This window comes from Corvus kubaryi, unplaced genomic scaffold (genome assembly GCF_017639235.1).
Source record: "Corvus kubaryi isolate FWS band 111438036 unplaced genomic scaffold, C.kubaryi_AGA036_p1.0 133, whole genome shotgun sequence".
Lineage (NCBI taxonomy): Eukaryota > Metazoa > Chordata > Aves > Passeriformes > Corvidae > Corvus > Corvus kubaryi.
Genome location: NW_024580667.1, coordinates 31256223 through 31328311, shown reverse-complemented (window position 1 = coordinate 31328311; position 72089 = coordinate 31256223). Strand labels below are relative to the sequence as shown.

At 39.5% G+C, this 72089-nt stretch overlaps 2 long non-coding RNA genes across 2 annotated transcripts; one reads left to right on the top strand and one right to left on the bottom strand.

Annotated features, from left to right (window-relative positions):
- Positions 1–22838: 22838 nt before the first annotated feature.
- On the top strand, positions 22839–33256 carry LOC121671011. The gene is made up of 4 exons (XR_006018359.1): positions 22839–22923; positions 29644–29726; positions 29817–30347; positions 33175–33256. It is a non-coding gene; the product is annotated as an uncharacterized LOC121671011 (long non-coding RNA).
- LOC121671007 lies at positions 29590–40656 on the bottom strand. The gene is made up of 2 exons (XR_006018357.1): positions 40193–40656; positions 29590–31683 (listed from the first exon to the last, which is right to left on the bottom strand). It is a non-coding gene; the product is annotated as an uncharacterized LOC121671007 (long non-coding RNA).
- Between the last annotated feature and the right edge of the window lie 31433 nt (positions 40657–72089).

Genomic DNA, 72089 nt, shown 5'->3' with positions numbered 1-72089 from the left:
AACAGCCCAGCACCTGTTTCTCTGTAGAGAAACTCTAGCTCTCATCTGTAAACACCATGGGGGAAAGGAATATTTAAGCTAAAAGACAGGGGTGGTGGCACAAAGAGCAGTAATTAAGTGATGGATAAATTAGGCTGAACAGTAATAGAAATTTTCATATGATCTGGGGTTTTGTCTCAGGAATAATCGTAACAGGATTAGGGGAATTAAAGAAATTTAAGTATTTTTGAAACTGGAGTCTGATTAGAGCAGGGGTGGCTAAATACACAGCTTTGGACCTGAGCTTGATGACATGAGTCGCTTCTTGAAATCCTAAATTCCTCGACATATTTAAAATCACACTTTTTGGAGTGCAGTTTGCATTCTGGGGAATGCTGGTTACTTGTGAAAACCATTGAAGGATTTTTAGGAATGACAGCCCTGGGCAAGCCTTCTACTAGCAAAGATTGCTTGCACTGACTAGAATTACAACAGAAAAGAGAAATTAATGAGGCTCCTATTAGAAGTGTAATTCAGAAAGCAATAAAGACTCTGGCTTTAAACCATGTTAGAGCCTTGTGCTGTAGCTCAGCATCCAAGTATAATGAGGGAACAGAGGAATCCCCTACTTCTACTTTGGAGATTCCTCTCTTTCCAAGGGAACTTAGTCTCTAGCATGTTACAAGTCTACTCTTGACCAGAGTGTCTAGTCTTCCTCTGTGGTGATTTTTCAGTCCTCATACCTGTGAACAACCCATAAACAGTTAAGTTGTTAAGTGTCTGAATTAGCCTTCTCAGGGCAGGAAAAGAGGGAGGGAATGGGGGTGGGGAGTAGAGTCTGGTAAGAACTGAGATTAGCAGCTCCTGAATTCACATCCTGGTTTTGAGTGCTTTAAATCCATGTCTATGTAATACAGGTTTTGACACATTCTGACCACATCATAGGTGATTCTTTTGGGACTAGCAGGTCCCCAGAAGCCCTATGTGATGTTGTGAAAGCCTGGTGCTCTCTTTTCCTAGAAATGGGAAAACCTCCTGTGGTTAAACTCCTTCAACTTTCCTACTGACTTCAGTCATGCAGTTCTGAGAATTTTTTGTTGGCTAATTTTATATAAAAATGCCTCTTCCCCTCCCACATTTCCTGAGCAGATTATTTTCTTGATATTGTGTTCTCAGATATGACTGTTGAGGTGCAGATAGCATTGAGCACACTGTGTTGCCAGCAGGGACTCTGGAAAGCTGGGGCTGGCAGACCGCTCCTGGTGTCCCTGCTCAGCTTCTGCAGGTTTGTGGGCAAGGATGAGGGTAGTGAGTGATGGCTGTTTGTCAGCGTAAGTCATATGAGTTCAGATGAGATTATAATTTTTGGTACAGCTCTTGCCTCTTTAACTTTTGCTATGAGTGGAAGGAAAAAATACATGTCTGTAGGCATAAATGGCAGAGACTAGCAGCTCAAAAACAGAATAACACATGGGAGTTTGGGTCATCCATAACACTAGGCAAAATAGATTGCATTTGAGAGAGGGAAAAATAGAGCAACATTTTTACTTTAAGGCTTCACTTATGTATCTGAGTTACACTTGAGTGCAGAAAGACCAGGAGATGCTCTTACTGCCTCTAAGTTACTTTCCCAAAGTGGGAAGTATAGCAGAGTTCAGAGACTTTGCTCTCCTGTGGTGTCCCAATATTGCTGCAGGGCCAGAGATGAAGCTCTGAAACAGAAATGCTTCAAAGAAAGAAGGTATTATGTTCAGACCTGAGGTGTTTAAACCAATCCAGGTTTGAGAGGGGCTTTGCTGTCTGTGCAGGCACAGTCAAAAGGGATGTAGGAACTGTTAGAGAAAAAAATCTAGAGAAAGCCAGGGGATACAACTGAAAAAGAGTAGAATGAAGGGATTAAACTTCAAAAAGTCTGTATGACAAGCAATATTAGTTCCCCTCACTCAGCTTGCTTCTAAATTCCAGGGTCTTAGTGAAACCAGCCTCTGAACTCCAGTAACTCCATTGCTCACCACAGAGTCAGTGGAAAATGGGAGGAGTCTTTGCAGATTCCCAGAGGAAGATCGTCTGGCTGTGTTAGGTAACAGGAGCTCACCAAGGGTAGATTGCAATAGGAAAGGGGTGAAAACAGAGCAGAAAACAAAAGCAGAAAATAAGTATGTTGGTTAAGGATCAAACCAGAGGCTGGACAGCAATTTCTAGGAAAGGGTGGGATAAAGAAATATGAATGATGCAAGCTGTGAAGGAAAAAGGAAATTGTCAGGGGTAAGACAAACTGTGAAGAAGGCAGCTGAAGAAGAAAAGAGAATATAATCCCAGCTAAGCACTTTGAAGAGTAAACCTTCTGTTTGTCTTGAAAGGCTGCTTCAGACATTGCTGCATGGAGAGCAACACCTTGTGATTATCACTATTTTATTGCAAAAGATGAGAAGTTCTAGTTATTCCTGATGTCATGTTTGTTTTGGAAGTAAATTCCTCACATGTTCTGTTTGCTTGATGCACTTTTAAATTACTGCCCTGATCTTAGCATAAAATCTGAAAAAGGGAAGCAAAGCAAACCTCTTTGGATCTGTGCTTCTGAAACTGAAAGAAAAAGTGAAGCTTCAGTTACTAACAGACATTTAAATAAAAATGGTAAAATGAACTACAGCTCAGTGCTGGGTTAGTTGGGTCTTTTTCTCAAGTTTCAATTCTAGTTCAAAATGGTAATCCTGAGATCCTCTCCTCCAATTTGCTGCCACATTACTCCACCAAAATAGCTTAAATGCTCCTCAGCTAGCTTTAATTACGTCTCTGCCTGCATTCTGCTCTCAAGGAAGCTGAAGTACTTGGTGTTTTCTTCTCATTTGGCTCAGGTTGGAACCCCTCAACCTAGGAAAGGAGCTTTTCTCTGAGGAGTTAAATAGGCTGCAACCTCTATAATAAGAGGAGAAAAGTGGCACACAATTCACTTTTAAAAGCACCTATTTCTTTGTCACAGACTGAAGCCTTCTGAGGTCCAGGTCAGACATCCAGCTTTTAGGCTGGCTGAATTTCCCTCTGGGTGTTCCTGCCAAGGAACCTGCCAAGTCTCAGAGCAGAACTAGTGTATCTCAATAGGGCCAAGAAGTATGTGGCTTTCTGAGAGGTACCAGACTGCTCAGAGAGGCTTGGAGATACCGTAGCCTGGGTTGGACAAAGCCAAGCAAGCTTTTCTTGAGCCAGAATTCAGTCTTCTTTGAGCAGAGAGTTGGATCAGGTGGCTCGTAGAGATCCGTCCCACTTGGGAGGGCTCACTGAGATTATGAAGTCCACATGTCTCTGCAGAGTACCCTGATGGAAAACTTTGTTCTTTTTGAAGAAAAAGAAGGGGGGGGGGGGGGGGGGGGGGGGTGAGGGGAGGGAAGGGGAGGGAAGGGAAGGGAACTTCTGTGGGTCAGGAAAAACATAAACATGGTTTGAGGTCCAGTCATCTTCAATTGGCCATTAAGTCTGGAGCAAGGAGAGGAAAAGTATGCTAAAACCAGTCAAAATGCAGCCCATGGTTCTTAAACTTTGTGTTAATTGTATGACAGGAGATCCATCCTGCCTAACCTGGAGTCTAGGTGAGACATTAGTGTCCAGGATCTAAGGACTCCAGGATTTAAGAAAAATTAGCCTTCATCCACCATTAAATTTCATCCACCACAGAAATCTAGCAGTGTGCCTTTTTCATCCTTTTCAAGTGAAGAGTAACAGCATTAAACATTTATGACAGTCTTCTGGGCTGCATATCTGTAATAGAGACATCTCAATGTGGAGCTGAATAAAGCACCTGGAAAATGAGGCTCAAAGTTTCATTAATGCAAACTTTTAGAAAGTTCCTGACTCAAACTAACTTTCCCTTTTAGTTCCCTTTGTAAGGGACCCAGTTTTGACCATAACAGAGACTTATTCAGAGACTTGGGTTCAGCTTTGGAGGACCAGGGGCCTCAAAATTGGTCATGAGGAACCATGATCTTTGATCAGACCCAGGCCTGGGAGTCTGACTTCCATGTTTTCATCCAAAACCAGAGATCTACCTAAGAGATTTCTGTTAATTTTTTCCTCATGGAAGATGTTTCAGTCCCAATCACTCCCATCCTGCTCCTTTCTCCCATATGTGACCTTTCCACACTATTGCAATGCAATCCATAGCATGTATGTGTCTGACCATAAGCAAGTTCACATTTGAATCTTATGCTGCTGGATGGAAAAATTGTAAGAAAAAGGAAAATAAATTAATGACATAGAGTCTTATAAATTTTATGAGCAGAATCAGATCCTTCCTCTTCTGCAACAAGGGCAAAAACCAATTTCTTCGGAAAGAATCTCTGATGATTAAAAGGTTGTTTGCAATAGAGCCACAGAGGTTAACTATGAGTTCTCTCTTGCAGTTTTCACTGCTGTCTCGGATACTTGGCGGGCATCAAGGAAAAACTGTTTCATTCTAGATGAGGGAGCAAGGAAAAAAAGTTTTAAGGCTAGAGTCAGACCTGTCTTATCAATTTATAACAGTAAATCCTATCATGGAAGTAGATGGAAGTGGATGAAGCTATACCAGTACATAATCTGTTACTGTGATACTATTTTCTGTTTTTATGGTATGTAAAAGATGCGGAATGTACATACAAAAGAACAGAAATCACATAATGGTTCTTTAATAGTAAACGTCTGTGATTGCCACAGGGGGGCTTCTAGATATCTGCAGGATTATCCTTTTTTTTCCCTTCTCAAAGCCATGGAAAGTGTTTGTATATGTAAATGACATAAAAATATACAGTTATCTTCCCTACAGACATACTGATTTTGCAGGAAGATAAGTATGGCATGTTCCAGTCTATGTATTAACTATTCTTTGCCTAGAAGACAACGGTTCCTTCTTTCTGCACAGCGAGCTCAATGCTCAAAAAGGCTTTTTGATCTATTACAGCCATGGGTGGCAGTAAGACATTCTATTCTAAAGGTCTTTAAAAAAGTGTACTGCTATATTGCCTCTCAATTATGAACTCATAGCACAGACACGAGGGATGAGGAGACTGGATAAAATACATGTCCACAATAAGAGCATTCTGGCTTAGCAACAATAGGTTTGTGAAAGAGCTGAGCTGTCTTAAAGGTCTGATCTCATGAGAATAGCAACCTTCAGCCTTTGAGAAACAGTGGTCTATTCAGGGTTTCTTTTCTAAACTTTTCCCCCCTCTTTATGCATGTTCCCAAACACACTGATTTTGCCTCTGAAATAAAATGCATGGAGGGCACAGGGGGTTCTTTCATTGTTGGATAAAAAGGCTGAACACCTATCTCTGTGTGGATGACAAACAAGGACAGCTATGTCTGTATTCCTTATTGTCATGTTTCCTTATTGTTTGTGCTGTCCCGCCCATTTTCAGAGAACGGGAAACTGCTTAGGGGGATGTAATTCTGTTTAAAAGTCTGTCACTATGAATTACCATGGGGAAAAGGCAAATCACAGGGTAGCATAGCAGTACTTTGGTGCCAAAAAATCCGAGACCTTTGCAGTGTCAGGAAATAATACGCAGTGAATACCCAAGTTCCCCTTTATGATTTTCTTGAGGCTAGAAACATGCTAATATCTTCTATTTAGAGAATGCTGCATATTAAAGGCAGACTTGAAAAGAGAAGATGGCACTTCCAATTTCTACCACTGCCAAATTTTAGTCCTTATAACATGCATGTAAATAAGTGCCTTGCATTTGACATGATCAGGTCTACTTGTTCTGTGTAAGGTTTCCTCCAGTGACACAAGAGCTGTATTTGCTCTTTGTTTGCCTCAAACTTTTTTTCATCCTTGTTCAAAAGTTGCATAACTACATTGTCTTCAAGAAACAGGATGTTTATCATATAAAAGCAGTCGAGCCTGGGGTACTTTGGGATACTGTAGGTCACATTTAAAATAACTTTCATATAAAATTATCCAGCAGAAAGTGGTAGCCTGGAGTGAGTCAGTGGTTCAGATACTCCCTAGTGCAGTTAAGCAACCTAGAAGAATTGGTTATTGATCTTTTTAGAATTGTCATTAATCCCTGAAATTAAACCAATTCTGCTCGTATTTTCAAAATTTTTATTCAGGAAGGTTTTCCCTATGGAAAAGATCAGCAGAAAGCCAACGCATCAATGAAATTTTATGTTAATCTTCAGAAGAGGGTAGGAGAGCCATGGAGGTAAAGAATACAAAGTAAGGAATATACCTTAAGCAGACTTCGTTTCTACAGAAGCCTTAGAAGGGGAAAAAGACCTCCCTCTTTCATTAACTGAATAATGATTGGAACTAAAATTCAATTCAATTCAAGCCAGTAGACAGAATGTCCAGAAAATTCCAATGCCAACAGTCTATTCAGAGAGACAGACTTGGCTAAGAGCCACACATTCCTTATGGCCATTAGAGTCCTTAAACTTTTGTAAAATAAGATGCAAACTGATTAGAGACAAGTTTTGTTTTGGTTTTTTTTTTTGTAAATTAGGTCAGTAATGGTGACAGAGCCACCACCCATTTGCAAGTGTCACAATATCACCTAAAACCAGAATCTCCGATTTCAAGTAAACTGATACGACATCACGTGAATGAAATTTTAGAAACAGACAGGATGGACAATAATTTACTTCTCATTTTTAAGTGTAAATGTTTAATATGGAGGAAGCTCTTTGTCTCCACATGATGTGACTGCTTGCTCCTAATATTCAACAGAACCTAATTGGATTGATGTTAAATGATTAGATTTGCCAGTGAAAGGCTTGCCCTTGAATTGCCTACCAGGAGTCTGTCAAAAGACTCATGTTTTGTCCTTCTTATGTCCTTTCTGTCCAACCTGAAAAAACCCAAATTATTTTACTGTCAGATTTACAAATTAAACAACTTTGTCCCAATGAATCCAGTGCCTGACTGAATAGGGCTCTGATTAGCTGGCTGTGCCAGGGCTTACCATTACAGCACAAAGTAATGAAAATAGTTTAAAAAAATCTGCTTCTTACGCTATTTGAATAGGAAAAGAGAAAATAAAATTTAAAAATTGTTTTCCAAAAATTTAAAAAAAAAATTAAAAAAATCCCTGAAATGAACATTTTTAGCTCCCTTATTTTTTTTTAAACCATTTCATTTTTTTTCCATCCAAAAAGAGATTTTTTTTCTCCATTCTTAATTCAGTGAAAGAAGGTAGGGATTTGGTGTGTGACTGTCTTTTTTAAATAGTTTTCTAAAATTACCCCTCTTGTGATTTTTCCTGCTTTTACATGTTTCAGACTTTGATTTTTGCATTCTTGAAGAATCATAGTATATCCTGAGCTGGAAGGAATCCACAAGGATCATCAAAGTCCAATTCCTATTCTCTTCAAAGAGAGTAAAGAATGAATGAAGAAAGAAGGAAAAACTTGAAGACAAATATGTTTTAAAGCTTAAGTATTTAAAAACAGAAACAAAAAGAAATTACATATTATAAAAAACCCCAACAAACCAGGGATCTTTTTAAAGTAAGCTGTTTTTCAAATGCACTTACAGGAGTGAAATATCCTTTGGCAATCCCTCTGAATTAACATTTGGTATACCTGACATGATCTGGGAATGTTCTTTTGCTCTTCAGGTGTTTACAGCAATCACTTGATTCCATAACTGTGACTTTTCTATGGAATTTCAGCTTTCCATTTTAGTTGCTCTACTAATTTTATATAAATCAGTAACTTCACAGTTTTCAGTGAAATCAATACTATGCACAACAGCTAAACATCTCTATCAGCTTTTTGATGAGTACTTCCAATAGTGTTTTATGTTTTAATATGCTCTGACCAGTATCCAAAATGCTTTTGCAGGTCTGGTTCAAACTAAGAAGCTTTTTAAATTACTTTATAAGGACACTGCATAAAATTGAAAAACATTAGACAGAAGAAAGGCTGAAAGAGAAAATTATTTTGATTTGTGCCTTGAAAAATAATTTCAGGTCTCTGAAAGCAGAAATTATTCAGCATCTCAGAAACAGGCTGCAGCACTTGGAGAAAAGCACAAGATTGCAGTCTAATTATAAAGTACTGTTGTACTGTTTTCTGCATTTGTTGCCATCAAAAATCATTAAAATAAATTAATTTAGCATTAGTCAAGAGAATAAGCTAGAAAATGAAGTCAATTGCTCCCACACCTTATAGAGATGCTGCTATGGCATTTCATATGATTCAGAGGTCTCTGTCTGACCAGTGAGAGACTGAAGCGTTCTGGGTGGTTGCAAACTGCAGAGAGCCCTTTGACTTCTAGGATCTGTTCTGTGGGGCAAGGATGTGTTTCTGGTCTATATTGCATCACATGGTCAGGAAAAGAAAGTGCCTCTGTCCAGGTGAGCAAGGAAGATCATCCTTGTGGATCTGCTGCTGGACATCCCTCTGGGGGCTGGTTTGATGCTCTCATCAAAGTGGGGAGGGCACAGCACAGCGGCTGCATTCCCATGGGGAAGGTGCCACGTACGCTCCCCATGAAAGATGAAAGCAAGCTGAAATGTCTAACAGGAACATTGGGGGGGAAAGTGTGTAACAGGGGATGATGGAAACTGAAGGCAATGGAATATTTCACTTCTGCACCTTTCTCCCATCTCTTAAGTCTGTACAGTCCCATGGCTGCCCAAAAATATAGAAAAGAAGCTGCCTTGGCCCTCAGGGATACCCTCCAATTCAGGGGTGTGGGAAGCTGGAGAACAGTGTGTCCTGGTCAGACGCTGCCACTGCTAGACTCCTGAGTGAGAGGCAACCATTGTCATTGTCCTTATCCAGCCTTTCACGGAGTCAGCTGGATGTCAACTAGTGCCTTTTCTTCTCTTGACATCTCTCTCCAAAACCCCCAGTATTGAAAGAGACTGATGAGCAGAAGAGGTCATAAACAAACAGTTCCTCAAAGGTGCCCACCTCAGCCTGGCAGGAAAGCACAAATGTCCAGGAGAGAAGCCTGTCCCTTCCCTCTGCCCCTGGTGAGCAATTACAAATCTGCTTCTTCAGACCCTGTTGGAAGCTGTGACATTATCATAGGCAGGCAAGGGCTTCTAGGCCTCCTTCTTGGCCCAACACAAGGGCATTTGTTGCTTGTTTCCCTGCTGGGCACAAAGGCTAAATCACCTTTTCTATTTACACCATTCCCCTGGTCTGACATTCAGTTGCCTGTGCAATCCTGGGTTGCCTGTGCAATCCCACGCTGCCCGTTCAAACCTCCCTCACTTGTCTGCACAACCAGCTACAACTACAGTTAAGGAAGCAGCCTGGTTGCTCTGGAAGTTTTACAAGACTAAATATGTCCACCGAGACAGACTCTTAAACTACAGCCATTTTACATTTAATCATCATGTTTAAATATCTTCAAGCCACCCATGCACACAGATTTTCATTACATTTTCAATGGGCTAATAACCACTCTGAGCCTGTGCCCTACTTGTGCACATTTTGCCAACCTAAAATGCCAACTGGCACTATTTGGTCATTTTCAAATGCAAAGGCAGATGTCTGCTCTTGTAGGCAACATGGCCCAGAAGGTTTTTTTGTTGTTCTTGCCTTTTTATTTTTTTTTCCCCAGGGTTTGTGTGCATAATCATCCTTTTCACTGGTATAAGAGTATTTTTCTGAAATGAAGTTTGGCTTCCTGTCTGTCATGAGCTCTCTTTCATAAGAGAGCAAAGGGAGTCCTCATTAAAGAAACAAGCCTGTGCAGCTATAGAAGAAAGATACTGGTATTTAATTTTCACTTTTTCATTAGTTTTGCCAGAAGGAATATTTTTTGTTCATTTTTCAGTCACCAAGGAAGATTGTACTGAGTGCTCCGTGTGTGACTTGACCATTATTATATTATTTTATTGATAGAGGTAAAACATATTTATTCTTTCTGTCTGAAAGAACCTGTAACAATTGCTCCAAGAGATCCTTTTCTGTAAAGCACCTTGGCACATCTGAGCTCAGCATCACCAGTTTGTTGTTCTGTCAACATTAAATAGCTTTGAGCTCTTGGGAAGCATGAGGAATATGAGACAACTGCCCACAACAGCAGGAAGGGGACCATCACTGGGGAAGTTACATGTCTGCTGGTGCTGCTCGTAGATCTTGCTCCAGCTAAATTGCATGGCAGGGATGAGGTTTCCCTGTCCTGTGATAGCAGCTCCTGGGATGCATTCCTGTTCCCACCTACTCCCTCCTCCCCGTCAACTCTGTGCTTTTTTTCCACTCGCTTTTCACTGCCACTCTTTCGTGGCTTCTCCCCTCTGACTGTGCATCCTTTGCCCACAAACAGAGGGTGCATCTTCTCACAGCTTTAGTCGGACCATAACTAGGATTTCATGCTGTGTATACTTCATACAACATACACACAGATGTATCTTTGCTTGTCATATTACCTTGACATGCAAAATAAACCAAAGGGCCCCCAGGGACCTTTTTCTATAGCCATTATTCTTCTATTTTATTTATCCCTCTCCCATCCATTATATGCAAACAGGAATTATAAACTCTTTGGGACAGAGCGCTTCATTTTATTTGACTATTGGCAACAACAATCTTCCGCATGAGGAATGAATAAATAATAATTACATTTTTTTTATATAGGAGTGAGCAATGGAGGGTTTTTATTTTTATTTTTCTTCAGAATACAAATAATCAGGTAAAAAAACCTGTCCTTTGCCTCTTGTAATGGCTCTGGAGAACTCCTTCAGGGCTAATTTCAATTTGTGGGAACCTCTATTAGAGGGTGTTTTTCCTTACCACTTCAAGGTAAAAGATTATTGTCATAAAAGGATCACTCCTCTGCAATTAGAAAAACATATTTTAAAGAATAAACATATGTTTTAAAAAATCCCGTTGTTAGTGAAATTGAAGATAAGTTAATTATCTTGTATTTTCTGTCTTTCCTGCCCTGTTCTAAGAACTTCATCTCCCTCTAGATTAATAACAAGACAAGAGTTAGACATGAGATAATTTACCACATCATTTATTTACACATTTTAATGAAGGAAAGATCATAGAAGCATAGCAGGGCTGAAGTTTGTTGTCAGTTGTGTTGGGAAATGTATATAAATTCCAGGAACGACTTAGTCAGTACTGACATGATTTTAATTTTAAATGGAAATTATGCATCTAACAAGTCATATCCTGTGTTCTCACTGCTGTTGATTTGCAAAGCAAGAATCCTAGAGGGCATACTGGAGATCTCACAAAAAGTTCTTCTCAGACCTCAAATCTGATTTGTTATTCTCCTTTAGTTTTAACTGCACTGCTGCATTAGTGCAAAAAAATATTAAAAACAGGTATTTTAACACGATATTTGATATTTGATTTTATTATTTTGCAATCAAATAGCATGGACCATTATCTTGATTCATATCAAATCATTGGAAGCATCATCAATGTCATGATTTAACCCCAGTGGCAACTAAACACTATGCAACTCCTCGCTCAGACTCATGTTCTGCCATGCCCCCACGGTGGGATGGAAAGAAGAATTGGAGAAAAAGGTAAACACATGGGTTGACATAAGAACAGTTTAATCACTGAAATAAAATGAAAATTTTACTTCTGCTACTAGTAGCAATATAATTGTAACAAAAGCAGGCAACAAAAAGAGAGAGGAATGAAACCTGAGAAAGACAAGTGCTCACTACCTGCTGAGCAATGACCAGACTGTCCTTGAGCAGTGATGGGCAACTCCCAGCCAACTCCCCCCAGTTTATATTCTGAGCATGACATTCTATGGTGTGGAATATCCCTTTGGCCAGTTTGGGTCAGCTGTCCTGGCCATGCTCCCTCCCAGCTTTTTGTGTACCTGCTCACTGGCTGACCATGGGAGACTGAGAAGTCCTTGACTTATGATAAACACCTCTTAGAAATAACCAAAACATCAGTGTGTTATCAACATTACTTTTGTGCTAAATCAAAGCCACAGGACTGTACCAGTTACTTGGGAGAAAATTAACTCTATCCTAACCACAACCAGGACAAATCATTCAAGTATTTTCGTCAGTTTAGAGTAAAGTCACACTGACCCTGAACTGCCTTTGCAATGTCTGTGGAAAAGGATGGTGTCTTTTTTAAATACTTAGAGATATTTATTCTAAAAAATCAGAGAGAGAAAGCTGCAGGAGACAGGTATTGATGAGCAGACAAAAGATGCAGATCTTGGAAGTGTTTTGCACAGTCCAACCATGGAGAGGTAAAAGAGAAAGTGCAGATATCCTGCCACCTGTTTCAAGCATTACTTCTCTGTTTTGCAATAAACAGTCGGCAAAAGAAAAAAAAAAGTAAAAAAAAAAAGTAAAAAAATCTGTTGGAGGGTTTGGAGTAAAGAGTGAACATCCAAAGTTCTAGGCTGGGAGCCATAGATTCCTTGTGTTGTTGGAGGAGCCTTGGTTCCTTCTCTGTGGATGAAGAAGCCCAGAAGAGCACACAGCCTTTTGATATAGCTGTTCTCCTGGGAGAAGGTTGCTATGGCCCGGAAACCACTCAGGATGGGCATTTGTAGGACTTCTGTTACAACACAGAACAGATGGGACATGAGTCACCTTCTTTCACTTTGCACTAAAAGGCACACTGGTATCTGTAATAGATGCAGACCAGCTGCAGGAATGTGTTCTGTGAACACTTATGGGACCAATCCTTTCAGGATTAGGGATAGAGGAACACCTCCTTTCTGTATAACAATTAAGGTTAGGCATGAACATGATGTTGGGATTCCTAGTCCCATCAAAACTGGGGCATTTCTGGACTTGTAACAAAGGATAATTCTGAAACACACAAGGTGCCTCCAGGGCTACCTGGTGCTTTTCAAGATCAGAAGTCCAGAAGACACTGTGCATCCGTCTTCACATTCCTGTGTTCAGGGGGATGCTGTGGAGTGAGCCAAGTGCAGACATATCCTTGTATATCTGGGCAATGAAAAACCTACAGATAGGAGCAGGTGAGAAGGCTTCGGAGAGTTTATATCTGGGTGGCTTGGTGTTTCTACTCTCCTGTGCATAGGGTTAGAAAAATGTGTGTTTAATGAGGGCCGTGTTTTAAGTCCCTGGTGTAAAGTTGCTTCTGTTAGGCTTTTGTCCCATCCTTTTGATTCCCCCAGAGACCTGCTTCTGGACAAGTTACTGCTCATGGTGAGATAAGACATAAATGAAACTTTAGTATTATTCTATACTTACAAATCAGATGTCAGGTAATTCTATCTATTCTGTTTCCCCTATAAGGAGACAAGGATTAATTAATCTTCTTTTTCATTTCTTCAGTTAGAATTTCTATATTCTTATTAGCAGCCAAATAAAAATTTCAGCATTTTATAGATATTCACTTGGAAAAGGGAGCTATGAAGATAAGAAAAACATGTGTTATAGTTTAGCTATTTAAGTAAACTTCTATGAAACCAGCAGAAATACTGAGCCTTGCTCTTTCATTTCCACAGTGGCAAAGTTCAAGTTTAAAAAGAACAAGTGTAGGTCTGCCATGATACTTTTGATTTATCATTTCATATTTGCCCTGAAGTTATCTGTCTGAATCTTCACCGCCTTGCTAATAAATCCTTTCCATGACCTGGGTTTACTTTCCCATATTCATCATCTTCATTTCATGACATTATTTCTTTGTTAAACCTCCTGAAAATTCTCATCATTCCCTTGCCCCATTTATCACAGCAACATTTGGAGCCCAAATTACGTGAGGTCTGAAATCTTCATTATCCATTGTATCAAATATTTTTCCAAAACTGAGGACATACTACCCAAAATTGCATCTTGGGAAATGTGTCACAGGGGATTTGGGGATTTTTTTTTTCATGTTGCTCCCTTTGCATGGCAGAAAACTCTGCAAAATGACTTCATTTTCCATATGTAAGTTTCCTCTCAAAACTTAGTTGCAACACCAAAAGTCTGACTGTCAGGCAGCTGGCATGTTGTAACTGCTGCTTTTCATTACCTACCAGACTGAATCTTATCATAGAATCATAAAATGGTGTGGGTTGGAAGGGTCCTTAAAGTTCATTTGGTTCCAAGGCCCCTGCCATGGGCAGGGACACCTTTCACTAGCCCAGGTTGCTCAAAGCTGCATCCAGCCAGGTTTTGGACACTTCCAGGAATGCAGCATCTGCAATTCCTCTGGGCAACATATTTCTGTGGCCTCACCGCCCTCATTGTAAAGAATTTCTTCCTAATATCTCATCTAAATCTAACAAGGATGTTCTAAATTCTCCCCAAAGCCTTCTCTTACCCAGTCTGTACAATACCAATGCCCTCAAACTGTCTTCATATAAGAGCTGCTCCAGCCCTCTGATCATCTTTGTTACCTTCCTCTGGACTCGCTCCAACAGGTCCATGTCCTTTTTATGTGGGGGCCCCAGAGCTGAATCCAGGTGGCATTTCATGAGAGAAAAGGGGAGAACCCCCTCCCTCGCCCTGCTGGCCACACTGCGTTTGATGCAGCCCAGGACATGATTGGCCCAGCAGTATCCCATCCTGGTAGAAATATCTGACTTCAAACTGCAATAGGATAAGAGAAATGCCTGGAGCCCTTAAAACTTTGCTTCTTATATGAAGTTATTTACCCATGATCCCCTTTTATGAACATCTGATAAGCTGATTGTCCGAGGAGAGAAGAGAGACTAGAAGCCCTCTGTTGAAGCAGGTGACATTCAACGCTCTATCAAAGCATTGTTCAATCTCTAAAACGCTGGTATTAATAAATCTAGCACCATCATCTGAAAGATCCTATACAATACTAAAATATTCTAATATTTTCATTATTGCAGATACTGTAGTTTCCTTTTAATAATCTACAACTTCCTCATGAGGAGAGGAGGAGGGGTAGGCACCGATCTCTTTTCTGTGGTGGCCAGGGACACAACCCGAGGGAATGGCATGAAGTTGTGCCAGGGGAGGTTTAGGCTGGATATTAGAAAAAGCTTCTTCACCCAGAGGGTGGCTGGGCACTGGAACAGCTCCCCAGGGATGTGGTCACAGCACCAGCCTGACAGAATTCAAGAAGTGTTTGGACAATGCTCTCAGGTACATGGTGTGACTCTTGGGATGGTGCTGTGCAGGACCAGGAGTTGGACTCAATGATCCTTGTGGGTCCCTTCCAACTCAGCATTTTCTGTGATTCTGTGTTTATTTCTTCTGTGAGCATCAGACATTTCAGCAGTGAAGCATCATTTGATATCCCGTCCCTTATTGCTGTTGCAAGCAGATCATGATTAATGCAGAAGGAAAATTCTATGGTTACAGACATAGGCAATGCACAGGTTTTATGGGGTTTAGTGGACTATTAAGATGTGACAGTTTTAAAGGCTGAGAAATAAATTAAGCAGATGGAAGTACAGCCTGAAAGCACAGCTATAGCCGGGGGCCTTCATAAGGGCAGCTATCACAAATATACATGGCTGTGAAAAGCAGCTACCATTAATGGTTAGAAATTATGTTAAAGAATCAATTAGAATTTTTTATTTCAGTTATTGTAAGCATAATATTAGATTATTCATGACAAATCTAATGAACAAGACAAAACATGTTCATCTTCTTTCTGTAGAAACTAAACAAATTCGGGTAAAGAAATAATTGTAGTAGGAGCTGATGAACAAAACAACCTCACCATTTGAAGTTAGTGTTCTGAGCAGAAGCAGAAATTCCTTCATAGCAAATAAGCATTTCTGTGCATCTTGTTCCCAAACCTTCAGCTGTCACTCTCCTCAGCCTTCTCTAAGGCTGGCTCTGAGATGTTTTCCGGCTCTGTCCTCACAACAGCTCTTGTCAGGCAGCTCTCCTCGAACTGCCAGCTAAAACTCTGCCATTTCAGTAATTTGTCAGAAAATTCTTTCCTACCTTTTTGCCTTAGTTCAACTTTTTTAAAGAAACAACAAATGTGGGTGACATACACCCGGGCAAAAAAGTGCAGTCAGTTCCTGGACACATGCCCTGCGTTTCTTTGCTTTTACAGGTGGCCTCCCCTGCCTCTTCCCAATCCCTGACCACACCACAGCCTGCTATTAGCCTTGCTTTGAGTAGGAGCAACTCACAGCAGCTTTGGCCAGAGTATCAGTACCTGCAATCGGTGTTGAGGCAAAGGTTTAATTGCAGATGAGCAATACACTCCTTTAGTGTCTCTACAGCCCCTTCTGATAGATCTGGTAATTAGAGCTGGGTGATAAAGCTTTGGTGACAACCAAAGGAAATGCTGACTTGTTCAAGCTTCTGATGGGAACATATGGTTGTAATTAAATGTTTTCAGAAGAATTCCTCAGGGCAGAATGGACTTCTGGTAACTGTGACAAATGGTTAGGGTGCTTACTTGAGGTAAGGAAACTGGTGGGTGCAAGGTGCTGATGGTACCGTATGTAGAACAGCAGAATCACTCTCTGTCCAAGGCTCCCAGAGCTTTTAAGGGTACAGTAATTTGTCAGCAATTTCTCTCAATGCCTTTCTAATGCATGAACTGGTTTCTAGAGCTCTATTTTTCTGTCAGTTTGCCAGAGTTTTTTATACTATTAAGAGTTATTTTGTCTTTGATCTTTCCTAATTTCTCAGAAGAGACCATTTTAAGCATGCCCCTTTGAGTTTCCACCTCTCTAATACATTGTGTAGAGTAGCTTTTATTTCAGCAGCTCTGAAATGTTCTTCTCTGCATAATCACTCCTATGCTAAATAATCTTCACAAACCAGGAGGCAGAGAATTATGTGGAATAACTAGCTCCTAAGCAGCTTCTTCCCCACTGGAGTGCCAGCCGCTGCATCCAAATTAAAACAAATGCTGCAAATATTCACAGCAAAGGGAAAGGAGACAGTAACAGGCAGTGGGAAGAGAGGGGTAGGAAACTCTGCCATTAAACAGGCACAATATCCAACTCCAAAATCAGCATCTCTTTACCATGTCAGCATCAATGAACAGAAATTAATGAGCGACATGCCCATGACCCCTTGCCCATTTTACTTGTGACTTTGATCCCTGATGTGTGTGCAAACTTGATTGTGCTGACCTTAGCCATCACCAAAGGCAGGCTGAGAACAACAGGTAGCAGAACAATAGCCTCAAAAAGTGTGCAGCTGCCTTTTTCTGCACTGTAATATCAGTATGCATGTTTGAAAGGCGGTACCTTATTTCCAAGATGTCCACCACTAGCAGAGCCAGAAGAGATGATTAATCAGAAACAGAAATGGGAGCTAATTCCACAAATTCTAGAAAACATTTCAGGAGGTTAAAAATAGATTGATGTTTCTGGGTGTCTGAGCCTTTCATTTACAATCATTTCTTCACCACATACTCTTTTTCCTGTTGAACAAGGACTTTTGAGGTCACAGAGTAACACAGAGTTACCTTATAACTGTATTTTACTTGTCCCAGTATCAGTGTTTTCATAGTCCTGCTCTGTCACAGTCCTTTGATGTGTAATGCCCCATTGAAGTACATATTCTGTAGCTATGCCTTGAGCTATTGTGCTTAATAGGCTTTCTGGTGGCTTTTCAGAAACATTAAACATATATAAGGTTTAAGAAGATTCAAAGGCCAGAAAGACACTATGCACATCCAGCCCCTACAAGGCTCAGCATGAGAGCATGAGACAACTTCAAAGCTTCCAAACACAAAATTCAAAAGGCTCAAGAAGCTTTTGCCCAAAACCAAACTTGTGATCAAGCACTTTTCCTGAATTTTCCAATGTAGGGTGACATCCACAAGTGACATTATTGTGATGTTTTTACTCAGTCATATTTCTCTGGAATTTGTTTGGAGGTTTTTATGCCTGACTGCATGTACATTAGTGCTTCTTTGCACTTGAAAGCTAAATCACATTTAAGCAAATTATTAATTCAAAGCACAGCTATTGCATCTGAATTATGCCATAGGTGGATGCTACTATTCCAGAATGGCTGAGTTGCTCCTGCTCAGCTGGAATCTGGACCAAGCCCAGATTGGAATAAGGCACTCTGGAGGATATTAATATTTTCATGGGAGCCACAATTCCCATTTTTTGCATAGAAATAAACTCTAATGTGAACTGTCAGGCAAAGAGAAGTTGTATTCCTTTCTGTTAGAGAAACCAACAGAACAGTGACAGCACTTATTTTCTCTTGAAGATGAGCTATGAAAAATCAGTGAATGGGAGAGAATTCTGCCCCATTGTTTAGGTCCCTAACTGAGATCCCTTATCAATCACAGTCACACAATAAATGAGGTGTGGAAGACACCTTTGCATTTCTCCAAAGACAACTCAAGTCTGTGTCATTTAGTGTTCCTCTACTGCGTAGAGAACTCAGTCACCTCCAGAGGTTGTTCTGGTCTATTGGACTTGAGTGATGTCCCCAGAGAGTTTCTAAGAACCTGTTGAAAATATCGACTGCATCTATATACCAACATTTGTTCAGCCATGGTCTGAGACACAGGGGAAAAAGTAATGGGAAACAGGAATAAGAGTGTGTGTCTGTGTGTGTCTGTGTGTTGGTGTTTCTTTTCTTCTTTGCTTGTGGAGTTTTTCTTTAACAATCCATGGGTGTCCCAGCACATCTCCTGAGGTGATACTGAACAGTACTGCTGTGACACAGGCAGTTTGGGTGCTCTGTTCCTTCTTCTGAGAGCTGCTAGTAGTCAATCCTTTATGGTCAAGCATATGCACCTTCAAATATGTTGGGTTGGGAAGCACAGCCTGTGTCCAGCCTTAACCACTCAGCAAGGATCTCTAATTTATTTGTTTGTTTTTCCTCTGGGACTCCAGAAATGTTTTGTGAAGGTGAAACACCATGTTCACTGTGGATTGGCTTCTGCTGGTCTGAACAGTTCATAGCATAAAAAGGGAAGTATTAATTAAATTAAGCTTTTCTAGCACTTAGCAATCCTCAAAAGATTGACTTTTTTAAAACTCACACAGGAACACAGATGTGTAAGCTCTACAAAGGCACCATGGAGCTTGACAGGATCCTACTGGAGTTACTGCAATATACAATCAGAAATTAACTGTCAAAAATCAGGAAGTGCAAGGAAGATTAGATTTCATCTACTACATTTCTGTCAAAAATAGAATTTCTTGATATTTTCCTAATTTCTCCAGTTATGACAGGTGGTACTTGATCAAAGAAGATATTTCTGTGATTTTCAAGTTTTGGGTGTCATAACTACTCTTATAATAAATTGCAGATATCCCATCTGGGAATAACAAAAACACTGTAGATAGAGAGGAACAGAAGTTTGGATGGAAATCACGCAAAAATTGGTTATGAATTATTTCATCCTTCAAGTACTTTTGTGCTAGTTGATTCCATGGTGATTTTCCATTTGGTTTGTTTTGGGGTTATGTTGTTTGGTTGTTTGGTTGGTTTTTTGCCAATAAAGGCCAAAAATCTGGGCGACACAAAGTCCAGCTAAACAGTGTTTGCAAATTTATAGGTATGAAAATAATCTGCAGTCAAGAGGAACACATCTGTAACTGGTGGCTGAGCATTTCAGTTTACATTTCTGTGCTTTCCTGAAACTATTTTCACTGAGTAATCAAGACCATCTCAATGTTATTGATCTCTAACTTAAAAAAAACCCCAACAACAAAACACAAACCCCAGCAGACCCCTATGTCACTTTTCAGTTTTCTTTTCTTTTTGTTTCTGTTCCCATCCAATTTCTCATCTACCATCCTGCATTCTTCTAATGCTGCTGAGTTTAAACACTGAAGGACCCGAGTCTCCTGAGAAGACATTTTCTCACAGAAACTCAGGTGTTTGTGAAAGGGGCTGGTGTGTCAAAACAAATGTACTTGTAGGAGAATGTTGGTTGTGATGTGTTTTGAGTAGAGCAGAGGTACAAGTTTGATGGGCAGGCCTTCTTTCTCAAAATGCAGAGCACTGGAGAGGCCAAGATTTTGCTGTGATACTGGGGAAGGCTTGCCTACAGGTCACAGCCAGTTGGCAGCAGCTGGAGCTTGCAAGCTTTCCAAAGCTTCCATCTGCTGAAGGCCATGAATTTTTTTTCTTTCTAAATTAGGAAAGATTCCTTTCAGATTGTTTTTTTCCAAAATAAGAGTGCAACTCTTAAGTCATCTCCATTTCACACACTGCAATCTTCTTTGCCTCCACCTTTCATATATATATGTTACCATGCTAAAACTGATACTCGTTCTACTGATTAAGCTGGGGAAAAAAAAAAGAGTTGAGGAAATGCTGATTGCTACTACATTTTCCATATTTAGAAATCATATTTGTATGTGAAGACAATAACTCTTAAATGCTTGTATAAAGAAGCATAAGGAAAAAAGAAAAAAATACAACTTTATTCTAATGTTCCCTAAGACTATCAAACTAAATTGCAACAGTTATTACTAAGACTTTTAAAAACCTGTTGAGCATTTAATTTAGAATTAAAAGAAGATTCAGTTATCTTGAATAGAAAGTCTACTCCCCTCCTACCATGCACTGGAGCAAGATTAAGCAAAAAAAACAAAACAGTGAGAAAATTTCAGACCATCTCTTTTGAAGATAAAATTAAGTCACTTTTTTAATCTTTATTCCAAGGCACCACTTAGTCCTAGGAAGTATTTGTTCATGACTTTTGTCTTAATATGATGACCATGTTTTGTTCACATCCTCCCCCATCTCTTGAATGAATTGTGCGTGACAGAGTAATGAAATAAATGGGTAAGTAATATCCAAAATAAGGGATTTTTATCAAATTATGACTTTATTAGTTGACTGGATATTTTATGTATTAATAAACAATGCATTGGTCCTGATTCTAGTCCCAGAATTTGTGCTGCTATGCCTTGAAAAGTAAAAAAATATTTTTTTTTCCAAACTGATTTAGAAAAAAGCCCAAAATAATGTTTAGCCTCCAGAACCCTAAGAAATATTGCTGTGGTTAGGAAGAAAATAGCAGCAGTATACAGATTTTTTTTTCATAATTGTCTGCTCTGAAAAACAAAACAACCTTTGATTTCAAACGTCCACAGGAATCTGGGCTGCACACTGCTCTCCTACTGGGTAGGCCTTCCACATCTTTTAGAATCATAGACTATCCTGAGTTGGAAGGGACCCATAAACATCATTGAATCCAGCTCCTGTCCCTGCACAGGACAGCCCCAAGAATCACACCATGTGCCCAAGAGCACTGTCCAAATGCCTCTTGAACTCTGTCAGGCTGGTGCTGTGACCACTGCCCTGGGGAGCTGTTCCAGTACCCAGCCACCCTCTGGGTGAAGAACCTTTTTCTAATATCCAACGTAAACCTCCTCTGGCACAATTTCTGTAGAAATGCACCTATCTTCCCTAGACACAGCTGAGTCACCACGGGGGTGGAAACCATTCTCAGTTTAGAGAACATCACACAGATCCCTCAAGTGCTTGCAAGCCCATTCAGAATCTTTTCTAACCACCTGGGGCTTCACTAATAAAAATGTTTTGCAAATCTGTGTGATAAGGGAGACAGAGAGGAGGCAAAGCATTTACTCCAATCCCTTCTTTCAGTCAAACATAACCTGTTGATGGCAAAAGAGATGCCCTGCTGTGCCGTTCTCTCCTCCATGGGCAGAACCAGGGAGAGAACTGCCATCAGCCAGTAAAAAATAAAAGCTGCCCACAGAAACAGCCAAGCGTCAGGTTCACTCAGCATCATCTGATAACCCCATGGAACAGGTGATCAATATTCATCAGCATCACAGTTCTCCTGCTAGTGATAGTTAATAGGCTGATAATGCCATCCTCCTTGTAGCCAAATCCCATCAGGGACCAGACAGTTGGAGCTAAAGCAGAAAACTTATCAGATCTGGCAGGAGACAGTTTAGGAGGCTAAAATTAACCTTGTAACATTCACAGAAAGAACTAATTGTTTGTGACTGCTAGATTCCTGCCAGTGGCAAAGGTTTATTGCTGCACAGATCTTAACCTGGTACTGGGTTTTCTGCAGCACAAAAAGAAAGAAAATGAAGCAGGGGGGAAAAATTATATTTACCAGGGTTTTTTTTAACCCCTCTCCCACAAAGAAATATAAATTACTCTACATATACTAGAAATTAAAGCTAAAGACTTATGTATTTGTGCTATAATGATTCAAATTGTTTCAAGACTCCAGAACAAAATGTGAATTCATGAGCTTGACAAAGCCTTTGTCATGAAAAAAAAGCCTCTCAGTAAAGACCAAGCCTGCTGAATTACTCTTACTTTATTAAAACCTTTAGTGATATAATTTCCTCCCCTTTTCCTGCCAGCAGTATACAAGTGCACATAATGGTTTTGGCTGTAGAGTTATCAGCTGGAACTCATTAGAAAGAAGAGAAATAAGTGGCATAACTAAATGTGGTGACAGACTTCAGGACTCAGAAGATGTCCAAGAGAGGGAAGATGTAGTAATTGACAATATACTTGAGTTGTAGATCCCTTGAATTTTTGGCATATTTATGCTCAGGAAATGTGCTGCATAGTAGAACTACAGGGCAAACTCCAGAACAAGAAAGAGAATCTGAACACACAGGAAAAGAGAGAACTCAGAGCTGGAGAAGAAGTTTGCATCGCAGAAAAAGAAAAAAAACTGGTGGGAGCACAAGATAAGATGGAAAAAGATAAGACAGCACATTTAGTGCACAAAAGAAAGAGGAATGGAGAGCCAAGGAGCCCTTGGCAGCCGGCGTAGAGAAAACCAGAACTTGTACCAGGAAAAGGCCCTAATTATGAAAAGTAAAATTAAAATCCTATCACAGGAGCCGATGTAAAGAAACAAGAACTGAAAAGCAGGTTTGGGTTAGGGTTCTTGAAAATATCAGGGAAGACTCTACTGAGTGTTCTTGGCATCAGGACAAGAAGTTACACTGGAGTGGGTCAAGAGTTTCTACACTAGTCTAGAATGTGCAAAGAAGAGAAAGTTTAGGTTTTATCTCTGGAATTCATCCATTCCCAAGAGAGGAATCTAAGTGCATAGCAACAAGAATTAAAAACAAACAATAAAGGTTGCTTCTGATGGGAAAGATCTGACTCCCAGTAACAGGTATGCAATCAGGTAAAAGCAGTTTGTCTTGAGGGATTGACACCATGCAGGTGTCTGGGATACTGGGCTGTGATGTGGAAGACTTAAAAATGAGTGATGGAAGAGAGGACAAGTGAAGTGACACTTTTGAATCACTGTAGTATTTAAACCTGGCTGAAGAGGGCTCAGATGACCAAGGGTTCAGTAGCAGATTAGAAGTTGGAGGGTATGTAGGAAAGGATGTTTAAAAAATTTCTTCTGAGACGATTTGATGAATCACTGAAAAACCTTGAGGGTTAAATATATATATGGATCAAGGATCTCTATGATATAACTGTAGGTATGTCTAAATGCTGAAAGTTATGCCCTCAATGACAGATTTTAATTACTAGAAGACTATCACCTGAGATTGAGAAAGGTGAGAACTGACAGAAGTCAGATGAATTACACATCTGAAAGATATTCACAAAAGTAAGTTCTTCACCCATAAGAAGCAGGGAAGATGAAGGAAATTAGCGTCATTTGTTTCAACATACCAGAGTAGTTTAAGAGAACAAGGAAACTGTTAAGTGTCTTTCCTGGTCTTGTCCAGAGAGGCATGTATGATACCTGATTTCTTTGATGTTTTTACTCAGAAACATCAGTTAGCTGTAAAAAGAATAAACTTATGACAAAGTCAGTTAGCAGTCTAACTTTCAGTGTTAAGCTAAACCACTTGTAAGAGCAGTGTTATCTCCCCCTCAGAAGCAGCTTGGGCAGACATACAACAAGTTTTCCAACAAGAGTCTAAATCTGCGTTTGAATGGCAGAGGCTGTGTAAGGCAGGTGGACATCTATTTCATCTGTATCTCTCACATGGAAAGCACACTGAAAATAAGAAGAGCTAGATACCTGGATTCTAGTTCTTGGGATAAGTATGTATTTGAGGTTACTCCATTTAAGTTTCTTTCAGTTGAGATGTTTATGCATGGCAGAAGAACAATTTTTTCTATGTCCCACTCAGCACCAGCAAGATTACCTGATAAAGAAAGGTAACCATGAATTTATTTTCCTTGGCATACATCCAAGAACAAGCATTTTGGCCCTTGTCTGCACTGTTATTACTTCTTTCCACTACAAGCCAAGATCATACCAGAAAGTGTTGCAGTAATAATAACAATTCTCTGTCCAGAAAGAAATATTGCTGTCATTAATATTACATAATGATAGTAGTAGATGTATTAGATATTAGTTAGGGAAACTTAAATAGCTATATTATGGAAACACTTCAAGCTAACTCTTTAGCGTGCAAAACAAAGAGACAACAAAAGATGTGGAGCTAATTAATGTATTGATAACTCAGAAGTGGACATAGTATAAATACCATCTTATATTCAGGCTATGGATATGAAATATTTCATTTATGGATAATAAGAAATGGTGCTTTTTTTAGTAAAAGAGAAGAGAGAGACTAAGCCATACAGAAACACTTTCTTCAGTATTTGCATGCAAATGAGATGTAGGCAATTAAAAAGGTCCAAAATACCTCAGATAAAGATTGAGAAGGCAGACAGAAAACACAGCAGGAAGGCATGGACATCAGTCAGACTTTGATGACAAACATGAATAGACACAAAAGTAAATTGAAGGCCCCCTGCTAACCCTCTAAGGTAATGAACCAATATTTTCACCTGAAGAAATGACAATCAATTAACCACTCCTTCCCAAAAACACATCATGCAATTAATGCAAAGTTCATTGAAAATATTTTTTGTCTAAAATTGTTTAAATAAAATTATTTCAAATTCATATGATTCTGATGATAAACATTAATTCTGACGAATTAATAATTTAAATTATGAGGAAAAAAACTCAAGACCACATGACAAAGTCTAGTGTTAATAAAATCAACCTCACACACCCATACCCATGGCTACACTTAAAAGCAGTGTAATAAAGGAGTGAATCCATTCTAGTGCCGTTCATGTGAGCACGAAACATTTAGTTTATATATAATAATGTATGATAGATCCCCTGGTTTTATTTACATGCTCAAGAACTTGCAGAAAACCAAAGAAATAAACTTTTCATTGGTTCTGGTAAACAGCAATATATTTAGATGGCAGGCACTTGGTTTCTTCTAACAGTTATCTCTGCTTCTTTCTTGGTGGGAGCAAAGAGAATTCCTTCCATGTTAAGAATATTTGACACCTACAGTTATGGGGATGACCATGATTGGCTTTTGGTTGGCACTCAAAAAGAATTTTAAAATATTTTTTCCCAAATTGACTTCAAACAATTTTGTCAATAAAGTTAGCAAATCAAAACAGCGTGGATAGGCAAAATATGTAACTAAGAACACTTTTAAAAACCAAAAGAACTAGTTTTATAATGTATCCATCATTGAACACCCTCTTTGCTGGACTATATGAGATTCTGTGCTAAAGCTTTTTCATTCTCTTCTGCTGCAGCTTTAAAATTTCTCATTGAACATTTAATAGCAAAGGAAGCATGAACTGAAATGCAACCTTCTCATTTCTCATGCAAGAATTCTAATGTTCTATATGACTTTTCAGTTCCTTCTTTGATCAATAATAATTTATTATTTCTTCTTCCATTTTGCCTCCAGGTTTATTGAAATAGCATTGAAATTTTTTTTGAGATACTTTTTTCAGAACATATCAGGATGGTGTCTTTCCAAGTTTCTGGTATATAATTTTATTTGTTCAAGACTATTTTGTTAATCTGACTAGAATTTTAAAATAACTTGGAATAAACCTAAATAGAATTTTTTTATCAAACTTTAAAATCACTAGGTTCTGCTCATGACAACTCACTTTTGTTAGTTATGTTATTTTCCATACTGCATCCAAAAATATCACAGCTGTTCCTGAAGGGGAACAGAACAAAAATAACCCTGACAAGTTCATTTTGAAGTGCTCCTCCCACAAGTCTATATACTTAAATAGTCAAAACAGACAATTTAGCTAAACAACATTATCAGGAAAAAAAAATCTGCAAAACCAGTGTAGAACAGACAGTTTTCAATGTAATGCCTTGCATATTGAAACAACTTTCTTCACTTTTACTGCTGATTTCTGCTGGCTGTGCTATACCTGTGCTAAATGTCAGAACTAATAACAAGCAACTTCAGATGTTCAAAGGCCAAAGTGCTAAGAACAGATTGCCTTCATGTTCTTTATCATTCATTATTCAAGCGGCTGCTTGTAATATTTAACCTCAACCAAGTCATAATGTTCACTGCAGAAACTCATTAGTGCTCATTATCTTATGACCACTAACCTGCCAGGCAGGGCAAGTGGCAGGGGCAGTGTACCAAGGAGAATGGGTTAAGTGACAGAGACAGCTAGACAGAGGAAGAAGCTTTTTACCACTCAGAGAAAATTGCTCCTTTCATCCTACCAACAGCTTCACAGTTGCCTGTAGGTCTTTTGCTACTAGAATCATCTAGGGCTCTTTCTAGGAAATAAATACACAGTTTTGGAATTTCCCCTGTTTTGACAATCCTGAGCTAAAAAAATAGGTTTTGGCCAGCAGTAGTTGTGTCCAGATATGCTTTCATATTGATATTGCAGATCTCAGGGATGTTCATTTTGTGATATGAGTTCACATTTCAACTCCAGTTCTTCTTAAATGTTAGAATACAAAGAGATAGCATTCCAGAAATACCTAAACAGAATACCTCAGTGGCATTTGTTTTTGTTTTACTGTGCATTCACTCACATTTTTCCTGTGAGTGACCATAACGCCGCTGAAAATTATTGGCAATTCAGACCTTCATTACACCAGCCAAACACCTTGTGAGATTTTTGGTCACTCAACAATATTTTCCTCTCCTTGCCCCAGGTCCCCCATCTTTTTGAGAAAGCACAGACTGGCAGCTGATAGCCATGGCTGGGCACAGGGCTCACATCACAGCCACCATGTGCCACCTGACTCCTGGCCTTTAGCCTGATTGCAGTTTGGCACCTGAACTTGCAAATATTGATTGGTGAAACATTTATGATAATTGTGTTCAAACGTTTAGCTGATCTCTCATTAATGATATTACTGGAAACATTCTGTAACTCATTTGGCCCTCCCTTTATCTTGGCACTTAGAGGCTTCACCTTCACGTGAAGAAGGCCACACTCCACAGAGGATTTCACACCTAGGCTGACACACAAATGGCTGCTGTTCTGCATGGAGCTCATTTTGTTCCAGCAAACAGAATGACTTACGAATGTAGAAAGATAACTATATGCTTAAATACATATATACTTATAACTAGGCTCCTAACTGGGCACAAACAATGGAACAAGGATTATGACTACAAAGAGGAGGGAATGACAGCAAAATCTAAAACTGAAAAATAAGGACATTACAGTTTTATTATACTGTCACTTAAAATCACACTTGTTTTTCTTTTTTTTTTTTTATCACTAAGGATAATTATTCAAAAGTGTTCATCATACTGAAAACATTTTCGGTACAATTACCACTGTTACTCCTACAGTAGTCTCATGCATGTTGGTTTGAAATCCTTCTGGGATTTTTGGAATCCCACAACAACATACTGCAGAACTAACAGCATTTCTTTGAGATTTATACTCTGATAAGAGCAAGGGAACACAACAAGAAAGGTCCTATTGTACTGGGAGCCCTAGCAACAGGACCCCATTCTCAGAAAGGTTAATCCCCTGTTTCATCACATCCTGATGCTTTGCTGATAGTCCCCACTGAAACTGTTCACTTATAGCCTTCTGCAAATTCCTAAAGACAGAATGCGTCTGGTTCCACACACAGGGAATGTTTTCTTATTTCAAATGACAAAAAATAAAATTAAAGTTGTTTCAGTAAAAAGTTAAAAGAATTCTGCAGGGAAAATCCCCTTTTCTTGTATGTGTGAGATGGATTTCACTAGAACAGTACACAGAGCCATACAGCAAGCTGCTGAAGACAAATGGAATTAAAGAAAGGTTTGAAGCTGTTTACATGAAATGACCTAAGCAAAGATTATTGAATAGTGGTTTTGAATTATATAGTAAAGAACTAGATAAGCTCTGAGACAGATGCTTCATTTCTAAACTTTTATAATGTGTCTTCATTTTCTCTGCTCTATATCATATTACCAGTAAAAATGAGTGGGGGGTTTTTTAATCGCACATAAGCTGAGAGCATCAGGAAAATATGCCTTGTGTTCCATGTGACTCAAACATGATAGATGAGTTTTCATTGCAGTTTTGCTTTAGTGGTAAGCACTTAGAGAAAATTTCTTGAATGTTAAGAGCCAGGGTCACAGATGGAAAATGGCTGTGAAGAACTGAATGGATCTTCACTGATCAGGGATGGAAGCCATGTAGATCTTTCTGCTTGATATTTTTATAGCTAGAAAGCATACTTAGTTTCTTCTTGTAGGCATCTAAACCACCCTCCCTTCTTAGCTGCAGAGAGCAGCTGTATGGAGATTCAGGCCATCCAACTATAATGGCTGAAGGAAGGTTTTGAAGAAGCCTCTTTTTCTCACTGTCTAGAGAGGGAAACATATCCTAACACTGGATGTTTGCATTATGATGTGTAAGCTGTTGCCATTGTATACTTCATCAAATCAGTCCAGATTCTAGTGATTCTGCATGCAAAGTCTCAAGGACTATATCTAAAGGGTACATTTTCATATAGTTGGTATTTACCAAGACTACAGAGAAATTCCGGAGAGGAGTCAGTGACCAACATCCACTTTCCTAGGATGTGAGCTTCAAAACCTTGTCCTGAGAGTCCTGCTCTGCTGCTGGGAGTTTTGCCAATGAAGCCTGGCAACCCATGCTTTTTGTGTCCTTACAGTTAGACAGTTCACAGCTGAATGACAAAACAGGCAGCTCAGAAAAGTCACCAACCACAGGTGCACACACACACACACACATTTGCTTGCTGCAGTGGAAAGCAGAGGATTTTTTCTGTGGGCAAAATTAGCAAACAACAGGCTCTGGCAGCTGCTGCTCTCCCTGTGCTGTCTTGGATGGCCTTGGAGGAGAAGAAAGGCAAAGAATGCCAGGGTAGGCTGCAGGTTCTTACCTGTGCTAATTTACTCCCATGAGTTTCACAATTTCAGCATCATTGACACAGAAAGCTGTACAAACTTTTCTCTAAGGTATGCTTTGATTGCCCTTCCAGCTTTACAAATCCTAAACAGCTCTCATAAAGTTATCTATGGACAGCAAACATTTAGCATAGTATATATACAAATTGCTACTTGCATGTCCAAAGAAATTGTGTGTCAATGTTTAGATGACTGTTCAAATTCTTTTCTGTATAGCATGGAGAAAAGGAGCCTGATTTGTAGAGCATGACCATAATGAAGCTGGTTTTTTGTCATAGTTTGTGCCAACAGTGTCCTTTGAATTCTCAGTGAATTAGAGCTGTTTTTTTCCAAGCAAATCTGCTGTCGTAAGAAAAACAAAGTTCTGTGAAACTTGCAGTATATAGAACTATTTACTTCATTGTCTATAAATCAAAATATGTTTTAAAGTTTAGATGTGAGGCATGCCAGAATTGAAGACATTGCTGTTAGTTCCAAAAGGAGCTGACAAGAAACAAAACAGATTTGAAAGATACCCTCATTAGAACACCTCTTGTAACAAGAAATGCAAAAAAAAAATCTCCGTAAGCAGAAGGAAAAAAAAGAACACAAGAGAACAAGAGGTTCTTTATTTATTATGATTTTATTTTCCACTTAATAGTGAAATTTCCATGGTTTTGTTTCAGGTATCTGAAGTCCAGTTCTCCCTCAGAAACGTCTAAGATCCTGTATACTGCTTGGCCCGAGATCCCTGTTAGCCAAGACTCAGGTCAGTGAAGCAAATTTTTTTTCATGTCACTGATGTACTGTGGTGGGCCTGGGAAAAGCAGTGTCTTCTATGTGATTTGTTATGTTGCAGACTAATGTTAATGTGAATGTGACACACAGCGAAGACATCTAGCCTATTGCATGTAGTCCAAATTAACACATGGACTCCCTGTTGATTCTACTGGATGTATCTAGAGGCATGTGCCAGCTCTGGGGATGCCTGCCAGGTCCACTGATAACAGAAGGAGCCTGATCGACTCTTCTGGAGCAGATGTCCAAGTGTTTCAGCAACATAGGCTAGTGGAAACTAAAATGGCCCTAGGACAACTGACGTGGAAGCTCAAAGTCAGTGAACTGAGATGTGAATAGCAAGAGAGAAGCTCAAAAGTTTCAGTGTGTTGGTCATGTCCAACCAATAAGATACTGTTCAATTTCCTTTTACAAGACATAGGGGAAAAAATATTCACTCATTTGCATGAATAACTTTTCTTCAACTGTAGAATGGTACATCTACGTGATACAACAAGTAGAATGATACATCTGGATGTGGATCTGTGAAGGTCTTATGGCAGTCTCTCCCCAATGGTTTGGAAGGCAGGACAAATCCACACATCAGTATGAAGTAAGTGACTCCAGATGCTGTACACTCATGACAGCAGAAGCTTCTGGCCACTGTTTCTACCACTGAACCATGGGGAGTTGTATTTCTTTCTTTTATCTCCTGAAAGAAACTTCAAGATAATGAGCAGAAGTATCAACAAGAGGATCTGATCTTAGTTGTTTAATTTGGTGTTAGCCCATTTTTGGAGGCAGGAGCCAAATCCTAGTTCTGGTATCCTGTCTCAGCATCTGCCTAGTGCCTATCAGCTCTATTTCTCCATCAGGTACAACAAGTTACAACAGTTACTGGAGGCCTGAACTTCCAGCTTGACATTTCTGTGCCTGCAAATCTGAGGTACCCTTCCTCCAAAGCGCAGCTGTTCTGTTTTGATAGAGAACTGTGAGAAATGTAACCGAGTGAAATATAGCACATTTGATACTAATAGCACCCCTTGGCCCAAAACAAGCCTTTACCAGAAAAGGTGTCCTTAGCAGCTGAATTTGCAAAAGCAGTGGAATTTAGTGGGTACCCCTTAGAATAAAACATGCAATGAGTGTGAGGGTTTCCTGTGCCACTGATGGCTGTTCCAGCACATATGCTCTGGATTTAAAGTCTTTTAGCGAACTCAATAAAATGAAATTATTCTCATTGTAATAAGCTAATGGCGCACCTGTTCTGTTTGGGAAAATTCTCAGAAATTGGAAAGTTAATTGGGTTCTCTGGACCTTTGATATTGGATTTCACAACAGGCTCTATTGTAAGCACATTTTTTTATATGTAAAACCACACCTTTATGTATCCTACCATTCCTGTTCTGCTTGGTTTCAAGATTTTGGAGACATCCCTTGAGTACAACATCTTGAAAACGTCTTCTTAGATCCTCTATGCAACTGGATTTTTCCTAGATAAAGCTCCAAACACCTTGATTATCTATATACCTCAGATAAGATTTTTTCCAGTCATATAGAATTTATTTCTGTTACATCTGCCCACCATTTCAGACTCCCATGCAGAAGAGCTATGACAGGGCATCAACTAGAATGGCTTTTTTATTTTCTATGGTAAAAAAAAATTACCACATTTAAATATTTTCAGTTGTAAAGATACCTGAGTTAGTTTGATACAGACTGCATCAGTATTTATTTTGGGATCTTGATACATCCCGTAGTCTGTCCTTAGCCTCCTGGTATCTTGGCTTCACTGTTGTCAAGACCCAAGTTGGCAAGCTCCAGAGTCTCTGTGAGGTGCAATTTATCTTCTGTCATAGACATAACCTTAAAAATAAGACGGCTGTCCGTGCCTCTTTACAGAGGAGGCTCAGTTTCTAGCTGCTGCAGTTGTGACCTATGTGATGCTCCTGACAACGAGAAGGGAAGAGAGAACATGAAAAGTAATCTTCTGTTATTAGAAAAACACGTATAACACCATGTGGTGAAAAAGAAAGTCAAGTGTAGGTAAATAACAAGTAGCACAGGAGCTTAACTAGTCAATACAAGTGGAGGCAACCAAACACACTAAACCCATTTTCACTCTACACTGGCATCTGACTTTATACTTGTTTTGAATGCTTTAACATGTGAAAGGGAAACAGTGGCTGAAAACTTAAAGAAATACAGGTGTGACTCAGGTGTTAATTTAGATAAGTGGCTGGGAGGGAGCTAACTTTCTTCTCGTTAGCCCTTATAGTACTCTTCTGAATTTGGGACCCAGACAGTATTGATAACACAGGGATGTTTTAGTTGTTTCTGACCAATGCTTGCTCACTCTCAAAGCTTTCTCTGTTTCTCACTTTGTCCTGCCAGTGAGCAGGCTGGGCTTTGGCAAGAATCTGGAGTGCGGCATGGCCAGGACGCATGGCCCAAACTGACCAAAGATGTGGTCCATAGCATGTGGGATGTGTAAAAGATGGGGTGAACTCAGTAAAAACTGGGGAGGGAGACTAGATTTTCCAAGGTAGTGCTTCTCAGAGCCTGTCTGAGCATCGGTCTGGTATGCACATCAGGAGGCAGTGAGTGATGGTCTTTGCACCACCTGGTTTTTTTTCCCCTGTTTGCATCACTTCAACTGTCTTCATCTCAGGCTTCAAGGGTTTTTTGCTTTTCTAATTGTGTCCCCAGTCCCTCTAGGGGAGAGTGAGTGTGTTGCTGGTCAGTGCTTAGTTGTTGGCCAGCGTTAACCTCAACCCTCTACAGCCTGTCAGTTCTTTTGTTTTAGAGAAGTATAAAAAAGGACACAACAGCCTAATTATAAATCCAATCTTTTCTCATGGTTGTTATGGAATCATGTCACCCTGATTGACGAGTGTAAATGTCAAATATATTTAAAAATAAAGGGTTTTCAGTTTTCTCCCAAACCAAAATGGTAGAACTGTATAACTATAGTGGCAACCAGTATTATCTTACATAAAAAAGGTCATTTTATGAGAGGATAAGGTATGTGAAGACCATGTGTGTGCATAAAATTTATTCACAGTTTCAGTTTATATTCCATATAGTATATTACCGAAATAATGAACCCTGTGCACTCAATTTAACACCTTTGACACCTTCTACTTCCTTGGCATTTTGCAAATTGGAAATCTTTTTATAGAGAGCCCTTCCCTTAAATTGCAAAAAGTTGACAATCCCATGTCAATGAAACCAAGACTTTCTGCCAAAGGCAGAGACCAAAGGCAGAGACTGAGGGCAGCAGCAAACCGTGTTTCAGAGTACATCTCTTCCCCTTATTTCAGGGATGCACAAAATTATCAAGGGAATGAAAAAACCCCATCAATACATGAATGTGTCTTCAAAATTCTTTCTGTTTTCGGATTTCCTTCTCTTAACTTCAGCTTCTTCTGCTCCCACAGCCTTCACAATACAAAGGGCAACCTGCAGAATAATCTGGTAAGTACTCACATATTTGTAGATGGATTCACCCAGGTGAGGACTCCCCACCACATGAAGGTCTAAAAATATGCTTCCCACATAATTATACAACCTGAAGAAAATTCACAGAACCAAAAAAATCGATCTAAATCAAAGACTCTTTTTCCTTAAATTTCTGAATTAGGCAATCTGAAATATAATGAAATTTTTGGGCACATTTTTATTTTATCCAAGCAGTTGGGCATCCCTAATTTATATGACAGAGGCTGAAGCTGATGGGGAAAGGACAGCTGGGTTGATTACTTTGCTTCATTCATAATGCAGTTCTCTTCTCCTCCCAACATGTGAAACATCTCAGTGGTTTTATGTTCTCCCTCCCTTTCTCAAAAAGCACCAATGAAAATAACTTCTCCCTGACTGAGCAGATAGTTAATTTTAAATTAAACAGCTGTGTCCAGGCACAATGAGCATATATCTCTGCTGCATAGCAAATGACTTGTAACTGGAATTACCAACGTTTTGGGGTTTGACCTCCAAACAGTTAATTAACATTTGTCTTAGGTGAGTAGTATGAGACTGATCCTATTGGTGGTAATGCAAAAAGGTTTTGCAGTTTAAATCCAGTTCTCAGTGTGCAAGGGTGGCAATACTGGTGGCTGTGTAAACGAGCTGAGAACCTACTGGAGGTTACAGCAGAGACATCTCGGGAAGTATGGAGTCCTTGAGTACTTTACTTTGACACTGGATGAAAAGACTTTTGGGAAGCGAGAGTCATTGCTTTCCTGGATGAGTAATTGCAGACAAACTTTCAAAAAATGAAAGTTTAAAAGCTATTTTTTAAGACAAAATAGGAATCTGAATATGGGATCCACTCCATGGTGATAAAACATCAATAAAACTTTATGTCACTTTGGCACGTAGCAGGGACAGAAATTTTGAACTCAGATGGAAGGAACCCTCTGAAATGCTTCAGTTCCTTTGGCACAAGGGAGAAATAAGCATCTCTGAAGGTCTCATCTCCTCAGCAGAGGCATCTATGTCAGCCCACTTATACCTCTGGAAGCCCCAGCCACCTCTTCACACAAAGATAAAAAAGGACTGGAAGAGACTGCAGCACCAGACTGGAAAAATGCTAGGTGCAAGTTAGATACCTGAGGTGGGCAGGCTGGTTCCTTGGCCATTTTTTATACTGCTAGCCTGTTGTATTTATTCATGTAATTATTTTCTGTAAATTGTTCCAGAAGTCAGTTGATCAAGTATGTCATCAACATTTCTTCTTGGTATGTGTGAGTTAAGTTTACCCTTAACTTACCCGTATAGTATAAAGTAGTTTCACAATGACTGGCCACTAAACAGTATTTAATTCAGCCGTGCAGAACTGCAAGTCACAAAACAATGAATCATTGTTTATGTAAACCAGAAAATCTAGCTCTGTGCTAAGAATAATTCAATCAATCTATAAAAAGGACTGTCCACAAATAGCTTCTACCCTCTAAAATGCTTCACATTTGTTGGAGTTTTCCAAGGACTGGTTCTTTCCTTTCATCTTCTGAAAGTTCAGATATGAGAGAAAGGTCAGAATTGCTAATAGCAGACCAATTGAAAAAAGCTTGTGGCTCCCCTCACCCCTCCATTTGTGTATGTTCTCTTTTTCAAACAATTCTCAAAAAAAAAGTATTTCTCTGAAAGGAATCATAGGAACATGCTTAAGCATTTGGTTAGTCTCTGATTTCATTCCTATGTTTTCAAAGTCTAACTTTAGGGTTAATTTAAATCAACATTAAGTGCAGCCAAGCAGCTGAAACCATGCAGTGCATTTTTCTGTGTCTGGCATGTCTCTGGGTCTCTACACATGTGCTAATTCCTTTAATACCTTTGTGGCTCTTCATTCTACTCACTCCAGTATGTCCATATCTCCCCTCTACTGCTGTACTGGGCAGCCCAGAACTGAGCCTTCCAGGTGTGCCTCTCCAGTGATGAGACCTGTTGGCAACACTCCTCCTAACGAAGACCAGAAAGCAGTTGGCCTTTCTTGCCTTGAGGGGGCATTACTGGCACAGGTTGTCTTGCTGTCTGCCAGAATCCTCAGGGCCTTTTCTGCAAAGCTTCTTTCCAGCTGCTGGATCCCCAGCCTGTGCTGGTATGTGAGGTTATTCCTCTCTATTTGAAGGGCTTTGCTTTTGCCTTTGTTGGACACCATGAGATTCTGGTTGACCCATTTCTCCCCCTTCTCAAGGTCACTATCAACTTGAACCCAGGTCTGTAATTTGCATTTCTTGTAAGGCATAGTGAAGCCTGCTTATGAACTCAGAATAAAAACCCAATTCACATCCATCATGAGGACCAAAACTTAATTTCTGTTTGAACTAGAGCTGCCCTTTTAGGGAAGCCTTCAAATGTAATTGCCGTTTTCCAGTAATAAGTGAAAACTAACAAAACTCTTTGTCTCCCCCCAGGCTATAACCCTTGACACCTGTATGAAAAATCCCATTTCAGTTTTTGCTAAGAATGCATCTATCTTTAAGTGGCAGTCAGCAGAATTTCATCTTTTAGATTGGAAACCTTTGTATTCTCAGGCTTAATTTTCCCATATGGAAACTCCAGCCTATGGTCAATTGCATTTTTCTTTAAATCTCACAATATTTCCTGAGTTTCCTGTAGCCATCATGATAAGATGTTGAAAGTAGAGCACGATACCATGTCCTGGTAGTAGTTACACTGATACTAAAATTTAGTAGTAACAGACATAGGGTTTGTTAGCCTAATTGTATGTGTCCAGTGAAAATTTAGATGGTCTCTTGCTTAACTTCTATTTGCCAACCCAGATGGGTATTTATCTCTGGTACGTCCTTTGCCATATCTTTGCACCCTGGCCTTGTGTTTTGGGTACTGAACAGCCCTTCATACAGCTCTAGACACCTGTTCAGGCAGCTGAGTCCTGCTCACAGTGTCCCTAAACAGTTCATCAGTTCATGCATACATTCACTTTATCATGTCATATCTCTTGATCATAAAATTCCATGAGAAATTATGTTAATCTAAATATTTACCTCTGGGTTTTTTCAGAGGAAGTTTTTCCTAGGCTAGCACCTGTTATTCTGCTTGTCCTGCAGTCTTATTAATTTTCTTGGCTTTGGTAGTACACTTCAGCTGGTGCTGAAATTTCCACTTTTCTGAGCAAATCAGAATACCCCCTAACCATGATCCCTTTATGGTTCCAATTTTCTCAGTATTTGAATATCAGAAAGTTGTATAATAATATAAGAAAATGATTTTAAAGTTGTATTCCAAAGGCTAGAAGGATCTAATTTTTTAAAATGTCCCTTTACAGTGATTTACTCCTTATAATTATAGGTAGAGACATACCATCATCCTTTGAACGAAAGGCATACTTCTTTTATATCATTCATTCTCCTAAATGATTTAGCGTAGTCTAACATTTTAGGTGCCTTACAGAATCTAAAAATGTCAATCTAAATATGTCAACAACTTGTGTAATCTCAGCCTGTTTCATTTTCTTTTCAGCAGTTAAAGAATTATAGAGTTCTCTGTTTACTGGACATTTTGTCCTTTGGCTTTGATTTGGTACGTACTTAAAGAAAGGTACATCAGCATTAAGACTGTCAGACTGATGCAGTCATACCGATGCAAGAGATTTATTTAAATGAAAGGAAAAGTGTATTTTATTCTTGCTGATGCTAATGGGCCAGTACACCTTCATGAATCATAAAAGAACAAAGTACCCTCATCTATACAAATATTTAGCTAAAGTCTCAAAGGATGGCACCCTGAGGGTACCTTGAGGACAAGGAGAAAATAGAAACTGAAGAAGAAAGACCAGCAAAATGCAATTTGAGCTGCACCATCCCACTGCTTATTGGTAGGAACTTGAAGAGGGTTCCAAAATCATATGAACCTCCTGAAAAGGTATCCGTGTTTGAGATCAATATCACAGATTCCTGTTAGGAGGAGGCAGGGGAGAACTACCTCTTTCTGCTTAGTGGGACTGACTTTTGGATCCTGTGGGCTCAGCAGAAGATGCAGAATAGTTCTGAGATGAGGGAATATTTATCCATCTGTCCCTTGTGTACTCTTTGTGTTTCAGTGGGAACATGTCAGTGAAGGAAACTCGGGAATATTGTCACGCGGGACTTTGTGCTCCACTCATGTGGGAGATGACTCATTACTGTTTGATTCACCCATCTCCCAAATATTTCTTTCCTAGCAAAATTTAAATGTTAAACTCCCAAATTTGTTTTAGAATTGCTATGTCATCATTGATATTCCTCAAAGGTGTTGTTTCCCTGTTAATGAAATTCTTGACCTGTAAGAAAAACCAAAACCAACCAGAAAAAAACCAAAAAACCAAAACCAACCAACCAAAAAAACCACCCAAATCAAATGAAACCACAAAACCAAAAAAAACCCACCAAAAGCAAACTCCAAAACCAATACGAGCATAAAGAATATGTGTTGTACATAAAATATTTACTACAGACTTCATTTTCAAAAGCATTGTCATGTTTGGTTATCTTTGCATAACTAAAGATCCCATCTAGATGCCCCATAGCAGGCACTTAAAACTGAAGAGAAACAGAAATATTTCCATTAGAGCTATAAGCATTTAAGTGACAACTAATTCTATTTTAACTTTTATAGGAAAATTTGGTAGTAAAATAAAATGTGACAGTAATTCCACATAAAAGTATGTATTCAGTATTTTACACATATCCATTCAAATCAATCTATTTCTATGTACTTAAGATGGAATCATTTACTATATTTCTCCCATTCTTTTAAGTTGTACAGAAATGGAACAATAGTGCTATTTTACCCTACTATCTAGGTACAAATATCTGGTGGGAGTGTGGACAAGATAGAGATAACTTAAGCTACAGTACTGTTGGATGGTGGGAGCATGAACAGGACAGATGCACAGCCCCTCCAACAGCACCCAGCTGTTCTTTTCGTCTCAGTGCTAAAAGTGTGGTAGCCCTTCTAGCCAGTTTACTACTTTAAAAATGTTTCCAGAATATTTTATTCAGCTAAGTAGTGTTTTTCTTTAGTCCTACTGTACAATCAAGCTGCATGAATAACTGTCTAAGAATGTTTACAGGACATTTAATCAGCAGGAGATATTTACATTTATGAAGGTAATAGGAAATCCCCTGTGGATTTGTATCTAATTTAGTAATCCTTAAATCTCGGTGTATTTACTGTTGCAGCTGGGGATTAGTACTGTCAAAAGATTCTCAGCAGAGAAAGAAAATTCAGCACCTCATCTGTCTAAAACAAAATTTCTCAGGTTTCAGGAAGGTCTAACTCATCTGCTAGATCAGGGAATTATAGTCATTGTGCCCTGAAAAATTTGAAGACGATTTTTCTTTATGGATAGAGAATAATGAAAGGGTTGGTCTTTAGTACTCGATATTGAAAATGGAACCTACTTTCTCAGCACAGAAAGAAATTGCCCCAAAATTTAAGAAACAAACATCAACACTGAAGAGGACTCCTTGCTATATCCTTCAAATCATACCAGATCTGAGCTGGCAAGGCTAGCTGCCAACCATTAGTACCACATACTATGTTTAGCTCCTGGATCTTTTATCTCTTGTGCTCAAATTCCACCTATTTCACCCTTATAGAGATGAGAAACATGTATCTGAAAACATTAACAAATTGAAAAAAAAAATATCTCTGGGATTAGCCAGAATATTTTGCCTACTCATTTTTTCCAGCTCATTTTGGAAAATGGGAGCTAAAATCTTATTCTAACCTTTTGACTAAAATGTGAAATATCATATGAGGATTTGTGCTGAATTAAGTTAGATGCTGTAGCATTACATAATACAATAGGAACTGATACAGTGTTCTAAAGCACAATCTGAACTGTACTGTTCCTTAAATGTAAGAAGATCTTGTCTTATTGTTCTTTTTATTTTTGCAATACTAAGCCCAGATGCTTTGGACTGAACCTTTCCCTTGATGCTCTGGGCTGTAGCTTTCATTGCTATTTTTGCTTGCAGGCAGATTCCATCTCTGGTATTACACCACATTTTGTTTGACAGAATGAGGAATAGACCAGATTGCTTTGTAAAACTAAGAAATGGAGAAAATTTGGCTTGTAGTACCTATTTTACCAATTTTTAAACAATCAGCTGTGTACTTAAGCACATGCTCAAGGACTACTGGTGTCATTAGTACTTCTGAGAAACTTGATTGCAAACACTTAATTCTCTGTTAAGTAAAACCTCCTGTATCATCAGTAGTACCAAAAGGGGGGAAAGGGAGGCAATAACAGTGCAGCTGTTCACAACCTAAAGCACAAATTGCAGAATCATCTGGCGGAGTGAGGAATGGTCATGTAGTATTTTTTTGTATTAAAATCCAGATTGCAGCCCTAAAAGCAAATATATCTGTGCAGTTCTCTTGCCTTGATTTTATATCTGAGAAAAGAAATATTGGGGACCAAGACCGGTTTTCATTAAATACCAATATAGGGATCAGTCCCTGAATGTAGCTTAACTAAATTTCAGTTCATCACAAAAAAGAATCCCAACAAATGGGAAGCAGAAACTTTGAAAAAGTCAGCCAAAGCAGAAACTTATCAGAAAATCAGCTCTGACATATGATGCCTCCATTTCCAAAAACAACTAGAAAGTTATCCAGTATAAATTATCTCTCTCACAGATGTCTCAAAGGGAAAAGCTATAATGATCATGATGCTTAAAAATAATTAACTCTATTTTCAAGCTCCTGGCTTCTGGATGTAAGCCTTCCTTCCCATTCCCTGGCCCTCAGGCTGGCATCAAAATGAGTTCTGGCCAAAATTTAGAGCGTCTTAATAGGTGGTTTAAAAGATGCCAGTGCAGAGGGCAGGACTGTTTGACATAACTTTACATCTACAGTGTAGATAGCTTTCCTGTAAGTTAGTGAAGCGCTGGACCCTGAGATCCAAATGGATTATCCACCCCTAACCAGCTGCTACGTTGTACGTACCTGGTGTTTTTCACGAACACTCGCACTTTGCAGTCGTCGTCCTAGACTGCAGACAAGTAGATCACAAAAGCTGCTGAAAGGGGGCACTAGCTGGTGTTCTCCTCCTTGTGACCAGTCCCTGCACAGCATTGTCGGGACCACACTGTCCTGGTTATTCTTCTCCAGCTGCAGGGCTTCCTAATGTAGTATCCACTCGGGCAGGAGATGCTCAAGTCTGCTGGCAAAGCATGCTGTGCATTCTCTCCCTGACTCTAAAAAGGCTGCCTAAGCTCAGCCATGGTACAAACCGCAGCAGAGAGCCAAGGATATTCTTTACTTACAAAGGGGAAGCAATAAAGGATGAGATTGTTCTCCTTTAAACAGCTGAACATCATTCCTTATAAAGCATATACAGTCCTGTTTCCTGAGATGCACAGAAAGAGTGGAGCAGAGCACAGACAGGGAACACTAAAAGTCACCCTACAGCCAGCTTTTCATTACGCAATGCTGCAGTGCCTGTGCTGTAAGGGTGACTGAGCAATCTCCTAGATGAAAATCAGCTGTGAAGAACAAAATGCCAGCACAATTTTCTGATGGTTGGTTTTCACTGCTTCCTCTGTTCTTATTTTTGCCTTTATAAATATTTTATGCTTAATTAGTATATTACTGGGCTTATTGTTAGAGGTGAACATGAGGCCAGAGAGGCAGGGAAGAAGTTAACTGCTGACCTGCTACTTGGTTGCAGGTTTCCTAGCCAAGGGTTTTCTTGCATTGATTTAACTGATGTGATAAGACACACCTGTCAAACCTTTGAAAGGTGACTGGTGACTTTGTGTACTGCCCTGAAAAGGCAGCAATTAAGAGTGATGAGGACTGAGAAACAAAATTCTTTCAAGGTCTCCAACTGTGCATGCAAAAAGACCCATTTGAATTTCTTTGAAAATAAATATACATAACATTAGAACTATGATTTAATCATGGCATGGCTGATTTCTAGGCACTGCTCAGATTTGCTTACCTCTGAACCACTGTTTTTCTCTTTTCAGGATGTGCCTCTGTGTAATAAAGGTTGTCTGGCTTCCCTTTCCTTGGTCTGTGCTATATTATCCTGCCTGAATGCACTGAGAATCAGAATGTGCAAACTCTTGGGGTAAAAAATAGCATCAGAGGCAAGATCCCAGAGCAAGTATCCTACAAAGAGTTGCTGAAACTATGGCTGAAACCAAGTGGATTCCTCTTACCTGGAACTATAAAGGCTGGGCTGGATAAGTGACTTTTTCTAGGGCTGAGATTAGGGTGGAGAAAAACAAGACCAAGGCAGGTTCTCCATGGGATCCTATGGGCATGATCCTCTGAACAGCTTGGCAGTGTTACAAGGGGGTAGTGGATGCATACAACTGGATGCCTGTTCATATTAAGGTTTCTTCAATCAAATGTTTTGCAGGCAATTTCCTGGAAAAGGCCAAATCTAGATGCTTGGAGTCAAAAAGACTGGATTTTCCTCCCTCATAATATCAAAAATAGAGTTACATTTCTAGTTCAGTATCCCTGCACTTGTTGGAATAGTCAGTGGGCAAGCGCCCAGCAGTTTTTAGAGGATCTGTGATCCAGCAATCCTTCCTCAGTGCTGTGGAACCACATGGTCCTTCCCTGCCTCCCCCTCACCTGTTTAGCAGCCAGATGTGCCATGGACATAGCCACAGTTCTCCCTGAAATGTTTTCAGGAGCAAATATGGCCCTTCCCATCTTCCAGCACGAGGTAACAAGGGAGGGTCTGTTCTGAGCTTTTCAGAGGCTGTGGTTTATTCGGTGCTTTAGTGGGGCTCTGGTTCTGTTGTGGCCATTGGTTTCAGTTTTGTTTTGGTTTTTTTTAAGACTAAATTATAAAAATCTGATGTGCTTTGATGAAAAAAATCAACTCTGGTAAAAGATTAAAGAATCACCTTTTGAAAGTATTTTTGTTTTTTGTTTGTATTAAAATAACACCATTTTTAAACATATACTAGCTGTAAAGAATGGAGCAGTGCAGGTAGTATGTTTGCCTTATGTTAATATCTGCTTGGCATTAGATGTGATTCCTTTCTTCTCTGGGCCAGGGGAGTGAAAATTCCATGCTGACCCGAGTGCACTCGTACCCATCTAGATACGCCTGCCTGGAAACAGACAGGACATGGTGCTCTCTTGGATATAACACTGACAGTCCACAGCTGGAAATTGACTCTTTAGTGACTGCCAGCCAAGGGGAGCAGAGTGCAGGCAAACGCTGTGACTAGAGCTTCAAACCAAAGACTGAGGTCTCTGGATGCTTTACTAGGAGGGTGATAGCTGGTGCAGGGAGTGAAGGAATCTTGGGGGTGGTGAGACAGAGAAGTGAGAAACTGTGCCAGCTTGGATGTGTGTACATATTTTGTTTTCTGCATTTAAAGCAGAAAAGACTCTTAATCACTAATGCTTTATTTTTAAAGGCTGTTGTAGACTAGACTACTGTCCTGGTTGCACAAGATGTCAGGCTGTACTGCAGTTGATGAAGGAGCTGCTCTGAGACCTACAGGAGCCAGCAGTAGGAGTCTTATTTGGAAGAGGAGCCAGGGCTGAGAAACAAAGAGACACATCATGGAAAAAGCCAGAGGTGATTTTGCTCCCTGGACCTGGGGAGAAACTGAAACATTTTGTTTTCACTTCTCAAAATGACGTGTTGCTTATTGGCTCACGAATAATTGTAGAATTTACAGGGAATTTCTGGAAGCTTTTTTTTTCCATGCTGGAGTGGAAGAAATTTTGAAATAATGGGAATGAATCAATTCTACCCCATCCTTCATCAATGAAAGTTTCATTCTGCATCGGTACCTTGGGTGACCACCTTTCACGTTCTTAAAGAGTGCCTCACAATAACGGCCTCGAGGAGGCTTGCAGACTAGAGAAGATACGATCTGTTAATCACTGTTGCCTGGTTCCATTCTTGTGCATTCTTGTGCCGTGTTAGATCCAAACAGTGAAATGTCAGGAGGTTAAGAATCAATTTTAAGCAGTAAAATACATCAAACTGTGTAGTCTGCTAAAATGTTCTGATACAGATGAATGCCTTATTTTTTAAGGAGCTATCAAGTGCACAGCTTGAAGGATAAATTGTCTTGTTTTCTGTGTGTTTTGATGAACATGTCTGCAAGATTAACATCTGCTATTTCATTCTTGTACTTGCATGATATTTTGCAGACAGGACACAGGAATATTTTTGAACAAAAAATCATAATTCAAAATACACAATAGTAGAGAAAAATTAGGTACACATTAAATAAAAAAAAATTCTTTTCCTTATTTTGCTTTTTTATCTTTGTTTTCAAAAACGAAAAGGGAGAAGAAATCTTGTGTTTATATATTACAAGCTTCTTTACCTACTCCTAAGACCAGGCATTTAGGCCTCTGAGAGCTTCATGTACCTTTTCATTTTTTCTTGTTAAGAATATCCTAATTAAGCAGAATCATTTAGGAGTTGGCTGGAATACAATGGTCATGCAATGACAGTAAAAAGAAATGTGAAGATGGATGTTTGCTGAGTAAAACTACTGAAGACACAGGAAGGAAGAAAAAATGCACGAAGTCATAGGTGCTCCCTTCCATTAGAGCATGCATCCAGCTCTGACTGTTGCAGTGGTGCATGGCTGTAAACACAGCCAGAGGGATTGCACCTCCACCTTACCAAGCCTGTCAGTCATCAAGTCAAAGTTAGTTTCTAGGCTCCCTCTACAGTCGATGGAGAAAAATAGTTACCTCTGCAGGGCAGGTTCCCCTATTTCCTCTGGACGTGTCTTTTACAGACTTCAAGGTGACTTAGCACAGAATTAAGTGAATTGTCTGAAAACTTGAGCATCTTAACAGTACAGGCTGGAGTGTGGAAATGGCCATCTCAGCTTACACATTTTCATTCATTCCTTAACTATTACATATATTCATTGAATAGGAAAAAGATACTCCAGTATTTCTCAGTATCTTCAAAGATGCCTTCTATCCTCTTTGACCAGTTTCAGCAATGTGTAATAGGTAATATTTCTTCTTTTACATTGATTCCAAAGCTTAATAAAAACTCATATGTAACTTTTGAATTATTTCACTTAAAGTCATTAAGTGAAGCTAAGCTCCTTCTCATCCACAGCCTCAACAGGAGATCTGCCATTTGAGGATTTGTTATCATTAGCTGCCATTAACGTGGGACAGCCTACATCCTTTATGGTGCTGTTTTCTACACTGCACTAGTCACCATATTTGGAAAATACACCAGGATTCCATGAGATTTTTTATCATAACACTTAGCAGATTTAGCAAGGCTGGTTCAGTCTCTTTCTTAAGCTATTCCTGGTTGTGACCTCATCTCTGTTGAATGATAAGGATTTGTTGTTTTTTTTGTGTGTGTGTGTGATTATTTTTGTTTTGAAGGAACACTATTGAAATCATTATTTTTTGTTGTTAAGGACTATGTTGTAGAAGGAGATCTTCAAGGAGATCTGAGTGCTATATTCATACAATAGACAAGAACAAGTTGTTCCAGTGATAAATACAAAAGATGAATGTTAGGATAACCTTTGTGATAAAGACTCTGTGTGAATTTAAATAAGAACTAAAATAAAAGCGGGGTCAGACAAAAGGCAACGAGATAAATTTTCTCATGTCAAAACATGCAAAATTGATTCTCCTTTGGAGATCTAAATTAATATGGATCTTGCAAATGTGGTAGCCAACTGCAAAAAGAGGGAGGGAGAAAAAGGCTGTTTCTACCCTCTGACAGGGACACTGTCAAAGTCAAGGTGCAAACAGCTGTAAGTAGCTCCTGAGTTAGTATTCACTGCTCCTAACTCCAGGTGCTAAGCTCTGCCAACAAACACTGACAGACAGTGGCAGAAAATGGACCTTATTAACACTTACAGACAGCCTCAAAATCGTAGTTAGACACAGCACTCCAGAATTTTTTTTTGTAAATATCAGAGAACAACTACTCTTGCAACATACTTGTTCTCAGTACTACATACTGAACAAAAGACAATAAGTAGCTGTGAAACACAGCTTTGTTTTCACAGGTTGCATGATTAATTCTCCCTTGCAATGTCCCACCACAGCCGCTATGGTTTATGTAACAGCATCATGCTACAGTGATATTGAAAACATACAGGCTTAAGCTGCTATGGTTTGTTCCATACTTTGTCTCTAAATTAAACAAACAATAAAACCCCTCCATTATCAGGCTGGAACGACTCATATTTCTGAACTCAGCTTTGAAAAGGCGATTTTTCTTAACATTGTGTACACTAGATCCCAGTTTCATTGTTGGTGCCAAATGTTCTAACAGAGCAAAGGCAAGAGAGGAGCTCATACATCAAGAGCACTCCAGTTCCCTGGTAAGATCCCCAAACTGTGACACATACAAGAAAGCAGTAATTCCTTTTTTTCCTCCCTCCCATGTAAGTTTTGTTTTTACCTTGTAGAAGATATAAATGCTGAATGACAAAATTCTTCAAATATGGTAGAGAGTAAAGTTTAAAGACAGAATTTTCTTTTTAGTGCCTCATAAGATAGGAATAACTATGTCAGGAATAATTTGGGGATAACAATGAAATTATTACAGAAAATGCATGGTATTCATCAATAAAGAATATTATCAAGTGGTCCAGTACCATCAGAAAAAAAATCATAGGAGCACTTGGGATTGTGGAAACCAAACTGACACTTCAAGTGCCTGTGTGAAAACTCTATGACGCATAGTAGAAAGGAGCTTGAATTTTACTCAGGACCACCAGCAGCCATGCTCAGATTTCACACTACTATGCAGACATGTCTTAAAAGTGCAAGAAAATGAGTGTTGAGCTCTACAGCTGCCTTACACATCCAGAGAGGCAGGCTTACTCTTCTCATTCTCTCCCACATGCCCTGGAGTCAGTACAAAGTCCTGCTGCGGAAAACCTGAAATGAGGCCAAAACAGTCGTCAAATCCAACCCTAGCCAGTCTTCTTAGTCCTCTGGCATAACCTGGGAACCCCAAGCTGCTTTAATAACTAAGCACATTATTTTCTGAGAAGGTGGCTGGTGTCAGTGCTGTTTACATTGCAGCTTTATCAGGGGCACATGCAGGTGTACACACCACAGACAATCTGTCTATAATGTTGCAAAAGTAGTAAGCTCTTTCTACTTATAACAGAAATGTACAAAAACATCAAAAGATATATAGATAATATATTAATCTCTCCTTCCCTAAAGCTACCAGGGGTTCTTTGGATGCTTTTCTCTGCTACTGAATAATTTTCCACACTCTTTTCCCTCATATTTCTAAGGTGAAAAAGCTTTTTTGTCTGCAAAGTGGCCCTCTCCACTCAGGCAGTTGAATAAATAGTGATATCCCCTGCCTGGCTGATGAACAGCACAGCACTGCAGACAGAGTTCAAACTGTATATTTATTGAGGACTCCTACAACAGTTCAGATTTCTAATAAATTAGGTGTGCATACACTTTACTTATTGATTCCCTCAGATCCCTTTGCCTTCACTCCGTGTCTTTGACACACTGGAGAAAAGTCTAGTACAGGCTGAATGCAAATGTATATGTAATAAGTCTCCAAATTCCATTCCTACTTACACAGGAACAGCTTTAGCTTTATAAAAATGTGATTCATTTAGATTGTCTATCTGCTTTTAACATTATTATTTTCAGTATAAATCTTTGGAAAGGTCACCAGGTGCCCCAATTTCATAAGTGTCCCATTTTCATAATGACAGTCATGGAGAAATTAAGGTGCTCTGGTTTTTAAAACTGTTGGAAAGTCTTCTGCTGCCTTGGGTGGATCATTATTAAGCCTTTATGAAAGAGAAAAAGGATTGTCACAGGGAAGAGAGGCATTCTAAGGTGACAGCAAAGTAAAATAGTAATTTTGGTTTCCTGTTGAAAGTGCATCAAACTCTCCCTGATCATTTACTGTTATGTTTTCCTGCCATGTCAGGTTGCTCATATACATTTCAACAAAAATTCAGATTTAAATGAACAGTAATCTTATTCACTGTCAAGATAGATAGTTACAGCTGTCAAGAAAGCTATTAGATTTTATTCCACCTAATTTTTCCCTAAAGCTACTGTAGAAACTGAAACCAGAACACTGATCCAAAGCATCTTTTGATTTCCAGTGGAAATACTTTTGCTATTTTTTTTTTTCCAAATTAGTGCTTAATTTATATCACACACGCTGAGCCAAACTCTTGCTAGTTCTTCCCTGGCTTCATCTAAAAGGTGAGTGAATCTGAAGCAGAGAGCAAATGGTGCCAAGCGACGGATGGCGTCAGCCCTATTTTCCATAGCTAGTTCTGGGTCTGACTGCTGAAATTCCCACCACCAGGTGTGGACTTTCAATACCTTCCTGCCCATGGTCAAATTCATAAAAATTAAAGCCAAAGGCATGTAAAGAAGAAAAAATGAGTTAGGAATATTAAAAGCCTGAAAAATGTTACCTGTTTTGGAAACAGCAACAAGCTTTACTTCGTCATGGCTGATTTACATACCTTTTTGGATCACTGCCATGCTTCTGTTTAGATGTCTTCATCAGAGCACTGAAGAAAAGCATCTGAGCCAAGCATAAACCCTAACATCTGGTATTCAAAAAATTAAAGTATTGTTGAAACTGTATACAACATCAAACCTTATTCTTCTCTTTGCCCTTTTTTTTCTTTTGTATTTGTTTAACACTTTCCCTGATAGTCAAGGACAATAATTATTACTTTTGTAGATTCCTCATTGAACTCCTTAAGACAGTTCTTTCAAGTTGGTATGCTCTCAGTTCCCTTCTGCCAAACCCATGCTTTCATATTACTCTTGCTCAAGTCAAAGCCCAATGGCAAAAGCAAAATAGACCAAAATGTGCCATTTCTTTTTTTTATTTTTTAGTTAGAGAACACAGCAATGATAATGTGTTAAATAGCAATGATGATTTTGAAATGCATAATAAACTATAAGGCCATGATTAAATGAAACAACATGGCTCCACTATGTTTCATTTGTGCACCTCATTTCTTAATTTCAGCTCTCAATTGGTTCTGCATGTCTGTTCTTCAGAGCTTTAAGTGCTTTCTAAAGGGAATTTGATTAGATCCTCAAATTTCAAGACAGCTACTTTTTCATGTCCATGAGTCCTGCAAGCAGATTATAAGCTCTATAAACATGTTTCCTCAACTGAAAAAGAAAAAAAAAAAAAAAACAAACAAGCAGATTGCCTCATAGCTCTTGCCCTGAAAGGGAGCAGTAGCATGCTGCTAGCTGCCAGTGCTATCTGCACAGGCTGCTTCATTAAAACCTTTCACCCTCCTAGAGGGGATGGGGAAACTGAACCTAAGAGATAAAAAGCCCACAAGGACTGCACACAATTTAGTTCCCTAATGGGCTTTAATATGATTAAAATAATAAGCATCACACTGTGCTCAACAGTACTTCAACTAGTATAACTAGGGTATAGATCATTAAATATGTCTCCAATGCAAAATGTTTACATTTAAAACTGCAACAGCAAGTCTGGGATAGCACTGCCATGTGGGTTAGACTGCTGTCAGTCTAAGTGTGCTAGTAAAGATGGGGACAGTTTACTGACATGGCCAAAGTCTGTTCAAAAATACAGCCCACGCCTTCCTCTGGAGAAAATCATGTGATGGAAAGGTTGGTCCCACCACTAAACATGAGTCTTCAACCAAGTTCTAAATCCTGAGTTTTTCATAATGCCACTCCCTAGATCCTTGCCCAACTACCAACAGGGCCATAGCCTCTGGCTCCTCTAAGGCAACAGCTGTCCCCCAGGCCAGAAGTCCAGGGCTGCTGGGAGAGTCTCACAGGTCAGCAGGGAGCAGTTTTCAGAAGGTACACCAAGTTTTGGGAAGTATTATGAATGGAGAAGCAGCAAAACAGCAGCAGTTCCATGCCTCAGTGTAACTCTATAGGGCGTTTGCATCTTGAACACTTAAAGAGATCTTAGATCTTAGGTTTCCATCCAGTAAAGCAGAAGTGAAAAATATCGTCTGAAGGCAATGACAACGGCCAGAGGAAAGAAATGGTGTTATAAATGAAGAATGACCAGATGCAAGATCTCACCAGGTGGGATATTGAGAGGAACACAGTACAAGTAATACACTGGCTGACATAATTGTCAACAGGTCATGGATTTTCCCAGTCTTTTTCAGTGCAAGGGGGATCGAGTAAAAGTAGCAAATTGCATATTTAAAACAAACAGAAATAGAGACTATTTCTCACATCTTGCATAATGAATATTACAACTGAATATGGTGGAGTTAAAAGTTTGCATGATGTCAAGAGACAGCTCGACAAATCAAGAAGGCAAAAACTCTGTTAATGACTCCCAAAGGCAAAGACTCTATCCCTGCCCAGGAGATCTCCGAGCCATAGCTTGTAGAGACTGGAAGAGCGTTATGAGGGAGTATTTCTGAGCATGGTAATACTGTTAAATAATTATTAATGATAATTTTTTATACTGTTAATATGGTTCTAGCCCTTCCAGGCACTGCTGGAGGACACAGGGCTGGATAGACTTGATGACTGGCCTAACCCTTCTTCATATTTTATTTTGAGTACATTAGAAATGGAAAAATGTAAAAGGTAAACTCGCAGTTTAAAATATGGGGAAGATACAATGGAATATTTTGTTGTTGTTTAAAATACAACCCTTGATGGCTCTTCTGAAACTGATTTTCCATGGTTTCAATCATCTTGAGGTCAGCAAAAATACGCAACTCTTTTATAAGCAGTAAGTACTGTACATAATTTTCCCTAGACGACTGTGGCGGTGCAGGTGGCTCCAGCCACACTTTCTCCTGAGGAGAACTCAGACAACCAGCTGTGGGGGTCAGCAACCAAGTTTAGCATGTAGCTTGCAGTCATGGTGAGAACCCATTACTCCCTTGTTCTGCTGCTTGCATGTTTTCTCCCAAATGGTTAATGTTCTCCCCTCCCTGTTTCATGTATGAAATTATGTATAGTCATTTCCCTTCTTTAATATGTATCAGTTCTAGAAAGTTCTTTGTTCCTTGACACCCCATTGGGTCTTTTCCTGAGTCTCTCTGATGTGTTGTTCCCATTGGTTCCCTTCCTGTCAATCCCACCTGCTTGTCTCTATCCCATTGGCTGAGATCCCTTTCCCCACCTATTCTGTGCTCAGTATAAGATCCGTGGACCCTCCCACCAATTGGCCTCTTTGTCCTTGTCTTTTTGCCGGAATAAACCTGTGTGGAACGCGTACGGAGAGTCCCCTCTCTTTTCTTCTTTGCCTTCGCCTGTGTGCCTGCTTAACAGTGACAGGAGGATACAGCCCCTTTGGGTGAGGAGCTCTGCCCCTTTTTCATTGTGTGTTGGGCACTGAGTGCCACCTTCCAGAGGGGTTTCAGCGTTGACCTCCAGGCTTCTTTGTGTAAAACCCCCTTCTGCCAGCCCCCAGTGGCTGCAATCCCCTCCAGATGACTGGCTCTCTGGAACATCCACGATTGCTTTTGACTATTCACTGGTCTCTTTGGGAACAGAAACAATTTCTGACATACTAAGCTGTGTCTAACAAAAGGGCTCCCACGATTTTCTATTGTATGTCAATTCTGACTTCTCTGGCAAACAGAGAATCTGTTGATTAACAGCAAAATCATCCATAATACATGGAATGCACTGTGGTACATACCATGAAATACTTGTTCTATAAAGTCACCATGAGCAATACTATTTCATCAGATTACTTTCGTATCTCTGGTTACAGAAAAGTAATACGTGTCATGTTAAAAAAGCAAATGTGCCCACTGTTGTCAGGATATCACTGTGTTATGAAGACAGTAGGGTTTGCAGCCCACGCATCAGACCTGCACTGACAATTAAATTCCAACTATCTTCTGTTTGTCATTTTGAGAATGGAGGCATAGATGTTAAATGTCTTGAGTGTTACTTGAACTTAAGCAGAAGTCTATTTTCTGTACCAGAATTTGTTCCCCTGATTTATGGCATCGATTCAGGCCTCTGAGCCTTTCAAAACACCGGAATGTACTCTACGTTGCACTTCAGATTATATAACTACATTGCCTGTAGCTGCATAAGCTTGGGGTTGATTTTTATAAATTTTCTTGCTTTCTATAATAGGAATGGGAAGGTTAATGGCATCTGAAACAGTTCAAGTTACTGCATTTCTGAGCTGAAATAATCTATACCTGGCCAGAACATGGTCTTTACACAGTCAATAACTTTTATGACAGCAGCTGTCTGTTGAGTCTGGAAGAAAGGAGCAGAGTATACTTGTCTGTAATTATCATTGAGCAGTACATTAAATAGAATGGGATGATTTTTCTGATTCCTATTGTTCCACTCTCATTCAGGAACATCTGAGTCTCCATTTTTACGTCAAAACGTTGCTGGAGGAATGATACGCACCAAACGCTGTCCCCTTGATGTGATGTGAATTGACCTTCTTCCATTTAAGAAAAATGAAGTCTAATGTAGGAAAGGGAACTAAACCAATTTCATCCATTGATGAACCTTTTAGGGTATTTTATACTTGGAGAAATTATGCTCATTTCTACAGAAGGCAAGAGATATGCAGAAAGCAATTGATAGTCCAAAAACAAAAGCTTTTTTATTTTTTTTCAGAGACTAGTTCTGTATCTTTGTTGATGGGTTTTGGGTTTTTTTTTACTACTCTTATAAACTTTCTGGAGAAGAAGCAATAGCTAACTTATTTGTGCCTAGGTTAAAGAAAACACTAGTGTGAAAAAATAAATGGAACTTACAGTTTCTCCTTGAGTTGCAAAGTGCATTTTGCTTTTGCTGATCATACTTCAGGAAAATACATTTTCAGTGGCTCTAGCAAACTCCCTCATTTCTAAAGGTGTGTGTTCAGTACTTTTTGTTTTAATCATTAACTGTATTGATATCAGAAATAGAGAAGAAGAGGATATTATGATATTATTTTTACAGTAATTTTTCAGATTTGAGGTGAAAGCTGCTGACTTCTGAAACATCGTAAGCACTTTAAAAAAATTTTTTTCTCTCTAAAAATATACTTGAGAACAACTATCTAGAATAAAGATTGCCTGAACTTCTGCTGAAGCATAAACAAAATAGCCGTCTTCAAAAATTAAATCAACTTTTGCTTCGGTGGATTAGAATTCACTGTTAATCTCAGTGGGATCTGGACTGCAAACATAACCTATGTGAATCTGATATTGCACTCCTTGAAGACAGGGATGTTTGGCATACTTGGTAATTTTTCTGACATGCACCTATTTGTCTGTTTTTGTTTATCTTGCTCTTGATGTCTGTTCCCATTCTTCTTGCTCGTGATTCTTCGGTATGTGGTGTGACCTGTACTTGACAACTCCTAGAAAATTGTAATATCTCACATATTAATGACGTACAACATTTATAGAAAGAGATGGACGGAGCCACAAGGAAAAAGAAGGCTGTGTGGAGAGCAGACTGGCTGGTGTGACTGTGCAACTGTCATAAACCAATCAAGGCACACTGGAGCAGACAACCTTTGGAGCTCAGATGATGAGTGGCATTGTGCTGGATGCGGACCTGGGCAGCGAGTGGACAAGGAATGACATTCAGCAATTCATCAGCCATCAGACAGCAGAGACAGAGGCTGTGTGGCAAGTCTGTATGATCCACCATCTTTCATTGCTAAGAAAGAAATAAGGGTGTTTCATGGTCTTGTTTTAAACTGTCATCAAAAAAGTGAGGTTTTCCGCGTGTACACCTTTGAAAAGCTGAGGTATCTGCCCTGGCTCTCACAGCAGCTGTTTGCTGCTTCAGACAGAATCCTTGGGAGTGTCTCACTTCTGCAGCAGAATCACAACATTCGTACTACAGTGGTGGTCAGCAGAAGATTCTCACACCAAGATCATGCCTTAAAACCCCGGAGAGAAGCACTGTTTGGGCTCTGAGTACAAAACGCTTAAAATTCACAACCCACTGGTGTGAGTCTCAGAGTGAGGGAAGAGCTATTTCAGTGTTTCAAATACACCACATATATTCTAAAGCTATTTAAACCCCTCCCAAATGTTAGATTTTTCTCAGGAAAGATCCATGTTTCCTGCTTGAAGTTTGGCTGGAAGAAACTGCCCTTCTAACAGCTTTCAGGACACGCCATCTCAATGTTCTTCACACGGCTTCAGATGGGTTGCAAAAGCACTGGGGCAGGTCTCCCAAGATAGAAGGTCTTGGGTCTAAAGGAAATGACCCTGTAAGAGATCCCCAAGTTTTCTATACCTTGTAAGAAAAGCATAACCTGAATTTTAACCTTAATGTTGGATTTTATATATGTGAACTTTGAATTAAACATGTTAGACAATGTAACTCTTCATGGGATTCATTATTTAAAGAAAATTACACTAAATAAAACAGAGATATGAAGAAATAAATATTAAAATAAATTCCCACTCAAATGTATATTTACCTAGAGAGAGGAAGAAAGATGGCTTTCACATACACGCATAACAAACCTGTACAATCTCTACCTGTGAGTATGCGTACGTGGATGCACATACATATACATATATGTGTCTATATATCTGAAACAGTTTAGTTCTTTTCAAGCAGAAGGTTTAACTTAAGTACATTGTCCTAGTATCAGCTAAGGCAAACTGGCAGCAGCTTCCACTTTCCTGGAAGTTGAGAGATGCCTGATGAACCTTTGTGGCCTCCAATGGGACAAGGCATTAGCAGCTCTTTGTGTTGCCAGCTTTCCTCTGATGGCTGAAAGTGGTTCTGGTTCTTATTAAGCAAATTCTGTGCAGCAGCTGTGGCAGGGATGTAATGGGGAAGTTTTGTTTATCATTGCACAGACACCTGAAGACAGAGGGCTGAACTCCTTCCATAAAGGAGCTCATTCTCGCCATCTGGCCATCTCAGAGGTAAAGACACATAGATTACTGAGCAGGTATACTGTATTTAAAGTTCATCTTACCATTAAATGAAGTTTTGGTGCATAATTTGAGTTACAACCCACTGCAGTGAGACTTTTTAGACATGTTACTTGTTTTCGTTTGAAGTATGTAAAGTGAGTAGGTAGCTGTTGGAATTTACACGTAACACATTGTTTTGTGCCTTCTTTGATGTTGATACCCTGTATAGACCTCTAGCTATCCAAAATTTGCCTATTTGCCCAGTGGATTCTGCACAAAACTCTAAATGCTTCTTAATTATGCACTTGTCTACCTTTTTATCATATTTCTAAAGCCTCTGTCATTCTCATGAGGTATGGTTTTCAACATTCAGGTTGAAGAACAAGAGAACTGAAAATAAGTGGGTGTCAAGGCTGTCTTCCTGACATGCTTCACTGCCAGCAATGCACTATCTTAGGGAAAATAGTATTAGGATGCTATGGTCAACAGAAATACCTGGAAAGCAATAGCATATCAGAGTGTCCATTCATTTTAGACACATTTCATCACAGATGTTGCTAGTTATTGCTTTCAGCAGCAAAGCCACAGAAATTTTGTAATAGAGTATATTTTTAACACTCCATGCTGCAGATAAACCTGTAAAGCCTGCAATCTGCTAATGGAGTTTATATCCTGATTTTCCTTGATGTTGTGGCTCAGTGAGAACACAACTTGTTGTTATTCTCTTACTCTTAATTTTTTTCTCTGCTTTTTTACTATAGTAGCAAAACAAATGCAACAGCTGGAAGAATAACTATATCTCAAATAAAATAGTGCATTTAATAAAGGCAAAGAGGTGAAATTAGTTTCTGGAGAAGACATACTTAAATCATGGCAATATAAGGAACCAAAGTATTTTTCATCTCGATCTCTGACAATTTCAGGTATGAATCAGGGGGTGAACTGAGATACTGACCTGTAAACCACTGCCCCAGTTAAAAGTAGTAAAGCAGAATGTTTAGGATCCAACTACAGTAGACATCTCCTGAGGCCCCTTCCAGCCTGAATTATCCCACGGGGAGAGGAGGGCCATGTCACTGCCTTGCTGGCACACAAACAAACACGGGTGATATGCATGTTCAGGAAGGACAGGGATGACTCATGGGGCACAGCTCTGCACTGCAGTGTGACTAGAAACTACTTTGACTTGAGAAGAAAAATCTAATAATCAAAGATTTATTAAGCAGCTCTTACCTTTGTTTTAAGATAATATTACAACGTCATTCACTATTGTAATTATGATTACCTTGACATTCTCTAGACCCAAATCTCAGTATTTTGAAATGAAAACATCTTCCCAAATAATGCTTGCAAATATCATTCCTACAGGAGTTTTTGAAGTGTCTGAATGAAAAAAATTCAGAAAAATAGTAATTCTAAGAGTCTATCTTCAGTGTCTTGGTAATGTTCCTTAAAATATCTCTATACCCTATATGTAAGTGGAAATGGCACTCTTGGCATTAAAGTTGCTTCTTTATCTCAGAGTAGTGAAGGGAAAGAGAGACCAATAAGCCTTGAAAAGACTTTTGCAATTGTTTGTAACAAATGCAGGAAATGTGAGGGGAATGGAAGTCGTTCTGCTATGTGCCTTAATAGCAAAGTCCTCTTTATCCATAACCTTTTCCATGCAGTTAGTAATTAGCAGTTTATTATGCTGAGAACAAATTTCTTCTTTCTGACTTTCAACCAGCCTAATTAAACCCAGTCATTAATGTAAAGACTCTGTATGAAAGAGACACTTCTTACCTGATCAAACAATCATTTTGGAAGGTGCTGATCCTCTTATAACTATTCAGTATATTTTTCGGTTGATTGGAGATGTGGCAATGGCACAGCATATTAACAAAATAATGGAGATGAATGGCTATGAAGTTTAAAATTATATTTCTGCTCTGTTGCTTCAATGAAAACTATGTAAAAACTGTCTGGCAGCGATGACAGGAAATATTTGTAAAATTAGCACGCAACTTTCATTGCTTGCAATGGAGGTCTTAAGTTTTTAATGGAAAAAAAGTTCTTTTGAAATTTCCCAGTACACCAGTAAACATTGCAATGGGTGTTATCACTGTATATGCTATATCGCTCATGATTGCACAACTGCAGCCATTATGCTCATTTTTCTGAAAAGATTATGACTAATAGATCCTTTTGTTTTCTGCATGTCCCTATGGACAGATTTAACTAGATTGTTCATTGTAGTGTTTTCTATGTATCCAAACTGGTTTGCTGCCAGGAGAGAGGACTGGGCAGTGAGGAGATTCTCCAAGTCAGTTACCCTGTCAGAAATGGGACCCCAGGATGGCTACAGCAGGCTGAAAGGGGGCAAGAATTAACACTGAATTTTGCCTGGGGCTTCAACTTGGTCAGGTCACATAATTGAGACTCTGACTGAAATGGAAAGACTTAACATCTGGTGAAATTAGATGGAAATATAATTGTCCAAGGAGGGTGACACTGGCCAAGGTCTGTGTATAGGAAAGGACTACCGCTCCTTTCAGAGCTTCTGCACAAACAGGGGTGGCCGCAAGCCTGACCCTCCGTACAGCCACAGGGATTTCTCCAGGCATCTCCTGGGGTGCACACTATCCAGAAAGGGAGGAAAATAGGAGAAAAAAGGCAGGATCTGTATATTCAGAGAGAAGTGTCCTATGAAGAACTAGCCTGAAATACCTTTTAAGTACTTAGTATATCCCTGCAGCAGATTGTCACGTTTTATGGCTCCCAGCTTCCAGACATGAAAGGTTGTGTCATCTGCATACATCCTGCCTTTAGAGTAAGATTCTGGTAGCTAAGGTATTGCCATACTCTTTTATAAGTAGGTTTTTTGATCTTTCAAACTAATGAAAAAACTCACACAAGCAAAGAGAATGATACATAGGTTGAGACACTGTATGTATCTTTGATAGGGAAAAAAGCTGAATGCTCAAGCATATTGAAAACCAACCAAAAACTTAAAGAAGTATGTTATCTTTATGCTTCAGACATTAACAAATACCAGTCAGTAGGAACTGGGAAAGTATTTTCCTTCTGAGCAAATAAAATATCCATTTTGTGAACATTATTATTAGACTGTCACATGAACCATCTGTTACTGATCACTGTCACACCTGATGGTACTAGATGCAAAGGCTGTGGGGTTAGATCCTGAATGGTTACACCTAGTTTCATACTTTTTGATAAAAGAAAAACAACTGCATTGCATGAAACAGTGTAAGAAAAATAATTCCTTGACTTTATTTTTGACAAATGATTGGTTATTTTTATTCAGTAAAGTAACAGGGAGCAAACTCGTGAGGGATTTTTTAGGCTTTCTGCCCATTGTCTGCTCATATCAAGGGCAACACAAGTCCCAACCAGCAATATGTTGTCATCTCTGTGTGTGTGCAGTCTAGAATAATCCTTTGTAGTGGGATGTAGAAGTAGTGTAGATGTAGTGGGAAAGGATCAGAGTAAGTATTGCTTAGGGAGGGCAAACGGAATATACAAAAGGTGAGCACTTACCAAAAGTAAAGATGACAAATCTCTATTTTGTTTGAGGAAAGGGTGACTGGAAGAGCATAAAAGAGCAGGCTGTAACCTGCTCAGTGTTCCTGAAAACACAGGACCTTAGGACTTCCACTTCTTATACGAGGAGTCCAGATTTGCATGTGCCCCATCCCACCACACTGGTTTCACATTCATGCCAACTCAGGGACCATTTGCTACTTTGTGATTAGATCTGTGCCTCTGCAAAAGTTTCTGTTCTGCACATGAAAAATACTAATTTTTTTTTTTTTTTGTAGGGGAGGATGAAGACAACACGATATTTAAAAATAAAATTAGAAAAATTCATAGAATGATAGAACATTTGAGGTTGGAAAAGACCTCTAAGATCATTGCTTTTGACCCTTAACCCAGCACCACTGTGTTCTCCACTAAACTGTGTCCCCAGATGTCACATCCACGTGGTTTTTGTACACTTCCAAGCGTGGTGACACCATGACTTCCCTGGGAAGCCTTTTCCAATGCCTGACTGCTGTTTCAGTGAAGAAATTTTTTCTGTATCCAATCTAAATCTCCCCTGGCACAACTTAAGGCCATTTCTTCTCACCCTGTCACTTACTACCTAGGAGAAAAGACATTCCCCACCATGTTTCAACCTTCTTTCAGGTATTTGTAGAGAGCAGTATGGTCCCCCTGAGCCTTCTTTTGTTCAGGCTAACCAGCTGCAGCCTTCTCATAAGACTTGCTCTTTAACTCTATTCTATTCTACTCTATTCTTCACAAAACTTCCAGTTTTGATAGCATTTTCATAGAATTTATTTTGACAGAATGAATGATCTGTTAGAAAATTCCATATATGAGTGGGTAGTTATGCCACAAATCATGAAAATTTGATGGCAAAAGTAGATAAAATCCTGTTGAAGATTCATGCTGAAATGATGTGTGGCCAAGGATATCAGTGTGAATGTCTTGTAGCAGCGTTGCCATGTACTACATTGTTTACAGATCAAACACTGCTAGAAAAGAGCACCTAATCTTGGGTTCATACAAGTAAATGTTAAGTTTCTGCTCATTTAAATAGTAAATGTTCCCAAAGAAACATCTTAAAAAGCATTGTGCCTTCGCATTGCCCCAGTCCATTCTACTTACAATCCAATAACAGTTGATAGTTCCCACCAAGGTTATGATGTGAAACAAGCAGTGAAAAATGAGATTTTGAATGATAATGAGCAGTTTTGCAGTCTTATCTTCATGAGCTACACCCTACCTGGGTTTCTACACTTTAAGATAGGAATGCACCTTCTTTGTAGAATGAGTACCTTCACCCTTCCTGTGGTTCATGTGAATAAAGGGTATTATTTAAACAATTTGTAATGCTATTCCCATTGTCCAGGCTCTCGAGTGCCTTATAATTTTATCATCATCTTCTCTGGCTCTTGTATTGCACTTTCTGTTATCTGTGGATGAGATCAGATCCCCTGTTGGAGCTGTAGCTTGCTGGCTTTCATCATCAGCAGATTACAGCTTTCAGGACTTGTGGGTGTGCACTGCTGGAAGTTATCCACTGGTCACACCTTCACTTCGGTTTTTAAAACTTCTGAATGTGAAATAGTCACTGCAGCCTCTGTCTAGAAAGCTCATCATCTTCTTCTCATACAAATGTCGGCAGCAGTGGGGAGGAGTTGCCCTCTAGAGCTGTTACTCCTCCATACTGACTATTGCAACTAGAGAGAGCCCTTTTGATCTGATTACATATCTGCATTTTCAGTGGTCACAGACAAGTGAGATGAACTTTGCCCCAAAGACTATTTGGTTTGAAATATGCTGTTTGGCTCCATTGATCATGGCTCATATTTATGTTCATAATTAAATACACCTCACAGACTTGGATTTCTAGAGTGAATAGCCTGCGTTAAAATATGATAGTAAATTTATTTCATATTTTACTATTTATTTTCAATCTGCTCTTTTTTTTTTTCCCCCTCCCTAACATTTCTACCATCCTGGGTTTTGGAATATTCATACACAAAACACAAAAGTAGAGTAAGACTGTCAAGGCTAATTAATTGGAAAATTAAGAGAAGAATTTCCTGGATCACCCATAAAATATTATTTTCTCATTTCTAGTCACACTTCCTCTTAGATAATACTGCCTAGAGACAGTCAAGTGCATAGATATTATGAGGAAACAGCTTCATGAGGTAGTTCTAGCAGTGCAGATCCTATTCAAAGTCCACTACTTATGTCACAAGGCTGAAGTAGAAACTAAGAATGTGTCCCAGAAGACATCCTCAGCAAAATGAAACCAGGGAAAAGTGACTAGAAAGTGAAGCTTCTTATGAGCTCAATTAAAAGACTACTTCAAATTTGCAAACCTTATCTCCCTGGCCAGCACAGCTGATGGAGAGAAACAGCTTCAGCCAGAGGGCAATTCAGAGCATGAGAATCCAGATTCTCACTCAGCAGAGGTTTCTCAGGCTAAAAGACAGCCAGTAATTTTTAGTAACAAAAATCATCTGGAACACCTGTTCTCATGAGAGAGAAAAAAGTTTCAGCACTTGTTCCTGCTGTACCTCCTAAACTGAGTGGGACTTGCTCCAAAGAGTAAGGTCTCAGGAGTGTGCAGTGTCACAGTGGTTAAAAGTTGCAGAGCTGAGTACAATCATTCACATCCCTCATGGCTCTTAATCTCTTTCTCATTTCCAACTCTGCTGAGTAACGCAGTGCACATTTCCAACTTCATGTTTCTGCTGAAGCTTTCCAGTCTCCAGCAGACCAGCTAAGATTGTTTGGCTTCTGCCATTTATAAAACTAATTGGAGGGAAATATTTGCATGATGTAAGTAATTTTAAATGTTGTTTTAGGCTTAGATTTTGGAACATTAGACTGCTGATGCAGATAGCGTGTTTTATACCTGTTTGTCATGAGAGAAGTGCCATGAAAAAACTTAGTCTTCAAATATGCTGAAAACCTAGTAGGCATTTTCACCTGTTCATGTAAGAATACATTTATAAAAGACAACAACATTTTTTGACGTGGGATAATTACAGCAACATTGATGTGTCCATTCTGGCAATACTCCTTAGCCTCCATTATTAAAGGAAAGATTGCCTTCAAAGACCATGCTTTCTAATTTGCTGAAGGGCTGTTAGATGAAGATTTTACCACGGGGAGATTAAGAAACAGTTGTTTTGCAGGGTGAGCCAAATGAAAGGACACGATGCATCTTTGCATCTGCATGCCTGACTGAACACCCCAAATCCTGTTTCTTGTCCTGCTCAAGATCTGAAAATTTGTGTGGCTTCAGTCCAGGCATGAAAACCTTTTTTTTTTTTTTTTTTTCCTAATAATTCAATCCCTACTAAATTGGTTGCCTATAAATAATCCATAAAGAGGGAAAAAAAGCAATATTGGTAGGTGCATATGATCCTGGTAGAAATAGATTACACACCCAACCAATACCCCAGAAAAATAAAAAATTAGATGCAGATCACTTATTTTTAATGACAATTTTAAAATAAACTGTGAATTTATGTAGGATGGAGGTATAAATAAGCATGCCATAATGCAGTATATTTCAGCATTCTCAAGCCAATTTGATCAATATTGCAAAATTGTAGAAGAAAATTAATCAATGGGGTAAAAGCAGTGCATCAAAATTCATTGTACATGTACATTCCTTATTAAGGAACAAAACACCTTTATGATGTATGTTTCTGTGAATAAATTTTACTGAGATATAGTACACCATTAGCAGACATTTCTCAAAAGCATGTTCTAAAGTATTGAACTTGGCTGCATATAATGCATTTGAAAATGTGTACCGAATTTGGAGAAGAAAGTATGCAAAATGTGCATTCTAGTTAAAATTCAACATTTCTTACTTCATTGGCACAACATCCTTGGGTTTTACTGTCACTTTTCAGACAGATGCAGGGGGACATTTCCTTGCTCAGAGCACTGGTAGAAAGCCCATGGCCATGATCCTGCCACTGATAGCGCAGGAGGAAAGTTGCCTCTAAGTGGAGTGTCCTTGAAAACAAAGGGTAGTTTGAGGATGAATCAATCAGTTCACGAGCTATCATTTGAAGTGCTGTAAGCCTTAGACGTTAGCTTTGCTCCTGCTGATCTCTCACTGTTACCTTCAAAGGCTTCAGGATGAACATAAAGAGTGCAGATAAAGAAATAGAGGTGAGATACAGATAAAACACAGAGGAAGGATTCAGGACACTCTGTAAGCTCTCACCAGAGCCAGCCATAATAAAGCATTATTGGTAAGGAAGCCTAGAGATGGACTGAGAAGGCAATTTTCTTCTCATGGGAAATCTGTTCTGAACTCTGTTTCCTTTCTAAATTTAAGCAAAAGTTGAAATTCTAAATTTTTCATGGACCCACAGGAAATTCCATAGGATCTCAGTTCAGAAAACTGAAATTTCCTTCTCTCAAAAGGATAAAAATCATTATATAGAACAAAAAACTACATGTAAATGCCTTTTAATGTGCATTAATATGCATTAATATAATCTAAATAATATTAAATAAACTTAATTAGTGCAATTCTTATTTTCAATTTTATTAAGGAAACATTGCAAACCAGGATATTGATCCTGGTTCAATGAACAGCTGTTTCTTCTCATCAGTAGAGTTGCAATAGTCCTAAGTCCTGTTTCAGTCCCTGGAAGCCTTCTGAGTGCATAAGGAGAAGAAAGTACAACATCTTCATCTCCTTCACTGGTTCCTTATTTGAGCGTAAGATCTGAATCCTTAGAGCCAGGCCAAAAGTGGGCTTGACTTTGAGTGCAGGGGGTGCCTCCTGTGAGCCCAACAGAAACCAGGATGTGCAGGGCTCTTTCATGCAGCACCTGGCTTTGAAGAATCCTTTCTTAGCAACTATGATAATGTAACCAAAACTGATCCAGCAAGACAGCCAAATGCTGATTTATTTTTAACTCTGCTGTTACTCCTGTATGTCTCAATGGCAGTTCCATGCTCTCCCTGCAATCACTGCTCCTATAGAGGAGGCACTGCTACTGGTACAGCCACAATTTATGCTCAAGGGCACTTCTAACTTCCAGTTAATTCAATTTATTGTAGAAGGAGTTTGGGGAGACCTGCTGTTAGCTTTAGTGTGTAGTGCTTACTGGGTGTGCCATGCTTTAGTGTTTCCATTTTGGCTGGAATCGAGGTTTGGAAGCCGATCTTATAATTTCCCTGCCTATTGCACCTTGGTTCTTGTCCAGAAACTATTCCTAGTACTTAGGCTCCAATTCTCGGGTGAAACTAAAACAAAACAGGACCCCAAAGCACACTTCAGTCAGTATTCAGACACCAGGACCAAACTGGTCCTAATTAGACTTAATCCATAGAAAAGAGCTCTTGAAATGCATGTAGTTTGGATGTCAGGTCTCCAGCAGCAACTAATGCCCTGGAAATTGGTTCCCATTATACCACAATACTTTCTGCTGGATGCAAGGCTCTCCTAGCCGATCTAGCCTGGCAGGGGATAAGACTTACTCACATTACAGATCTACCACAAGGTTTGTGATGGAAATATGCACCAAATAATTCCTGTAATTGTTACGATGTGATTAGTGAAAGATGCCTATGTCCAAATTAAAGTTCAAGCAAATCAATAATACAGATTTCATTTAACAATTAATGTGAGGTAGAGACATAGAAAGAAATAGATAAGAGAAAGAATTAGACAAGAAATAGACAAGAGAGGAGAGACAGAGAGAGGGAACAAGAAGATAGTCACCACACATGCATCCAGAGGCATCCCCTTGCTCCTTCTTTATGTTGTGCTTCTCAGTCGTGGGGGGTTGCATTATTGTTCAAAACTTTTCACTGTTTATACATCTTAGCAAACAAAGCAATTAAGGCTCATTGAATACACAGTTCTCCTATTCTATTCGTTAAAGGATTCCCTCACTTCTAATGCTCATTAGTCCATATGTTCAGTCTTGCTCTTCTTTTGAGTCTGTGGGTTTCTTGGGCTGATGGGCTGTGAGTCAGTCATCACAACCTCACCCTGACAGAACTGACTTTTACCCACTGGAGCTGATTCCAGCACAGTTTCAGAGTTGGCTTTGCTTGTGCCCCATAAAGTTCTGCATTCTTTTAGTCAATTATCAGTGACAGATTCTTCTCCCCAAGCTTTGTTAACCTCCCCCAAGGTCTGAGACATCACCTGGACCATAGTACCACCTATTCTTATCTCAAGTTCCCACAGTGGTGGCTTCTCTTATAGGCCAGGTTCCAGGTATCCACAGAGGCATATTCAGGGGGGCTTTGGTGGTCATTGGTGGTCACAGATGCCATCTGTCCCATAACTTGGGGTGATCTTTGTTTGACCAGTGATAAGCATATAAGCAATTGCTTCTTTACACTGTTTGCCACAGTGGGAATTTCTGTCCAGATGCATTAAACCAGGATGAGCTAAGCAGCTCTTGCCTCCACCAAGCCTTGAGTTAGCACCACCCTGGCACTCCATTCTGTGCTTATCTCATGGCAAAGTCCTTCTGTGGCCTTAATAGTGTTTGAGACGGGCAACTGTGCTCTTTAAATCCTTACAGTAACAGAAATTGGTATGCCAGTTTGCTAACAGTGATTCTCCTCAGCAGTGTTCTCTGCATATTAATTCTAAAACCAGGACACTTGGGAAACAGGGCACAAGAACAGACTCCATGACAACAATGTGGCTCTTTGGAATGACAATTACAAACTTATTACGAGAAATTTGCAAAAGTATTACATTGTTTCTTTGTTCTCAATGTCTGGCACTTTTTTCCTAGTGGATAAAAGCTTTTCCAAATGGCTTTCTTTTGTTCTAAAATTAGGTATTAAGTTAATATCTTTGGCACTGGTTTTATCCTAATTGTAAGATTTATGCCATTTCCTGGTACTAATAGAGTGTTCAACACACGCCTGGGAGGTTCAGTAATAGGTATGTCCTTGACAGATCTCAAGTCAGTATAGTTCTTTTGTAAGAAACCTGAGAAAAAAAAAAAAACAAACTATTTCTATATTTCTTACAGGGAAAAAAAAAAAGGTCTAGTTAATGTTAAATATGTATGGAAATAATTCCTAAATATTTGTATTTGAAAGTAGAATCATAAGCAAAACTCTAAGTCTTGGACATGATATTTTCTCCCTCTCCAGGTTTTACCTTGTTCTTCTGAATGGATATGCCCTATTCTGACTAATTTCCTTGTCATCTCATGCATACTCTGTAAATTAAAACAGATCTTATTATACCTGTGTAACTGTTATCTTGCCATTGTTTTTAAGGATTCCATTTGTAATCCCGTTTGCTGTCTTAGAACTTTCAGAGGTGCTGGTGCATGAACTGGAAAAAACACTGCAGAGCTATTGAAATCTGAGATGAGTTTGAGGGGAGAGATGATAAAATCCTTTTTTATTTGTGCACACAGAAAGTGGGATATGGAAATTGGTAACACCTTGAAGGTAGAAAGCCACTATCTCATATAACAGAGCCCAATTTTATGGTAGAAATGTAATTCCGTTGCTGCAATTGTGGAAGCAAATGTGTCCTTGATAATGATTCCAATGTAATTGCCAAGATTTATATAATCCCAGGTAATTTTATCTGAACGACCTTGAAATTACAAGGCACAGCCATAGAGATATGAGGTGAGGTTCCTGAGACACTCACCTGGAGTCACCTGTATTTTACCTGTATTCAAGGTAGGAATGGATGCACTTACAGAAGAGGATATGCAGGTAGGTAGGTAAATTGCTCTCTAGAAATACTTAGGGGTGACCAAATAGGTCATATGTGTGTGCATAGGCTGCAAAAGACAGCAGTGAGATGAGACAAGTGCCATCTCTAAAACCATGATTGTAACTTGTATTGCATTGTGCAAGCAATCCTGCTTGTGTGAGAAGAGGCTGTAGAATTGACTGTTTAACTTTTGACCTTTACATACTGTTAGGGAAGAGTGTTTTGTAGGCCTATGTTAAGTTTATTTAAAACAAAGGTGGTTTCTTCAGATTTGTTTTGTTTTTTTGTTTGTTATTATTTTTTTTAAAGGGCCTTTTATCAATTTGTGATTATAAGTTTCATATATAACTCAACCCTTCAATTTGACATAAATCACTACTAGGCCTGGAAAAAAAATGCGTGATGCATGAAGAAGCTCCAGAAGAGACAAAACACACTGTTACACTAAATGACTTTTGGTCTGGTTCTGAGACAGGTTTGTGTCCTGACAGAAACCAACTTCACCAGGTCATCTAGTACAGGCATGAAATGAGAAACTAAGGAAACAAGTACTCCTCTCTCCCAAAAAATAAGGTGTATTTGAAAGAAAAGCGTCATTTTCCAGGTGCAATGGAACTGATTAATGAATTGCTTCATCTGACAAAGCAAGCCAGCTATGGGTGGGACAAAGGGCAAAACACTTCTAAGCCATAGGTAAATACTGAGAAACCTCAGAGCAAGAGGATCAGGAAAATGAGTGATCAAACTCCAAAGAATATTTAGTTATGAATAAGAGACCAAGTTCAATTTACAGATGATGATGATGACCATGATGATTATTATTATTTTGTCTGTTCCCTGTTTGCACAACACATTTTGTATTAAAAATCTCTCCCTAGTGCTAACATCAATTTATATGCACTCTTGTGTCTCCCAGAACAAGCAACCTCCAAACCAGCCCAGCCTGAGTAGAAAGACACAGAAAGCAGGATTGCTAAGCCACTGGTCTATTTGTGAGGTGTGGGTGTACAACTTTGGGAGAAGCCCAAGGAAAACACAGCCTTGACAGAAGACTTTGTAAACACAGCAAGCCAAAGTTGAAGTTTTGGTGTATGCATCATCTGTAGGGAGCTTAAAGACCCATATGGAGCTTAAAAGGCCCATAGGGCTACAACAAGAGTTTGTTCAGCTTTGTGATGCCAAGAGAGATTTCAACAACAAATAAAGAAGTGTGGGTGCAAGAGACAGAAAACACACTTGACAAATATCACCTTACATAACGACTGCCTACAGGTTTCCACAGGTATAGAAAGTAATGAACATACACAGAATGGAATAAAATATATGTTGACAGTTGACTGTTCACTTTAACAGAGACCTGCATAGAGCCATAGAAAATAAATATATATAATGACAAATCATACTCTGAAGAACATATGTTACTCCAGGAAATGACTGTAACCTGCTGCAAGAATTTTTTACTTTGTCAGTGCTCTGTACTGGTCTCTGCAGAGAGTGAAGGCACCACAGGAATGAGGGCTGTGGTGGAGCAGAAAAATAGTTCCCTGTTGGCCACCCTTCCAGTTTCAGACTGAAAAATGCACAGCAAAGCAAGAAAGGAAGAAACAGTAAACAAAGAAACAAAACCCCAACAACCTTCTCTTTTCCATACAACCCCCTGCTAGGTACTTTCTCAGAACATGTATACACTGCTTTATTTAGTGCTATATTATTCATGCAAAAGCTCCATTTCTTCATCGGGTCAATACCCAACTGCTTTGTGCCTGGCAAGGCAAGCCATTTATTAATTAGAGCTGCCCTGCAGTCTGTCACTCCTGTTCCAGTACACTTTGTTTGTGCCATTCCCCAGCTGGTACAGCCATGATGTCACTTACTTTCAAAGATGATTTTAAAATGTGAGGAGAAAATGTGAAAAACAACAGAGTTAATCATGTTTTAAGCAAAGTTCTGAAGCATTGCCCAGTGTTACATCTTCTGCAAGAAAGGGACAGCTCTATACATGTCTCTTGGGAGGGTTTTTTCTATTTAAAAGTTTGGAGTGAACACTCTAAATTTCAGTTTGAAATGTTGTAATACATTTGTTTGACAAATAGTACTGATAACAATACTATGCTTCACATTTGGCTTTAATCTGCTGGTCCAAAAACACTTTGCAAAAGAAGTCTGCACTACTACCTTCATTTGCATATTTCTGTTTCCTCTCGATCACTTTTTCATAAGATGCTCAGTAGAAGGTGTGCAGATAGGAGCGGCAGTGTTGAACAATTCTCTGCCTCAGTGATTGTTTCAGTCCTTGTATTTCATCACTCAAGGGAAGCAACCTAGTGCCTACAGCACACCACACAGCCCCATCTGCCTTCACTGGCGGGGAATCAGATGTGTGAGGTCGTCCTGTGGCACCGTCATCTTTCAGCAGAACTGCTCTGTGCAATCTGTTTTCTAAAGAGTGTTCATTTCACTATCTCCCAAGCTACTGATAGCATCTTGTGACTGAAATCTGTCATTTTTATGTGCATGCTATATCTCACTGAAGCCTCATCTTACCAGACCTCTGATACAGTCTGTAATACATGTGAAAGGAGCATTTTCAAGACATCCCAAAACTGAGATCACAGTGAGAAGGCTAAGGCCATTGATGGGCCTGTACTGTATTTCTTAACTAAAAGGAAGTTAAATGATATGTTTCTGCTGTTTATCCATTTCTGTTGTTGTCACTATCTGTGACAACAGATATCTGTGGTGCTCTCCAGAAGAAGAAAACCTTAATGATAAGACAGAAAATGCTGCGGAGAGCAGAGGCCCTTCCCTGTGTTCCTGTCAACTTTTACCAAACCCTGCGTTCTTAGACCCACAATAAAAAAAAAAGGCCAGCCTTTGTCCTGTGTATAGAGACACAGATCTTCCAATTAAGTTTGCCTTCCTCTTTCATAGCTTTCCTCTTGAATAGGAACGTGCATATGAGTGCATAGGGAACGGTGATCTAGGGTTACTACTTAGTGTTAGAAGTACAGACTTAAAATGTCAGGCAGTTTTCTGATACTTGGACCCACATTTCACCCCACATAACAGAGCCGGGGTGTCTCTGCAACATGGGCCAGGCCTGCAGTGGCCAGCCAGCAGGAAAGACAGTAGATGTGCTCATAGTAAGAAGGTTGAAAGGCTCCAATGTCTCTGTTTGTCAAAACAGGACTGAGAGGAAATCCTTCCTAAATCTATTTCTATTTGGCAAATCAATGGGTTGACAGCCTGTATTGGGCTTGTGTGGCCAGGTTTTGGTAGTGGGAGAGGCTACAGGAGTGGCTTCTGTGAGAAGCTGCCAGAAGCTTCCCCCATGTCCAGCAGAGCCAATTCCAGTTGGCTCCAGGATGGACCTGCCCCTGGCCAATGCCGATCCCATCAGGAATGATAATAATGCCTCTGTCATGACATATTTAAGAAGGAAAAAGAAGTTACTGGTAAGATGTAATTGCTCTCAGAGAAGAGAGGAGTGAGAATGTGTGAGAGGAACAGCTCTGCAGACACAAAGGTCAGTGGAGAAGGCAGGGGACATGGTTGAAGAGCAGAGGTTGCCCTGCAACCTCTGGTGCAGCCCATGGTGAAGCAGCTGTGCCCCTGCAGCCCATGGAGGACCACAGGGATGCAGAGATCCAACTGCAGGTCATGGAGGAGGCCCTCACCACAGCATGCGGATTTCTGAAAGAGGGCTGTGAGCCCATGGGAAAGCTGTGCTGGAGAAGACTCCTGGCAGTGACCTGTGGCCTTGTGGAGAGAGGAGCCCATGCTGGAGCAGGTTTCCTGGTAGGACTTGTGACCCTGTGAGGTACCCACTCTGGAGCAGGCTGCTCCTGAAGGACTGCACCCCCTGAAGAAGTGACCCATGTTGCAGCAATTCATGAAGGACTGCTGCCCGCGGGAGGGACTCATGTTGCAGAAGACCGTGGAGGCCTGTCTACCATGGGCGGGACCCCATGGTGCAGCAGGGGAAGGACTCCTTTCCTTTCAGTGTCTGGGAATATCCCCTGCATTATTTAAACTGCTAGTTCATGCTTTCTCTCTGTATCCTCTCTGTCATATTGTTTTTTTACCTGCTTATTATATTGCATAATAATTCATAGTATTTGTGTGAAAACCTTTTTTTCTCTGAGAACAAACACTCGCACCTCTGTGAAGGGACTGGCATTGCTCTGAACTTGCAAAATTACTCTTTTCTAAAAACTAACCTATATGACATTAAAATTGTAGCACCCAGTCAGCAGACTGTGTACCATCAGATTTAAAGTAGATGAAGTGAAAGGAGAAGTCAAGGTGGAAATTTGAGGTGGTCAGTTGTCACAGCTAGAGCCTAGCTGCATATAGCTCCAGTCTGATTTTTGTAAATGGTTCTGGAAGTAGAGAGTGGATGACAAAGATCAGGACAAGCAGTGTCCTTCTGTTATGTCAAGATTTTGAGAGACTAATGGGAGCTGCAAGAAGAGTGGCAAGAAGCAGCTCTATTCTTATGCAGTGCTCCTGTCAAGATGATCACTGCAACTAATAAATGGGGCTTTTTTTTTTTTTTTTTAATAAGATGGTATCAGAATTACTTGCAAGGATTTGCTTCCCAGGGAACAGCACATGGGAGGAAAATGTGACATTATTCCTTAAGAAATGAAGAGGAAAAAAATGTAACTATCTTTCCTCAATGTGCTTCCCGAAGAAGCAATTTTTCAGTGGAGGTAGCATTCCTCTCTGGATACTTGCAAGCCTACACTGTGCCAGGTGCAGATATTTTTTGAGGGAGCAAAACAGAAGCTGTACTTAAAATATTTAGAGTGCTTTCTCTTTAAGTTTGCTGAACAAAGATGTAATTTCATCAGTTATCACTGTGTAAAATCAGATATGAGAGGATATTGGACCCCAAAGTGCAGGGAGTGTTTCTCTGCCTGTCCTGAAAGTCCCATCCCCCCAGGAAAACACTGGTTTTAACCTTCATCCATGGAGAAAGCTGCCAAGGCTTTGGGATGAATTAGAATCTACAAGGATGTGAGTTAGGTGGTAGTATGATATATAGTTTGTTACAGAGTGAAAAATTTAGGGTTTTTAGGTTTATTAGTATGGTAAGTAGATGAAGGCAAGATGGAGGATCTCTGTGGTTTATCAGGTCTCTTCCTTCTTCTTCACCTACTCCATTTTCTGCAGTGCTGGTAGCACAGAATGATTGGTTAGAAAATGCGGCATTACAGGGCTACGTGAATGGAGAGTTCATTAGGCATTGGTAGAAAAGTAAAAATAATATACGTACTTAGTAACTATTGGGTAATTTACCTTTAAAAGGCCTTAAACTTTCCTGCATTTGTCTTTTGGTATTTGCTCTGCTTCATGCTATGTTGCCAGCATGTAAATTACTGATAAGATATAATAAACAACCTGAAGACCGAGAAGATCCAAAAGTTGTGTTCGTCTCCTATTCCTGGGCAAGGACATTCTCCCCCATCTGGGGAGGACATGTGGGGGTCGAAAACCTGCACAAGAGGTCATTCCCTGGCACTGGCAGCTCTGGGCACACTTGCTCAACAACCTCTGTTCTCCTCATGGATGAATTCATTATGTGATTGTCTCTGCTTCAAAATAACAGAGTTCTACCATTTTCCACATGAAGAGATCAAACAGTCCCATGTGACTTGCAAATTAGTTCTCTAAATGAAGGTCCCCACACAAACAATTAGGTTCCTTTAGTGTGAGATGGTAACTGCCTATTTTGAGTACAAATGTCTGGAAAGTTCTCTTCCATTCCTCCTTTTTAAACTGAGCTTTCATTAAGCTTAATGCCACAAAGTATTTCTGACACTGCAGGCTTATCAAAACAACTTAATGAAGAAATAGAAGGCGTAGTTTCAGTGTCAATTACAGATCTTAAAAATCCAGTGGTTTGAATGTTGCGTGTTGTTTGTGAATCTCAAATATGTGTAAGGATCTCACATACCCTGAGTGTGTATGCAGGTGTCTGTGTGGGTGCCATCCCCAGCCTGGAGTGACCAGCAGGGCCAGAGCCTCTGCCTTGATGACCCCAGAAGCAGCTTGTGCTTTACCAAGGTTAATCCTGCCTGGCTCATTGTGGGAATACCCTGCATTTGCAGGGAAAAAGCCAGGAGGAGCCAGTGGAGCATTGCTTTAGCTTGTCCCTCTGAAAGGGAGGAAGGAATACACCAAGGGACAAGGCTAATGGAAAGGCAAAGTTCAAGCAGAAAGGACAGCCCAAGGGAGAGGCAGTCTGAAGCCTGTTTATATAAAATGCAAATGTATGGATAGAAAACAATCAAAACATTAACATTAAATTATAGCCTCTGTTGTTGTTGTTACATCTTTTTCAGTTGTTTTTCTTCTTTGTTTATCTAGTTGCCATTCTGTGGATCAAATTAGTATCGTGAAGTGACATCTTATGTGAGAACTGTTTTTTTTACTAGGTATATACATTACTGGTCTCAGATGTAAAGAATATGACCCAGAGAAGTGATTATTCCTTATCTTTCATGGCTTACATTTTGGTGAAGAAATGTAATTTACACCTTAATTGAGTATGTGATAATAAAATAATAATTGTTTCAGTTGACCAGATTGTTCCGTCCCTCAAGATTATGAGAAATGGAAAAAAAAAAATCTTAGATTGTCTGCAGATACATGCTTTCTTTCAGTTGTAGTATTCAATCCATAGAGCCATGTGAATCCCAGGATGCCTCTCTGCAACCTCACTCTGCAACCTCACTCTCTG